This window comes from Agelaius phoeniceus, chromosome 5, assembly GCF_051311805.1.
Source record: "Agelaius phoeniceus isolate bAgePho1 chromosome 5, bAgePho1.hap1, whole genome shotgun sequence".
Taxonomy (NCBI): domain Eukaryota; kingdom Metazoa; phylum Chordata; class Aves; order Passeriformes; family Icteridae; genus Agelaius; species Agelaius phoeniceus.
Window position 1 is genome coordinate 70,046,167 of NC_135269.1, and position 50,675 is coordinate 70,096,841.

The 50,675-nt window shown below is 42.1% G+C and overlaps 2 protein-coding genes across 3 annotated transcripts; one reads left to right on the forward strand and one right to left on the reverse strand.

The window, feature by feature from the left end:
* Window positions 1-3,138: 3,138 nt before the first annotated feature.
* RBM17 (RNA binding motif protein 17) lies at window positions 3,139-15,940 on the reverse strand. Of its 2 annotated transcripts, none has more exons than XM_054631462.2 (12): window positions 15,813-15,940; window positions 13,972-14,112; window positions 12,745-12,861; window positions 11,730-11,896; window positions 9,751-9,845; window positions 9,171-9,227; window positions 7,348-7,489; window positions 6,291-6,442; window positions 5,595-5,668; window positions 5,156-5,254; window positions 4,773-4,845; window positions 3,139-4,627 (listed from the first exon to the last, which is right to left on the reverse strand). In XM_054631462.2, exons 2-12 carry the CDS (start codon window positions 14,092-14,094, stop codon window positions 4,524-4,526), a joined length of 1,203 nt encoding a protein of 400 aa, XP_054487437.1. In that variant the 5' UTR covers window positions 14,095-14,112; window positions 15,813-15,940; the 3' UTR covers window positions 3,139-4,523. The 2 variants fall into 2 exon arrangements, with proteins under 2 accessions (XP_054487437.1, XP_054487436.1); XM_054631461.2 differs by having other exon boundaries at window positions 9,751-9,848.
* An 18,993-nt stretch (window positions 15,941-34,933) lies between these two features.
* On the forward strand, window positions 34,934-49,888 carry LOC129119809 (interleukin-2 receptor subunit alpha-like). The gene is made up of 7 exons (XM_054632006.2): window positions 34,934-35,199; window positions 44,337-44,522; window positions 44,741-44,860; window positions 45,155-45,382; window positions 47,126-47,179; window positions 48,060-48,123; window positions 49,364-49,888. Exons 1-6 carry the CDS (start codon window positions 35,124-35,126, stop codon window positions 48,101-48,103), a joined length of 708 nt encoding a protein of 235 aa, XP_054487981.2. The 5' UTR covers window positions 34,934-35,123; the 3' UTR covers window positions 48,104-48,123; window positions 49,364-49,888.
* The last annotated feature ends 787 nt before the right edge of the window (window positions 49,889-50,675 follow it).

Sequence of the window (50,675 nt, forward strand, 5' to 3'; positions counted from 1 at the left end):
CTACAATTCTGGGAGTAGCTAATCTAACAGTGTGTTTATGTTTATGAAGGACAAGAAAATCAGCAACAGTCAGCTTGGATTCACTGAGGGGAAGTCATGCTTGCCCAGCTTAACCTTCCACAATCAAAGACTGGCCTGGCAGGGGAGAGCTGTGGGTATTGTCTACCTGGACCTCTGCAGGAGTTCCAAACATTGTCACCTGTGAGATCCTCCTAACAAAGAAGCTCTTGAAGCTGCAGGAGCAGACACCAAAAGCTGCCTGAATGATCAGTGGCTCAGGGTCTGGCTGGAGGTCAGGAGCTGTTGGTGAACTCCAGGGGTCAATGCTGGTCCAGCCTTCTTTAACACCTTCATTAAAGCAAATTTGCAGATCACATGGACTGGGAGCAGTGGCAGCTCCCTCAGAAGGCCATGCTGCCACCCAGAGGGACCTGGGCAGGCTGGGAAGAGGCTGGCAGGAACATCATGGAGCTCCATGAGAAGTGCCAAGTCCTGTAGCTAAGGAGAAGAAATCCCAGGCAGGAACATGGGATTAATTCACTGTAACACAAGGTGAAAATTAGTCTTGCTCAAGGCCTCTTGCACCAAGTGCTGTGAGGACTGAAAGTTCTCACTCCCCCATTAGACTTCTGCTTGTGGAGCAAGAAGGATCTGAGAGTTTAGGATCCTCTTTGAAACCTCCCATATTTGTCTTTCTGTCTTTAAGAGAACTGTATGATGTTACAACACATCTTTTCTCTTGCACAGAAGGGTAGAATACCTTGACATACTCAAATCTCCTACAGGAGCCTCTCCTAAGGCAACCACTTACACAGACTGCAGCACATGAATTACATCTCCTTCTGAACTTGCTTCAGAATCCAAAGCTCAAGGGTAAGCGATTCTACCCTTTTCTGTTGCCACAATAAAAAGCAGCTCCACCAGGAACGTGGGTTTTGGTTGCAGAGTTGCAAGTACAGGGGAATAGGGTGTAATCCCAACTCTCCAAACCACCTTCTGCATGTCCTTGGGCAAGATATTTCTTGTTCCTGCCTCTCTCCCTCCATGGCTATTTAGACAGAAAGTTCTTTGGGGCAACAACTCTCACCTTTCGTGTAAGAGTGGCAAAGCAAACTTAAGATTTTGACAATAGTAATGTTAAAAATGTTCCCTGCAAGCTCCATCTCACATCAGATTTTAGTGACTTTACTAACCAGGCAAAGTGATAAACTGACAGTGAAATTCAACATAGGTTAAGTGCAGAACAGTGCAGGTGAGAAAACAAATCATAACCCATGTGCTTAATGATAGGCCCTGAAATAGCTGCTACAGGTCAAAAACACCTTGGGGTTTTAACAATTAGGAAGGTAATCAAGTCACTAAATCCCCACTATTAATATAGTAGCCAGTGTTCTGAATTAAGAAGAGAACAAGGCAGTGATGCCACTGTGCAAATCCCTGTTCTTAAGACCTCAGGGTTGTTAATGCACCAGGTACCTCATTGAGCTCTGGGCTGACACGTCCTCCACGTCCCTCTCAGCCTCCTGCTGGCTTCAGGACACTCAGATCTCTCTAAGCAGGCATCTAATCTGAGTTCCCAGAAGCAATGAACTGTTCATCATACTTAGCCCAAGAGGAGATGCAGTTATCCAATGTATTAGAGAATCACAGCATTTACACAGGTGCTTAAACCAAGGAATTAAAGCTTAAATTTAGGAAATCATACCTGAAAAACACCCAGTGCTTCACATGAAGCACTATAACCAATCCTGCACTGCCAGCAAGGTAAATGTTCCTAACAGCTCATCATCCTCTTCACTTTCTGTGAAATCAGAACTTTATAGGGCACCACACAAAAAGAGAAACAAATATATTATTATTGCTTCAGACCAGTCACCACAAAGGTACAGGACAGAATGAGGTGGCTGCACAATATCCAGGGTGTAAAGACAAACCACCAAATAAAACTTGGTAGCTGCAAGAGTTCCAAATTAAGTGCTGCTGAGCCTTTGGAAAGGGCACTCACTGATGAAACAGAGGAGAAAACTGGATGTGTAAGCAGGAAAAGCTGGAGGTGTTAGATAAAAAGTTACTTGAGAAGCTACTAGAAATAGAAGTCAGTGGCAAGATTCCAGAGGAGGCCAATTCTCCAGCAGAGAAGTAAATTCAGAACCAAGTATTTCAAGGTATGCATGCCTGAGGAAGTCTGAGCCAACACACTGTGTTTAAAAACAGGGAGAAGTTGCATTTGCAAAAAATGCTTCCTGCTAAGGAGACAAAATCTGCCCACAGAGCTCAGTGAGTGTCTGAACCTTTGCAGGTTTCCAGAGCTGTGCAGGTTTGCTTGCATCACCTGCTTACACACCTGGCTCCACTGTCATGTGTTTGTGCAGCCTCCACCACTCAGATGGAATTCAGGGGATGTAAATCTGCTCCAGGTTTGCTTGCTTCAGTGTCCCTATAAAAAACATCTCATTTATAGCATGAATCTCCTACACAAAGTATTAAATGAACAAACCCTCTCCCTTACATCTTCATGGATAAACTTTCCTCCTGTCTTCAACCACAGTAAGGATTCTCAGAATGAAATGGTTCAAAAGTTGCCAATAAAGGCATTCTCAGCAAATGGAAAACCTTCAAGTTATCAGACTGGAAGCTGAGAACATGGTGCTAAAAAGCAGAACAGCTGGTTAAAGGCACACAAACCAGGCTGTGTACCTCAGGAAATCCTTACTGCCTAGTCACCCAAGAGGCATTTGCAGAAATAAGAGCCATAAATATATCACATTGCTTAAAGCCAAGTCATACTTCAAGCTAAGTTCAGATCACACTCAATCTGCTACCAGTGGTTAAACTTTCTACAGCAGCCACCCAAATTATTTGAGTACTACAAGCAAACCTATGCTAATTCATACCAGGCTAATCTGTTTTACTACACAGCAGCAAAGGCCTTAAAGTGTTGCTCAAAGTCAAAGAGAAAACAAAGAGCAGAGGCAGGAACAGAATCTAGATTCTGTTTTTGCCCCAAGTCCCGTGGTTTTGGTGTCATGGCAGTTCCTCACCTCTGCTGCAGGGAGGGTGGATCAGAGAAAATGCCCAACTCTGAGGGACTGCCCTGCACAAGACAAGAGCACAGTAAGGAAGCCAATGCACAGCAGGTAAAATACCAGGTTTTTTAAAAAATTGTGTTTTACAAGCAAATGTTTGTACAGAGGTTGGTGGAACACAAGCAGACAAAATAAGCAAAACACAAGACCCAAGGGTTTGTCATAGAAGTCTGCAGCCAAAACTCAAAAGGGCAAGAACTGGAGATATTCACAGCATTGAGATACAGGTCTGTCCCCCCTCCCCCCAGTCCATGTGTGTAACAGGAAAAAGACATCCAGCATCAGCTTTCAAACAGCTAAAATGCCCTCAGGGCTCACAGCCACTTCAGTATCTCCACAATTCTGGGTGCAATGGGGCACAGGGACAAGTGCCACCATTGCAGAGTCCCCTCTTGGCAACTCTTTGTCACACACTGTTCCCAAACAAAAAGCAAACATAAAACCAGGAGCAGAGAGCTGTGTACTATTTTACATCAAGTTAAAACTAAAAGTAGTAGTGCTTAGTAGTTTGGTTTGTCAACTCTTCAGATTTTCATGAGAACTTCCCTCCATGGCCTCCTATTTTGAAAACTTCCACAAGCACTCCTTCCCAAAAGAAAGCCTAACTCTGATGGTATTTGACCTCAAATACAGAAATATAAACAGAAAGAGCAAATGGTTAAACAAAGTTAGTTGTCTATGTGTGAGTTAGAGAAGTGAGATTCTGACAGCTGGCCAGATACAGGAAGGAGTTTCCCTTCTCCCTGCTAATGACCTGCAATCAGTTATCCCTGGATATTCCCAGCACAGAGCTCCTGCTAAGAGTCCATTAAATTCCCTCTTTTCTCCATTTCCCTGGATTACAGATAGATTTTCTTTTGCTCTATGAAGACAGACTCAGTCCTTGTTATTTCAGTCTCCATTCTGGCACAGAAGCTTTGTCCTGGAGTCAGAACAAACCAGCTGCAACTGTCCAATGACCCAAATCACTGGTGTGCAGAGATGAGGACTCAGGAGAGCAAGGCTCTAACTCTAGGAGAGACCATCAGGGAAGAGCAGATCACAGCACACAGTCCTTGTCCAAAGCTTCACACTTATTGTGGATCCAGCACAGGGACTCCATGATGAAGCACCAGAACAAAGAAAGCAGGAATACAGACAAAGCATCTCCTCAGCAGTGGGTTTTCAACAGAGCAAAGTCATCTGAAAGCTCAAAAAATAACCAGGATCCCCAGAGCAGAAAGCAGAAATGTGCAATTCAAAACTACACAGACGTGAATCTTACTTTCAAAGGGCTTTATATTACAAAAAACCATAAGTCACAACGAATGTGTAAAATCCATTCAATGAGGCCTGTTTCCAGTCTGCTAGGAAAGCTACTTTTCTCTTCTGAATTCCCAGCCTACTGCTGAAAACCTGATTGCCAAAACAATGACACCTCGAGCTAGATTTTTAAAATCAAACTTGCTCCGCCAGATCCAGCACTCTGAACTTGTCCAGGTTGTAGAAACAAGCCTTCACCACTCTGCCTCCAAAATATCTTCCATTTAGATCCACAACAGCTGGAATTGAAACAAAGAGCAGATCAGCAAGCAGCAATTCAATAAAATAAACATCTCTTTAACTAAACAGCCTGACCAGTGAGACTGTTTAATCTCTCTACAGAAGCTAGCTCTGAGCTGCATAGGACACAATTTAGGATCCTACCTTTGATAGCAGATTCAACCCGTTCAAACTCTAGAAATATTCTTACAGCTTCATCATCAGGGGCACCAGGGATCTGAAACAAAACAAAAACCCCAAACCACAAGTAATTAAAACAGCAGTGAGAACATTGTTTTCAATTGCTGTTCTTCACAAAGGCAGTGAAAGAACAAAATAAAAAGGTTCCAAAAACACAATACTCAAGTGTTTTTTACACAGTTGCTATTGTTAGAAGCTTGTATCTTACAGATACAGAAAATCCAGAATTGCAACACAGTAAAGGACCCTGAGGGATCTTCTATGTATGCCCCTCTTAAGCAGTAACACTCCAGTTGTGAGGGATGAGTGCCCAGAGAAGCCAAAAAGAGACACAGATTATCTCTTACCTCAAAGATGACACATTTCCCAACCTTGCCATACTTCTCACATTCCTCCTTAGTTTCAACTTCAAGGTCTTCATCCACCTCCCCAGCACCAACCATGTTCTGAAAGTCAAAGAACAAACCCAACTCACTGGATGGAGTCTGTGCAGGTGATTGTGTAGACAAATCACAGATGCTCTGTGAACTGTGACCACAAATACTTTAAAAGTTTAAGAGCTACAGGAGGACAGGAGGAGACAGTTCCCTGTCCCTAAGGCAAGGGAACTGCACAATTTAAAGCAGTGTTGATTTAAAATCACAGCTTGTACCCCAGGAAGTCACATAATTTCTCCAGAACACCATGGGTGCAGGCCAGAACCATTTGAACTGTGCAGAATTTTGTATCAGGAACAGAAGTTTAAACATTTCAACACCAAGACACATTCCCTTACTCCCAACTCACCCTCAGTAAGACCACTTTAGTTGGGCATTTCAGGATCTCAGTTAAGGGGTTGGAATCTGCCTTCTTGCCCGTTTCTGTTTGAAGACAAAACAGTGAATAATGGTATAATTTAAGATTAAAGCTCAATTAGGGACTTTTATCAGAATCTTATTGATCAAATAGAATAAAAGCTACAAAATGTACTTTCATATTGGTGAGGAACAGTTATTCACAACTTGTAGCTCCCTGGAATGACAGTAAGCAGAAAAATCAGTTCCAGTGGTGTGAATTAAGCAGTAACACTGACAATGTACTACTTCATAGAGGGAAATAATTCCTAAGCTCAGAACTGTATTATAAGAACTACAAGACTAAAAGTATTCTGACTTCTGCCACTTGTGTTCAGAAGCCTGGATGTTGTCTCAAGATCAGACAGGAGCAGGGAAATGAGAGCAGTATCAACAGGATGTGACAGGGAAAAAAACATCAGGGCAGAGCAAGATCAGCCCTGGAAGTGAAGATGCTTCCCCAACACTAAAGGGGAGGATGAGCTAAAATAATGCATACAGGATTACTTTACAAAAAGAGAAAAAAGATAAATTTCCTCAAGAACAAATATGAGTCATTTTTCCAACTCCAATGTTTTCAACAAGGACAGATGGCAAACAGAAACACAGGAGCTTCATCTCCCACACACTTGGTGCAGGACATAATTACCTTTCTCTGTAGATTCACCAACAATGATCTTGCCACCCCTCTTGCTTGTTTTCTCTACTGACAGTGCTGTGCTGAGCCCCTGTTCATGTTTGCCCAGCCCCTGGCCCTCTCTGAATCCATACTTCTGCATGATTTTGTGAGCTACTGTCCCCCTGCAATGAGAAAAAAAAAATCAGTTCATAAAGGTTTCTTCCACAAAACATGAACACTGCATTTCTCCTGAGTGCTCAAATATCCTGCCTCCTAAAACTTCCTTACACAGGGGCAGAAAGTACAGGAGCTTCTACAAGTTACATCATTTTTTTCTAAGTAAAAGGCTAAAAAGTCTGGCTATGTAATGCTGAAAGATTAAAACACTAAGTCACAGAAGAAACAGTCAATTGTGTGGTCAGTAAGGCAGGTTAGGTCAGATTTTTAGCCCTTCCTTCAATGAAGTCAGGGTTCCATAGTACTACTAATTAAAGGTGGTAAAAATGCACAAGCTGGTCCAACAGTACCAAGTTTGGTTATCTTTTCCTGGACAATTAAAAAAAAAAACCCAACAAACCCAAAAATGAGGTCTCTAAGCTGTTTTTAGCTATAAATTCACCTTAATTTGTTGCCACAGTTGTTAACACAAGATCACACACAAGGCAGGAAAGTAAATGGGCAGATTTGCAGCCACAGCTGCTACATTCATGCAAAATACACTCTGAATTTTTCAACAAAGCAGAGCTGAAATGATTTGAAATATCAATTTGCTGGTATGTAGCAAATTCAAGATAAACCTGGAAAAAAAATCTAGAAGAACTAACATGCCACCTGTGTTTTCAAGTACACTTCATTGCCACAAACACTTTATGCTGGAGTGTGGCTACAAAGCACAGCCTTGAATGCAACCACCTCAGGTGTGTTTTTCCCAATCCTGTCAATCCACATTTTTTCCTGTATCCTGCCAGTTTGGACTCTCTGAACTCAGACTGCTCTTCTCTCCTGACAAACTATTTCAAGCTTTTGGTTTCCACCACCTTCCAATGCCTTTTCCCACAAAATGTGCAGGGGTCACTCATTGATTTACCCCATGTTGGCAAGGAAGGAGTTGCTGGGTCCTGTGGGGGAACGAGGTCTCTCTGGCTCATCATACACTGGGGGAGGAATTGCTGCTTTGGAAGAAGGTGCTCGAGGTCTTGACTCTTCCTCATATGGGAATGATGCTACAGCTGGAGAAAACAGACATTTTTGAGATTTTTTCAGTAAAATCCTAACAGACTATGAGAAGGTTTTACACATAAATCCAAATCTCCAAATCAGAAGAATGTTTCCTTTGCACATGCTGTTTTGACATCCTCTCACCTCCCTCTCTCTCTCTCTCAGAAACAACATCTGAGTTATTCTGGGTTTTCCTCATTGGATGTAATTTCCACAGCTCTAGAATGCATTTATTAACCTCTTATTAAATGGAGAAAAAGAACATTAAGAGACCACCTGCACTACAAAGAGATTATCCAGAGGACAAACTCCCATTCATCAGGAACAGAATTATGACAAAAATGGATCAATGCACACAACTCAAGGCCCAAGGACTGTAATAAAAATACACTGCACATTTGCAGAGAAATTAGTTCTATTAAAAAGAATGAATGCAACTCATCTCACTGGAAATTTGTGAACTGCAGCTATTCCTGGTGATGGAGATGGATCTGGATATCTCAATCACACTGGTTAGATTATTAAATCAGCTTCCACTGACAAGTCAAATAGCAAAATGAAAATTAAAAAAGCCTACTAGAACACTAGAAAAAAAATTTTTTGAATGGACTTATGGACTTTTATCAGACTGACCTGATTTTAGAATATTATCTTGTACACTAGCTCTTGTATCTTATCAAATAAAAGGTCAGACACGAATTTTGAGGATATAATATGAGGAAAAGTAATTCCTAGTTAAACAGCAGATGGACTGGACTATGGGACTTTTGCTACACCAATATTTTCTTGTTTTCTTCCAGCCTGGATTTGAGCACCAATAAGAAGCAATACAGAGGTTTCCTTGTCACATTTTAAAAACTCTCCCCTAAGGGTATTTCTACTATTTCCAGCCTATATTTACTTTTCCTTGACACTGATCAATTGCTCTTAATTATTTACTCAAAACAATATCTTTCTGGTTTGAATGTTTATACATATCAAATGCTTTCAGTGTAATTTCCTTAAGTTCTGAGGTACTTTCTACATTTTAATCTTGTCATAAATACAAGGAAGACTCCCAAAGAAAATTTTGTGTGCGTAAGATTTTTTCTTCTTAGTATTTTTTAAAGTAGAAACATACTGGTAATTGCTTTAAATTTTAAAATTTACAACGGTTAGACATGGGAAAAAAAAAAGGGAATGGTTTTGTTCCTATAGCAGGATGATGCCATCTCGTGGACAACTGAGATCCTCACACCAGCACTGCACACAAATCTCTTCAAGCTGAACTGCATCCTGGAAAAATGTATAAAATTCTGTCCCTAGTGCATAACTCTTGTAGAAAAGATATTCACTAAGTACCTCCTCAAGGAAAGAGCAATGGAAAAATTCCCTCTCCAGACTGTGGAGGTTTCTAGTCTACCCAGAGAACCCTGCCTGTGACATTTCTTTCACATCAGAAGTGAGCAGATGCACATGGCTGTAGTTTGCCAAGCCATTTGTCCAGCAATACATGAAGATTTCTTCAGAACAGAGATGTGAAGCAGGGCAGCATCACAGGTCCCCCACAGCCTACCCACATGAACAAAAACTTGTTCATGTCCTGCTGCTACAAAGAATCCAGTAGGAAAAGCAGGAGAACTTAACTAAATAGAAAGTTGAGCAGGAAATGAACACTGCTGGGTTCAGAGAAGAGGATTTTGGAGTACTCACGTTCTTTGTCCTTCTCCACAAGAGAAGTGGGTGGTGCAATGGCAGCTCCTCCCATACCTATGAGCAAAATGGAACACAACACATTTGGAGGATATCACAACAGACTTGAATTATTTACTGTAACTTTGTTGCTGAAAGAGAATAAAGACTGATTTTGTTTATGCTAAGACATATTTCTGACCCACATCATCTGACAAGCCCTAAGGGCACTGATGGAACAAATGCAGGAATGAAAAGTTACAATAGTGAAAACTCAGTGATTCTCAGAGCCTGATTTTATGTCATGCCTCATCCCTTCCCTGGAACCTACACCATGCAGAAACTTACAACAGGTACCCAAACTAAGGTTAAACAGAGGTATTCCCACAAGTAATTTGGCTGCCACCTGCCTCCATGGAAAAATACCAATATTCTACATTATAATATGTTGTAATAAAATGCCAGATTTATTCTAAAGGCTCAGAATGAACAGTGTACTCATGTGAGGACAGAGAAATACAGAATCCATGAAATAGGACTGGGAATTCCCCTCCCTCTTTTTCTCCTCTTTCCACACCAGAACCATAAGCAGTTCCCTTACTTCTTTTCCGTCTCTCCCTTTCATAATCTTCATCTTCATCAGAATCTGGGTCTGGTCGTCTTGAAAACCCACTGGCTTCATGTCTGTCTTTACGCCTTCTAGGAGACACAGCAAGTTAGGATGAGAAACCATGGAAGTTAATTCTTGCTTTGAATTTGTGATCCCACCTCTGCAGGGTGAATTATTCTGCTCCATCCAACTGCCATTTAACACATTTCCCATGAAAGTGCAAGTTAACACCTTCACCATTTGTTTCTTTGTTTTTACCATCATGGGGCTTTTTGGTTAAACAGAAGATGGATCTAAACCAAGATCATTTTTCACTTGCAAGTGAGCCAAGAAGAATGCATGGAAAGGAGGAAGCACCTGAATAAATCCTGAATAAATCCTGTCAAAACAGACCAGAGTGACTGAATGAAATAGGTGTTGCATGGAACAGAGAGCAAGGTAACAGACATTAATTAATCAATCACCCTGCTTTGGACAGAATCCCTTTTACATTTCCCATCACACACTACACAGAGCAGTATCATTTGCTGAATAAAAAAATATCCTCATGCTTAAACATCAGATTGTTGAGACGCTTGCTTGGCAATTAAAATAAGATTCAGGAATAATTTCTAATAAGAAGTAAGGAATGCTTCAAGATTTGTTTGCACTTCAGTTGTTCTCTGATGTGATCAGGAAAATTACTCATTTTAATACAACAAAAAGGAAAAGCACTTTTCCTCAAAAGTCAAGTGCACCACCTAGTGCACAAATCAAATCCCATTCCTAGCACTGCCACAAAAACTGTGCTAAAGGATGACAAAACCAGATCTACTGTGGAAGCATACAGAATTTCTGAATCTCTATCCTATGAAATCAAAACAAATGTCCAGCCTGAACTTCCAAAGAACACATCTGATGAAGGTTTGGCTGAGATTGTTTCCCCAGCTTAAAATTAGATTTTTTAATGCATTTTCCACTTATTTTCTCTAATGTTTATATGTATAAAGACTCTTGGCCCACACACAAGTCAAATACAACTAAAGAGCAGTCAATGCTGAAGCTGTGGGAATGACAACCCAGATTCCTGAGGTCTTGCATGCCAGCAGGACAGAGCCTCAGGCACTCCTTCTCCATCAAAACAACAAAGATATAACCAAGAGAAGACCCAGTGACTAGAGAGATAAATTTCCACAATCTAAACAGGGCAGCAGAACTGTAATTCCAGATGATTCATACTGTGATGAGGACTGTTTATTCACTTCACTTGAAATGAGCAAATGTAATCTTCTGCTTGGCTGGCAGACATTTTACCACTTATAACAATCAGATACTGAATCTGCATTCAACTTCCTTACCATGATTACAGAGATCTCTTATTTCAGGGAATAGGCATTAAAAATAAAGCAGTATTTTCTTTTGTCCGGAGACAATAGATTAATAAACACATCATTAACTTAATTAATAATTAAATTACTGATTGCAGAGTATTAAAAAAGGAAATGCAATTATGCCTCTCAAAGGCTGTACTAGCTACATTTAAAACTGAATGCATCCATGGATCAGTTTGTAGCTTTTAGAAGCAGAAAGGATGGTTCATCACCAAGTGTTGAAAAAGTTTTTCTGCAGTCAGGTGACAATGACATCAAATACTCTAAAACACCTGCAAGGTCAAAGTCTGCTAACGATGCATGATATACCCAAATATTGCTCCTATTATTGAAACAAAGTAAATTTAGAATCATTTTGACAAGGGTCTTTCACCCAAAGAGGCTGCAAAGTTGATAATTCTTATTGTTTTTGCACTTTTTGGTGATTTTTCCCAAGAGCATTAAAACATATTAATTAAAACACTGCTCTTGTTTCCACAAGCATGCAGTATTCACAAACCCCCTAAGAACTTCCAAGAATGTAGAGAGATAAAATTAAACAAATTGACATGGTTATTTAGGTAAGAGTCAATGTGTCAAGCCTCTAAACAAAAGCCTTACTTTTCTCTCTCTTCAATCTCCTTCTGCCTCTCCAGCTCCCGCTGCCGCTGCCGTTCCTCCCTCTGACGTTTCACCACCTTTTCGTAGTCATTTGGGAACATGGGGTCATACTCATCTGCCAGGGGAATCAACACATCTCCTGCAGAAAAACCACTAGGGACAGGATCCTGGAAAAAAGAGAAATTTTTTTAGCTGAGATCTGAAAACAACACCCAGTTGGAGAAGAAAAATTTTTAACACTTCTGATTCCTTCTGTAATGTGAGGTAATATCCTAATCCCACTGGTGCTGGAAGAAATCTTGGCTTTATTTAAACCTAACATTTCATCCAGCCTCTCAGTACATCAAAATTTTCCCATGAAGAAAAACCACCCTCTCCCCTTGCAAAATGCAAATCAGCAGCAAATCAGCATGGACAGGAATTTCTCAAACCCCACTAATGCACTATTAGAAGCTTTAATACATCTTGCTGCTGCAACCATCTGCCAGGGTCCTCCCACACAATCTCATCAGGGTTTTTATCAGCTGCTATTAATATAATACCAACAGAGGCACACAGACTGTTCTTTAATCTGAAAGAACCATTTCAGAACTTTTCCTTTGAAAAAGCTGCAGGGAGAGAAGTTTCTCTTGACTTCTTACCACGAGAAATTATATTAAAAGGTTAAGTGGCTTCAGTTCTTTTATTTTTCAGTTGATTGTTATACAGGTCCAGTTCTAACACTGGTGCCAACACAATTACAGTCATTATTTAGCTGCCCAAATTGCTGTCTTGCCAAGTAATTTGAAGGATTCTAGGATTCTAAGATGTCCAGGATTCTAAGAACACTGTTTTATAACTGCACATTAACCATGGTAATTCCATGCTGTACCACACCTAAGTCTGAATAAAGTTGAAAGGTTAATTAATGAACTCTCAGCAGAGGAAGATATTCCCAGAAAATAATCAGGTTTTTGACCACTAGGAAAGATTCAACTTCCAAAACATTTGGAACTTTCAGCTGCCCTGGGCTTACCTTGAGCCCAGCTGCTACATGAGGGGGTGTGTCCACGATCTGTCTCTCATCAGAGGAGCTGCCTCGTTTCAGGTCAATCACTGGAGCAAGGACTGTGGTTTGTTTTGTTCTCTGACTCTGCAAAAATCACCAAAACACACAATTTCTAAAAAAGATAAAGCAGTGTTCCCAAAATCAGCTTATTTGACATACTTTGCTGTGGTAGGTGAATGGTCCTAGGTTTTGACTGGGAGCAGAAACACTCAATAATTCATCCTATCACTTCAGGTGAGTTTGAACTGAGGTAGTTTCTAAGAAACTCACATTTATTCCAGAGCTACTGTTCTTCCAATTTATCATCAGATAAAATATTTCAAACTCTTTTGAACTCTTGAGTTTTCTAATCCTATCCTATTCTTCTGCTGGGCTATGGATACACTGCACATCAGTCACATGGACAAAGAATATAACAAATACAGCAGTCAGTAAATTTCATCCATGCAGTTTGTTCCAATTATCAATTAAATCATGCCCCCAATTTCAGCAGCATAAATCAGGAGTAATTTCAGTGAAAAAACTGCTGTGGTTATTTGAGTATCTGGCATCAGTGCTACTGCTTCTTCTTTTAATTAAGTAATTTCACAACAGAACCTACACAGCCCAAAGAGCACCTGTGTCCTGCCTGAACCAAAATATCAACACTGCTCAAAGAAAAAGGGTGAAATATAAAGAAGCAGCAATAAAAAGAGAAAATGGCCCTGTCACAGTCTAATAAGAATCAGCTGGCACTCCTCTTTTTCATCTACTCTGGAAATACTTGCTGTAAAGTTTCTAATACATAATGATTTGCAAGTTAGCACCAACAGCCTTTAAATAACAACCATCAAATGATGTAAACATGTAAATAATTAATCACAGTGTGACCCCTACTTACATTAAAAAATAATTTTATAAAGCTGAATCTCATTATCTTTAAAGCTAAACTTGAATATCAGCTTTTGGCTCTGCAGTTAAAAAGTTCAGGGGTTTGCAGCACATACATCAGTGCTTCCCTCAGTTTTAATTTTGCAATGCTCTCTCTAAGAAAAATGAATTTTCCCTTTTTCCCCTTCAGCTTTGCCAGGCTCTTTGCTACAAACTCACAGACAAATACCAGCAAAATTACCTCATTATCATATCAGTATTCTGAGGTGACAAACACAATGCAATGAACATGAAAGAAGTCTGAAAAACAGGAAGGGACTGTACCTTTGCTTGTGTGAGAGCTGCTTTCTTCACCTGCAGCTGAGACTGCAGCAGTTTGAAATTCTTGGACCAGCCTTCTGTTTTGGAATCGCTGGTCTCAACCCCCAAGTCATCGTAAAGTGACATTTTCTCTTCAATTTAAAACTGAAAGACAAAAGGAAAAAAAAACAAACTCTAAATGACACCACAAACCTATTTCCAGGTTATTTGCTAATAGTTTGCATATATGGGTACACCACCTTTTATTTCACTTTTCTTACAGACAGAGGAAATGGATCTTTTCCTGGCTAGTGCTAAATATACAAGACTAGAGCAAAACTGTATAAAAGTAACAGTTTGAAAGTTGACGAGAACTGCTCAAGAATTAATTTAATCCTGCAGTGGAATATGAAAAGTTAGGGCTCAACAGCAAGATGTTTACTGCAAAAAGAAAAGGTTTTGAAGATTATCTGGCCTTGGGATGAACACAGAGGTGGTTATAAAGGCACAGATGAGGACAGGATGTTGTAGGAATTCCCACCTGCCACAGAGCAGTGGGATTTTGGTAGCAGGACTGATCTATCCAGGGGGAGACAGCCTGCACTGGGGAATCACAGAATCAATCAAGGTGGAAAAGATCTCTGACATCATCGAGTCCAAATGGGTCTGGAGACCCAGACCAGAGAACTCAGTGCCACATCCATTTTCAACTTGGACACTTCCAGGGATGAGGACTTCACCACCTCCCTGAGCAGTCTGTTCCAAACCTTAACCACGCTTTCTGATAAGAAATTCTTCCTGACATCCAACCTGAACCTCCCCTGGCACAGCTTGATGCTATTTCCTCTTGCCCTATTGCTTGTTACCTGTGAGCAGAGCCTGATCCCCCCTCGGACTGTCTCCTCCTGTCAGGGACTTGTGGAGAGTGAGAAATTCCCCCCTGAGCCTCCTCTTCTCCAGGCTGAGCCCCTCCAGCCACTCCTCCTCAGAGTGGTGCTCGAGACCCTTCCCTGGACAACGGATGGAGGGAGGGATGGATGGATGGATGGATGGATGGATGGATGGATGGATGGATGGATGGATGGATGGATGAAGGGATGGATGGAGCTGTTTTACAGAGATAATCAAAAACGCTACAACTTTGTGAAAGTTGTAAAGCCAGTATGTTTATTACAGCGCTGGACGCATGTGGAGATTACTCTCCTTAAAAGACATGCGTACCTCTGGGAACTTCAGGTCTCTTTTTATCCCCCTCTCAAATACATATCCATACAATTTCACAGTAGTTTCATACATATTCATTTTTACGAATTTCGCGTGACATTTGGCGCTAGTTCTTCTTTATCAGAAAGAATTCTTAGGTCAGGTTGACTTGCTCTCAGCAGTCTCTCGATCTCTCTTTATCACTTTCTGTCTCCCCTCCCCTTATCTCTGTCTTTCACTGAAGTAGTTTTTCTGAGCTTAGGCTTTGCAGTCAGGCTACATAGCTATGTTTTCTAACTACAGACTCAAAGATGTACATTTCACCTAAATCAAAATAGATTTCCACTTTAAAGAATTTCTACTCTGTTTCACAGGGATGGCACTGTCACCGCGGGCAAGGTTCAAGGCTGCGAGCCACAGGAGCTGTCCCCACGGTAAAAGGAAGGGCGCGCTGCGACCTCCGTCACTCTGAGAACAGAGGGGGCAAAGCAGGCCCTGACGCCCCCCCCACCTTTCGCACAGGCCTGGACCCCTCCGAGGAGCCGCTGGCACACACACCCGCCCTGCCCTGCCCTGCCTTGCCCTGCCCTGACTCCCCACACCCCGCAGCGCCCGGAGCCGCCTCCCCACACGGCCGGGCCGGGCCCGGAGCCGCCGCTCACCCGTCCCGGCGCCGCCGCCGCCATGAGCCGGCGCTGAGCACGCCGGGAAGGGCCGCGCCTGCGCACTGCGCCCCGCGCCAGCGCCCCCCGGCGGCGGGAGGAGGGAGCGGCAGCGCCGCCATTGCCGCCCCTCACGGCCGTCCCAGTACGGAGCAGCGGGGATGGGAGGGCGGCACGGCAAATCCCGGGACTGGGAAGGCGGCACGGCAAATCCCGGGAATGGGAAGGCGGCACGGCAAATCCCGGGAATGGGAAGGCGGCACGGCAAATCCCGGGAATGGGAAGGCGGCACGGCAAATCCCGGGGACTGGGAGGGCGGCTGGGAATGCAGGAGGCGGGAGGAATGCTGTCCCCGCCCCAGCTGCCCACGCGGAGGATAAGCCCGGGTTCCTTCGGGTTCTCACGGTGCGCCTCGGTGTGATCTGCGCTCTCGGAGGTTTTATTTAATCATAGAATCCCTGAAACACGTCCGAAGGAGGCCACGGGGATGGGTTTGGAGAGGAAGCCTTGTTCAGTGCTCCTAAACATTGGCGTTGTTTAGGAGCAGTGAACAACCTCCCTGGAATCTTCAGCGTCCTCCCGAGAGCAGGCGGGCAGGCGCTGGTCTCTGTGGTGACAGTGACCGGAGCCGAGGGCAGGGCTGGATTTATGCCCAGCACTGTTTGCTCTGGATGTTCTGTGTGAAAAATGCATGTATTTTATGATTGGCTTTTCGCAAATATTAAAATGAATATTATATGTGTTGGGTTAGAAAGTAATGCTGTATTAATTCTCTTAAGTAGTGTGGTAAATATAGTTTTGGGTTATTAAAAAAATGTTAAAGTAGAAACTATGCTATGTAGGATACTTTTTTTAAAGAAAGGACTTGCAGCGAAATAGCAGCCACAGGACACCTGAATCTTTCAGAGAAAAAGAATTTATTGCCCTCTTATCAGAAGAAACGAACTTCTTTCTGCCTCCAAGGCGCTGTTAGAATTCGGAGGAAGATGTTGATGACCAGACAGAATCCTGTGTTTGAATGGAATTTATGCATCATGGATGAGGTGTATGAATATGCAACAGGTTATTGTTTTTAAGGGTTAACCCTCTGTTAACCTGGGTCCTTTTTCAGGCTCATGCTGCCCAGAAAAAGGTACCCGGACTGTCCGTAATTCTTTGTTTCTATTGTCTCATATTGTCCTAATTCAAATTGTCCAAATTATTATTACTCTAATTGTATTACTATTTTTATAACCATTTTATTACTATTAAACTTTTAAAATTAAAAAAAAAAGTGATTGGCGTTTTTCACATCAGTAAAACAGTCTCACTACTGTGAGTTCAGCAGCTTTTCATTAGAAGGCACAAAATGGCCAACAATCTCTTGGTACAAGGGCTTTTAAGACTAAACTATCCAATTAAGAACTGACACCTGGATTATTTTCCCTTTTAACCCAATAACTGATCCCAAAGAGCTGCAATGGGGCTTTTCTGCCCAATTACAAAATGCCACCCAAACCCATGAAGAAGAAGGGAGAAGAAGCATGAAGAAGAAACCCAGGATGACACCCTGTGCCCTCCATCTTGCTTCCATCCACAACAGACTAAAAATCCCAAAACCTAAATTTCTCACCAAGTGATACACCTACACTACTCTCTATAATCTATTTCACACTTTTGTGGATTCCAGTCTACCTTGAAGTCTGAGAAACTTTCTCCGTGGATGAGGGTCAAAGTCAGTGCTCCCCTGGGTCAGGGGACACCAAAGCAGACAGAGAAATATTCCCAGTGCCTTGGGTTTCCACATCTGTGGTAGTTTATTCAGTGAGGAACCTGTCTCCATGGCCATTCAATATTTCCAGTTACTTACCAAGGGCACCTGAGATTTTGGTGGGGGGAAACAGAGACAGTGATATGAGACTCTTCTGAGTCTGGCAACACTGAGTTGTTCTCAGTTACACTGAGAAAGTTACAAAACCAGAAAACTTATTCCTCATCAAGTGTATTTCAAATAACTCTGTCTGTTATCCCAGCATGTTTGCTGCCATTTTACTGTGCCATCACTGCCATCACTGAGGTCGCTGGGTAATTGTTACTGCAAAATATTTGGCTATTAGAAGGTCTTGCTGCACTATGTCATTTGGGCCTGAAGTGGACTTGTTTGGTCTGCAGAGACAATTTTTGTTTTCTAAAGCAAACCTTAAAATTCTGCATCTGTCTGAGCCTGGAATTCACCCAACCATACCAATTCTCCAGCCCAATATCTTGCACTAATTATTTAATATCTTCTTTTTGACAGAGGTAAAAATGGATTTTCTTTTTTACTTACACTGTGCTGGTGTATCTCCAGCTCATACCAAGCACATGGAATAGATGAGCTGAGTTTTCTAAGAATTATGGCCCCTTGCACCACATGATGATGCAAATGAACATGCAAGACTGTCTGCAAAGCCAAACACAACCTCCAGCCCTGAAGCAGATAGATCTGGCACCTCAACATTTTACAAGCACTATCTCTGTATTAATCAGAAAGTCTTTATCTCCAGCATTGCCTCTGACTGTGCTACTGTGCAGTTTACTTCCCTGTGGTTAGCTGAAAAAATAAATAAAATAAAGCTACTACTTCCTCTCCTACTTACGCTGCTTTCTATTAACCCAGTCTTTCTAAACACATTTACAGATATGTCTATTTTCATAATGACAGTGAAAGCTCCTTAAATAGAAGAAGAAATTATCTTCACTTTATTTTTAGAGGACCTCCTAAGCATCTTCCTATGGTTTTTTGCCTTAGCAATGCCTGCATTTTTTAAAGGAAGGATTGATGTAATTCCCACATCTGCAACCTCGTGGAAGGAAAAAAATATCAGCAAGACACTACTTTTACAGCATAAGCATCCCACTGAGAAAAGAACTATGTATCCTATGTTAAGGGAAGGAATTAAATAATTAATTGCATCAGAAGGTAGGGAGCGAAATCCCTGTGGGTTGAAATGTCACGGAGAAATATCACAGCATGACAGGCACTCAAAAGAGAAACTCAAAGGAGATTGGAGTCTGCAAAGGTGGAAAACACGAGAGCAATGGGAGATTTCCTCCTCAGAACAAGTCATAACAGGGAGGGTAAAGGTTGAATGATCAGACCTGTAAATAACTACCAATTAAAGCCAGGAAAATCAGATCACTCACAAGGAGAGGAGCAGCTCGTGGTTAAGCCTGGAAAGTGCAATAGGCACGGTCCAAAACTGATCCATTGCTGTAGTAACAGCCACAGTGTATTTGTAGACACCCCCTTAGGAGCAGAGGAGCCAAGAAAATCCTTCTCATTAAATCCAGGGAGGCTGCAGGCAGATAAAGAAACCTCACCCTGCTGCAAAGGTCCCAGACAGACTGGAAATAGAGGGGAAATATGTGAGCTCATCCCCAGCACTGTACATCTTGAAGGTGGGTTAGCTGTGGCTGAAATCTGCTTTTCCTCTGCAAAGCTGGGGAGAACTGGCCAGCTTTTTGCCTCTACAGGCACAGACTTCACAGATGTTGAAGTCTGATCTTCCTGCTATTTTTATTTTTTTCCATTCATATTTCAAACCTTTCCATGGTGGTGCTTTTCCTCTTGAATCCCACTCATGATTTCTGGTGTCACCAGTTCTACCTCTCTAGCTGCCTTTCTAATCTCTGCCTTTATGTTTTCTTGCAGCTCTTTTCTCCCAGCTTCACCATTTTCTCATCATTTTGAGATGAGTTTGATGGAGAGGAGAGGAGAGGAGAGGAGAGGAGAGGAGAGGAGAGGAGAGGAGAGGAGAGGAGAGGAGAGGAGAGGAGAGGAGAGGAGAGGAGAGGAGAGGAGAGGAGAGGAGAGGAGAGGAGAGGAGAGGAGAGGAGAGGAGAGGAGAGGAGGATTATGGAGATGAGATTACTTACAGGGTGGTCCAAAAAGCTGTGAATAAACCAATTTTCCCACTGTGAGAAGAGCCACCAGCCTTGCTTGGAACCCCTCGTTGTAGCAACAGGCCACCTGGAAAAGGTGAACAGCCAAGGTGGTGAAATCTGCTACAAATCCCAATTTTTTCAGAGTAATCAGCCAAAGTTGGAAGCAAGAAGTTGCAGAAGGATGGCGTGGCACTGGCTGGGTGATGAGATGGCAGATGGGACCCAGTGTTAATGAATGCAAAGCAATGCACACAAGACAAAATAGCACTAACAGAACACACACAGCAGCAGCTCTAAATCAGCTGCTTCCATTAAGAAAAGAGATGCTGCATTCACTGGGGATAATTTTCCTGAAATGCCTACTTAGTGAAGGAAGGAAGCAGGAAAGCAAACAGGCTGCTGGGAAGCATTAAAGTCTTAAAAAAGGAGAAAGTATCCTCATAAATCCAACGTGCACATGCACGTTTGAGTGGCCACCTGCACTCCTGGGTATCTCATCCTCTCCAAAAAGCAGCAATGCAATAAAAAACCTAAAGAAATCAGATGTGTTGAGTGAAAAGAGGCAGCTGAAGGGGACCCTGGAAGCATCAAGCACCCAAAATGGTCCAGAAAAGGTAAATTGGGAGTTCTCATTTTTCTCCCTGATGGTGATCTTTAAGAATGTGTGAAATAAAGCAGTGCTGAGGGGGGAAAAAGCAGCCATTAAATGTCTCATTTATGTCTCATTTCCCTAAAGCATTGATAGCAGTTTTTGGTGGATGTTGATGATTTGTTTTATGTTACAGATCTCCTCTGAGGGTGAGGGCTGCTAATATGCTAAAATGGCATTAGAGGGCAGTACATGGCAACCTAACTGGAGTTTTTTGGGGTGAGCTGTGAGAAACCACCCTTTAGAGCCTCTGAGGATCGGGACAACAGAGCAGCTCCCACTCACACAGGTGGGAAATGGTGGGGATCAGCACGTGGCACAAAAGCAGAACATGAGGGCTGATCAGAGCAGTGTCAACCTGCTCAAAAAGCAATTAAAATCTCATTAAATGGTGGTTTCCAGCCAATGGTGGAGATCCCAAGCAGAGAACCAACCCTGCTACACACACCACACTTTTTGTGGTGACCCTGCCAGAACCTCCAAACCTTTCTGGATTTGATTTTCCTTTTTTTTCTTTTTCCCACAAAATGCTTGCTGTTGTCCTCCCAGTGATCTTCAGCTTTGCCCACAGGGTAAAATGAAATATGAAGAGGAAAGTCCCAGGGGAAAACTTGTCCTGGCTTGGGACGATCGGCTTAGGTTTGCTACCTTAGAAAAAACCAAAACCCAAATTTCAGGGAGTAGCAACCTGAAGGAATTGGAAATGGTTATAAAGGCATTTGAAATATTCTTTCTTCTACTAAGGGAACAGCTGAAAATGTGCCTGTGAAAGCAGTGAAGGAAACAGTGCCTTTTGCCATATATAGAATAACCCAAACCCCCAGAAAATTGTGGGGATTTTTCCCTCTATTTTTTACTTGCTTCACAGTTTCACCTAGTTTCATACTTTGGCTGAGTTCCATAACTAAAATGAGTAAGAAATGTCTCAGAACAGAAACATTTCATCACAGATGAAGTTTCCAACACACATACTTCAATATTTTTGATGACAACTGAAAAAAACTCCATTGCTTTTGACACTGCAAAGGGAGTGTTTTTGTTTGGCCAGCCATGGGAAAAAAAACCCATGCTTTAAATGAGGAAATGACCATTTTGTCCTACCACCATGGTCTCAAACTTGTTTGAAGAAGTGAGAAAACGTCAAAAACACAGCAGTGAAAATATTTCACATGACTAGACTCAGTACAGATGGGATATCTGCCATCACTGAGGAAAAAAAGGGTTGTGCTGCTCTGCTAGAGGAAGGATTTGGATAAGAAATTATTCAGAACTCCCCCGTGTTAGCCACAGTGGGTTTCTGTGCCAAAAATGCAGGTTTCTTACATGCTGAAAATCCCACTGCCTGAGAAACTGGAGGGATTTCAGGAGGTTTGTCATTTTGGAATTCTAGAAGATCCTGAGTTGAAATGGACTGACAAAGATCTGGATTAAGAGCCTTTGCTACGAGTTGGACTCAGTCACCCCTGTGTGTCACTTCCAGCTTAAAATGTTCTATGATTCTGTGATTTTATGAAAATGAGGGGGATGGAGGAGTTAAATCTCTGTTGCATTGGTCACCAGTTTTAAAACTAATAAATGAGAAAGACACTAAGCCAAGGCAAACAGTGAAGGAGGGTTTGAAAGAGGAGAAGAAAGTCAGCTTTACAAACATCTGAATGAAAGCTCTATCCAAATTTACAGGTAATCTTTTTGGACTGAAATAAAATTCTGGATGTGAGATTAAATTCTAAGAACTGTGGGTTGTTATCGAGCGGAGTGACAATGCTCTGGAAATGCCTCTGCTCTGATGATTCACAGATAGGTGAGGTTACCCTTCCTCTTGCTCAAGATTCATATCAAATTCTTATGAACCACTGTTTTCAGCCCAATACAGCTGAGTCCAAGAACCTGAAGTTCAAAGAGAATTCTCTGATGTCCTGTCATGGTGGCTGTCATGACATTCTTGGTATAAACAGAATTATTTGGTGTTAGAAGCACATTAATGTGCTCTGAGATGCTCATGGACAGTAACAGATTGCCCAGAGAGGTTGTGCAGGCTCCATCCTTGGAGGTTTGCAAGGCCAAAGTGAATAAATCCAGGTGGGATCTCATTACCAGCCTTGTTTCCAATCTGAACTGTTTGATGAATCTGGGGTTATTTCTATGGCTTTGTTTCTTGCTGTACTTCTCCAGAGAGATGAAGGAGAAGATTTAGCATCCAGACTTGCTCTGGATTTACTCTCCAAGTGCTCTTACCACTGGGAAAATGTCAAAAGGAGTTCTCCTCCATTAGGGATCCCCAGCTTTTAAACAGAAATTCAGCTTCTTTTCCATGCAGAATTTTGTGCTGGGACATGGTCTTGTCTTCTTGTGTGGATTTCTTCCCATGTGGGTCAAGTGCAGCATCCTGGGCCCTGAAGCGTGTCCAGTGGCATTGATATTCCAGGTGAATTTTTGAAGCCAAGACTGATGTTCAGAATCTGTTGAATGAAGAAATGCTGGTTTAGGGTTGTTGTAGAGGACTTACATGCCAACCCTTCCAAATGGATTTTTCCACAGAGGTGTGTGATGCCAACAGAGACAGGAGCACTGGAGCATCCTCATCCCTGACCAGTCTGGTCTAAGGGATAGGACTCTGGTTTAGGATTTGGAACTTCTTCAAACACCAAGCAGCATTTTCCTGCTGTTTAGAAGTTATACTTTCCATCTCACAAGAGGACCATATATATGGATATATATATATAGGGATGTTGTCTTATACAATTAGAATATAATTAATCTCATCAATTTTTATCTTTCTAAAATTGAGATGCCTAATATGTTTTCAGGCTGTGGCCAGGTAGTCAATCATCTCTAGAACACAATCCTTGGATCAGCACTTTCCTAATTTACTGGGACACTTTCCATATTCCACTTTATATCCTAGGGCTTATTTTTGGTCACAGTTTTAATTTTATGAAAATACATAATTGTTTGCCATGCAGTTTTTGATAACTCTAAAATTCACAAGATGCTGCTCAAGTAAGAAACAAAGAGTTGTGTGTTTATTCTGAGTCTGAATCTCATTCAACACAGAAAAACTTTCCTAAGTTATAAAACAACCTAATGACTGGAAGTTAAAACAAGATTAGGAACAAAGGCTGATTATTCTGCATTTTTCTGGGCAGGATTTCTTGCCTCTTCCTTCAGAAATATTATCCTGATTCCTGAAAAAGGCCTGATACTGAACTACCCTGATGGGTAATGCAGCCCAGCCTGTCAACTCTTCTATTTCTTAAAAAACAAAAGCAGTGTAGCCAGAGATAAAGGACTCTAAAGTCCTTGATGATCTGATCCCATCATGGATCTGATCAGTGTATCCTGGAAGGCAAATGATGGAAATTGAACACTGAGCTTTCATCTTTTTCAACCTGAAAATGTTCACCATGTGCCTTGTTTTAGCTCCTACATTCATTCCAATGCCTTAACCATAAATGAGCAATGGCCAGGTGTGAGCATTGTCCTCCCTTCTGTTCCTGAAAAACAAAGAAGACATAAAAAAAAAACCACCCCAAACCTACTCTTCAGGTAAACAGCATTATCTCCACCATCAGACCAGACCACATGCACGTAAAAGGATGTGTTATCAAAAATATCTGTAATGGTGACCTTAAAAAAGTACAAGCAGTGCTAATGAATTTCTTGTTATTTTAGAAAGGGACTTTCTTCTCCGTTGGTGCAGAGAGCTTCCTGAAGCAAAAACAAAAGAAGCTTTTCTCTCTTTCTTTTTAAATGTAAGGTAGAAACATTTTGACTAAAGTTCTGCTCTGTTGTTTTCTAGTTATTCAGAATTATGAGGAGATATTTTCAAAGATCCTTCAGCCTGGAAAAGAGAAGGGTCTGGGGAGAACTTCAGACACCTTCCAGAACCTAAGCAGTCTCCAAGAGAGCTGGAAAGGGACTTTGTATGAGGGCATGGAGTGACAGGAGCAGGGGGGATGGCTTTAGCCTGACAGAGGACAGCATTAGATTGGGTATCAGGAAGAAATTCTTTACTGTGTGTGTAGTGAGCTCTGACACAGATTGCCCAGAGAAGCTGTGGCTGCCCCATCCCTGGAAATGTCCAAGGCCAGGCTGGGCAGGGCTTGGAGCAACCTGGGATAGTGGAAGGTGTCCCTGCCCATGGCAGGGGTGTGGAACAAAGTGATCTTTAAGGTCTCTGCCAACCCAAATTGCTGAGTCCTGTCTTAGCTCAAAGACTGCTCATGGCATCAAGCAGGAGAACATAGAGACATCTCTGCAGTTAACATGAAGGTTTTTATCAAGAATTTATTGTAATCAAGAGTTTGCCTGTGTTGGGCAAGGGGAAAGGCAAGGAAGTGACTTGCCCAATCCACATGTGGAGCTAGTGGAGGAGCCAAAATTAGAACGAGGTGCTCTTAGCTGTCTCCTCAGATGGTAAGAGTTATTGATTAGTGCAAGAGCAATTAACAAAATTACAGAGGAACATACACCCAGTGGTAGCCAATGCCTCTACCCTTTTGACCACACTGGTGGATGAATTAGGGTGGTATACTGTTGTAGACCTGAAGGATGCCTTTTTCAGCATTCCTGTGCACAAAAACAGCCAAGATATAAACCAACATATAAAGTGTTAGCAAATTCTCCTCACAGTTTAGTTAGACAAAACAGTCATTTTCCAGCCTGAGAACCAAGGACACCTTTGCAGCTTCAGGCCCAAAAAGTGTAAACAACAGGGAATTAAGGAGAGCAGTCTGGGAGGATGGGATTTGATAACCTGGAGCTGTAATTAGACAATTAACCCCAATATGGAAATGCACCAAAACTTACTAAATTGTGAAAACTTTTGTCCAGTTGTCCACCTTGGGTGTAGCCACTGCCAGGCTCTTGTACTGCTCAAGATGTATCATTTGAAGGCCTTTTTCATAAATACCTACTTTATTCTTTTAACTCTCTCTAGCCCCTGTTCCAGGCAGCCTCTCAAGGCATCATGGGCTCCTTCTGATGCTTGTTGCCTTTGGCAGCCAGTCCTTCTCATGAAGCTCTCCCTCTCTAAACTCTTCTGGTTTCCCATGTATTGGGAATTCCCATTTGTTGGTTATAATTTCTCATGTCAAAGCTCCACACTGGAGCTGGATGTTGCCAGAATGGAGCATTCCAAGGGCAGAGCCAGGCTGTGCCACCATGGGGAGCCCACAGCAATGCCTGTGACAATCAGTGAGTGCCAGCAGCTCTGCTCAGACAATGTTCACAATGTTCAAAGTGAGCTCTGCTCAATTTTTGGGGAGTGTGAGAAGCTGAGGTTTGGCTGTGCATGGACATTTGAGATGCCACAGCAACCAGGATGCAAACCCAGTTGCATTAAAATGAGTGCAGTTACTGTCTCTGTGCAAATATTTAATTTTTTCATTTTCTTGATCCCACTAAAGAGAAATGATACAGATGTAATCATCCTGGTGAATACTGAACAGCCAAGCAGGTAGGAACTATCATTGTATTATGAATTTTTTTCCATTTTATCTTTCATCTATTCTTTTATAATCTAAGCTGCACATATCTGGCAGAGCATCTGGAGTGCTTTCCACTTCTAACTTTGAATGACCTGACAAAAACACTCCAAATTGAGGAAGCTCAGTGTCTGGCTTTTATTAGTCACATCACATATTCAGGTTTTCCACTCGCTCCCCGTGAAAACGGCTAATGAGATGTTTTTTGAGTGCCACTCTTTGTATCATGCAGGTGACAGATAAAATGAAGATGGTCAAGAGGGCATCTGAGCGAGGGGCAGTCTGGCTGATAGGAAGTAAATCAGCCCTGGAAATTGTCCTCTCTTTGTTTCTTCAACACAAGTGACATCAGCCTCTGTGGGACATGGGGACATGTGAAACTCTACCCAAAATATTCTCACTTTCAAAGGCTTATTTAGTAATTCCCTATATTAAAAGTAAGCTGCAGGTCAAACTCAAGATGAGGGAATGCTGATCTCTGGGAACTAGAAATAAAGAAAATTAGGAGTTGGAACCATCCACCTGAGGACAGAGCCTAAAATTATAAGATTGTTTCATGCTTTCTTCAGAGGACTGCATAGGGTTATGGTTATTACCATGCAGGGATCAAAATAGACAGGACTTCAGAAGGGCTGAACTGTGATAATCAGAGGTATCAATAGAGAAGAGGGTAAGTGTACATCCAGAAGAGGTATAAAAGATCTCACATGTTGGTTTTTTATCTGATCTCCTGCCTGCAGTGTCACTGTACCCTTTCAAAGCACAAGATCATCCCACACATGATGGAATTCTGCTGGATGAAGGTGACCTCCAGCAAAATCTGCACATTTTGTGCAGTTGGTAAATACAATCAGATTCTAAGCCAATTGCACTCACTGTGTGAGCTCAGCATTTTGGGGTGAGGACCCCTTTTCAGCACTGAATGTCCTTAAGTTACAATGAGCTTTGTCCTGATCTCTGGGAGAAAGCTTGAGGCCATTTGGCCCACATGAATGATTCCTCTGCAACTTCCAAAGCCGACCACCAGGCAGTTCCCTCAGCTGGATGGATGCAGGTGATGAAATAAGGTCTGGCTGGAAAACGTGGACAGTTTCATTCCTTAGGGTCAGAGGAGAACTTCCTCAGGGTAAGGGTACTTGTGAACAGCCTGATAAATAGCTGCTGTTTTCTTGGAAGAACAGCTCCAGGGCATGAAATATGAACTGCTTTATGGAAATAACTCCATAAAGTATTTCATTAGCATGCTTTACTGTCTAGCTTACCTTCCTCTTTCCTTTTCCTCCCAACAGTAGAGAGGCATTGACCATCAGAGGCCCTGACCAGAACAGGTGTTTGGACTCATGTGGACATCTTGGACCTTTCCATAGCACAGATTTGCCAGCTGCAGTCCATTGCTTTCACCTTTAATTGCATTACCCTTCAAGAGTGAAACTGTCTAGAATCCAGCCCCAAACCTGCTGTGCTCCAGCATTTATAACCTGTGCACAAGAATTAGAAAGATGGTGAGGGTCTGGATCCAGGACAATTGACAAATTTCTAGCTCATCTGATTGAAGAGATTAAACCTGGTGGTAGGAAAGTTGTTTTTGCACTGGGAGGCTGTTATGGACACCAAGGCAACGCAGGACAATGTTTGGTGCTAATTATAGCAGGCAGAGTTTGTTCGTGCTAGTTGAATGCCAGGTGGGAGGTTTGGTGGGTATCCTCAAACCAAATGTGACATCTGCAGCTTTTGGGTGCTCACAGCTAAGCAGCCACTTCACAGTGGAGCTCATTTCACCCCAATGCAGGCATCAGAAATAGGTCATCTGAGCTGCTGCTTCTCCTCCTCTCCTCTCACTGTGACAGCAGATGGGTGACTAACTCAAAAGTCTGGGTGTACACCTGTCTGGTTGGCTGTCTGTCTCTGCCCAGACACATAGGGTGGTTCTGGGGTGGCCCAGCTTCAAAGGACGAGTCTGGACTCTTCAGTTTTTCGGTCTTCAGATTGTTTATTATTTCTTGTCTACAGAATTTTCTTTCTGCCCAGCAGAGGCCTGACCTGCAAGGCAGCCAAGGGCACTCTGACCACCCACGGGGCGGTCATGTCTTTTTATACTAAAAACTACGTACATGATATTTACCTTTATTTCCCAATACCTTTCACCCATATTAGCAAGTGCACCTTCACCATGGACCAATCCCCAAGTGTCAACACCACCACAGAAAATGGAAGACAAGAAGAAGAAAGAAGAAGGACGAGATACGCCCTGGTCCCTCCATCTTGTCTCCATAACCCCCCCTGTACCAAAACCCTAAAATCTATATCTCACCCTGTAAATACATCATTCCTGCACCATTCATTCCCAAGTGACTCTCATGTCCTCAAACAGGTGGCACATCCCTAGAGGGATCAAAGTCAAGCCACCAGATGCTCCTGGCAACATTCCAGGATTTCGGAGCCCCCCAAGGGTTCTCTCAGTAACTCTGGACATCCAGAGTGATGTGCTGAGTTCCCACATACACCAACATCTCATTAACTGACAAAATGTGAAAACCACCTTGTGGATCCAAAATTCTTTTCTCATCTTGTCTCAGCAGTTGAGCTCCCTCAGGAGAAAGACACAAAGTGCCCTGGGATCCTCCACAGGCCTGTCAAGTTACTCCGAGCTTTGCACCTCAAACATCCATCATCTCCTGGTCAGGGACACCTTAGAGCAGCATTCCAGGATCTAAAGGAGGCTCACAAGAGGGCTGGAGAGGCACTTCTGACAAGGGCATGGAGTGATAGGACAAGGGGAAATGGCCTTAATCCAAAAGACAGTAGGGTTGGATTAGATATTAGGAAAAATTTCTTTACTGTGAGGGTGGTGAGGCACTGGAACAGGTTTCCCAGAGAGACTGTTGACTCTCCATCCCTGGAAGTGTTCAAGGCCCGGCTGGACAGGGCTTGGAACAACCTGGGATAGTGGAAGGTTGCACTACCCACAACAGGGAGGTAGAAACTGGATGATCTTTAAGGCCCTTCCAACCCAAACCATTCTGTGACCCTATAATTGTATGATTTGATAATGTGAAGATCCCATCCCAACCCCACCCTTTTCCACTGCACAAACAGCTCTCAGTCAATGAAAATGGTTTTAGGTTAACTGCACCAAAACAGGCCATGGAGATCTGACTCAGTGGAAAGGGTACCCACCAGTGAGCTATTTATTTAATATCTCACCCATAATTTTCTGTCTTCAAGTGTCTGTCTCTGCTGAACATCAGTGCTCCCTCATTAATTCATAATTGTTCCATTTTAGTTTGCCTCATCTCCCAACTGCTTGAATACTGGTGTCATTGGAGTATTTGAGAACCACTAAATGTGCATCAGAAAAATGCCCTACAAAAAATCCTACAGCAATCACAGGAAATCATGGTTTCAAAATTCTGTCCCAAATCATCAGGTCTGACTTCTGTAACAAATCTCAGCCTGAGTTACTCTGGCAAAAATTGGAAGGATTGCACTTAATTCTGTAAGAAGAGGGTTTGGGATTCATCACAAAGATGTTGGACAAAGTCCTGAGCCTCATTAGAAGCAAGGAAACAAGGCATGTACCTTATTCTGCACTGAATGAAAGGGGCAGATTTAATAATTTCTATTCAAGATGGAAAAACTCCTATTATTTTCTGTTTCTTCAGCCTGGCTGAAGCAAAATGCATTCTGAGCTTTCTACACAGCTTTTCATTTTCTCACTCTGAACTTGTTTCCTGAGTACCACACAAATTTTTACACTTGAACACCAACTTTTCTTGGTTAGTGGTTAAATATGGAATTTTTCCAAGTTACTCAAGCTGAAGAACTTCTCTAAATAGTTCCCACTACTATTTGCATTTAGAACTTCTAATTTTTTGCATTTGTATAAGTAATCCTTAAAATCCATCCAGTTCAGAAGGTTTTTTTCACTCCCAGGGTAAGGCACTACATTAGGGTCTAGGACCTGAAATGAAACTGTTTGCTTTTCATTTCTGTGGCAGAGAATTTAGCCCCAGTTCTTGGAACATCTACATCAGCTTCCTACAAAGTGGTAAATTCAGAGCTGACTCAACAAAATTCATGAAGACAAGATTATCTGTGCTTTTACTGAGCTAAAGGAAGGCACTGAGCTCTGCCTTTCTAAACAGAAGCACCTACCCTGCCCATGAAGGTAAAGAAAATGCAGAAAGGTGCCTCCTGACATGCAGCAGAAAGATTTCTAATGGTGATCTTCAGCCATGGGAAGTTCACTTGGCAATTTAAGGGCCAAAGGTGGGATGGCAATAGTGGGATGTGCCAAACTGAGCATTGAAACTTGCTCACATTTGTCTCTCTTGATTTTAGATGCCTCTAATGGAGGGGATGTGCCCTATTTAAATAGTCCCAGTAGACTCCAGTGCTGGAAGGAGATTTGAGGGCTCATCTAGTCCATGCCTAGATGAGCTCCATCACCACTGCTAAGGCTCTTACATTGTCCCCTTCTCCATCATCATTCCTCAGACAGCTTCAAGTTGTTTGGTTCTTTCTTTTGGAAAATGTCTTCTAGACCTTTTTTTCATTCCCATTGTTGCTCCGTGCTTTTCTCAGTGTGCAGTGCCCACAAGGAGGGGCAGCACCCTGTCCATGGCTTCACTGTCACAGCACAAAACAAGGGATTTCTTTGCATGTGCTGTACAGTCCAGGGTTAGATTTAAGTTTTTCATGTGTGACATTGCCAGCTGGTCTTCATCATCCAGGGAACTGCTGGAAATAGTGAATAACCAAAGACTCACCTGAGCACCACTTCTGAGTGTATCCTTCTCTTCTGGTAGTTAATCAGTGCCTCTCAATATGACCTTCCATTTGACACAGTTTTGAACCATTTTAAGGGCACTTTTCTTTTTGGAGGTTTCCCAATAAATCTCATACTCACCTCATAATTCATCTAGTTATATTTCCATAACTTTATAGATAATATAAAAAATATTACTGAAATAAAGTGAAGAAATGCTATCTTGGGTAAGAAGCTCACTTCAGGGTGCACTTGTGCATTTTACAGGATTAAATAGACTTGATTCACTATAACTTCCTGGTAAGAAAAAGAAGAGAAGGAGAAAATATGGTCATGCAATATTACACTTCATTTACCAGTTCCTCAATTTTTGTTTTTGCTCAGGCCAAGGGAATGATCACTGCAAATAAGAATAGGAAGGAAGTTATCTGTACTATTCAGCTGTATTTGCATGGGGAAGTATTAAGGAACCCAGTCTAGGCATTGGTGTGTTAAGAACATTGTGGCAGTACTCACTACATGGAAACTAAATATATCCAAGAGTTTTTAATGTTCCTCACATATTTATCTCAGCATCAAAGAAAGGAACAGTTAATATGAGCCATGATGACCCATATCCAGGATGTTTGGCAGAAAAGACTGTTCTCAGTCACTAAACAATCAATTTAAATTCCATTTTCAATCCCAGTGTGGATTTTCAGGATGGATTTGTCTCATCCAGCTGGGGCTACCTAAAAGAACTGTTGTGCTGGTTTAGTTGGGTGCAGATGGAAGGGAGAGAGGGAGAGAAGATAAGAGTGACTCATCTGGTGGATGTAGATGTTCAGAAGAGGAGGTGAATCACTCTCTAGATGCCTTTATTGACTCTCCACTGACTAAAGGAGGAACTTTAACAGCTGTGCTGACCATACAGCTCTCTCTTGAGTTGAACCCTCTATGGACATGGTAAAGATGCTCCACTTAAGGTGTGAGATCTGTGTGCCTCTTGTCAGCTCCATTTCACTTCTATGGGAGATAAAAAGCGATTAAAACCTGTTTGACCTTTATAGACAGTTAGGTTGGATGAAAATGTTCTGATGGTGATTTTGAGGGGATGGTATAACTCGGGCTTCCCCAAACCTCTGCCCTGCAGCAGGGCTCGATGCTGCTGTGGAGGTTGGGAAGGGCCCTTGTGGGTGCACAACGTGAGTTCACCACCACCATTACTGTAATTTTAAGGATGCATAAGCAATATGCTGATTAACAGAGTTTAGGTAGCTGCTAGAGCCACCCCCACGCCCTCCCTGGGAAGGTCCATGTGAAACATTATTCCCTTGAATACAGGACTTGTGTAAGAGTGATTAACAACAGAAAAGTTGAGTAAAACACAAAGCTTGCTTATTTCTGTGAGTTACATAGATGTTTGCAGCTACTTTGAACTGGGAAGGGCTGCAGTAAGATCACAGCGTTGCCTTTTCTTCAAGCTGGCTGAGAAACCAGTTTAAGGAAAGGACACTCCTCCAGACCAAATGAGTTTGTGCAGAAGTTTTAAGAGCACTTACAGGATTTCAAAAAGCCCTTGTTAAACCTAGACATAAGAAGGCTGTAGCTGTGTTTGTGGTTTACTCCATGGCAACTCCATTTCTATACTTGTGGTCTTGTGATATTGAATAAAAATAATCTTTATGATCTTGTCTGTGGTGGCCTGAGCTACATGACTGCCTCTTTTCCTCCCAGCTCTCTGCTGAAACAGAGGGACTTACCTGAGCAGCAAAACTCTGCTAATCAAAGGAGGAAAATCAAGGAGCAACAGATATCCTTAATTCTCAAGATGCCTTTTTTCTTTTTCTTTTTCTCCACCACTTCCCAGATACCCACTGAGTTTTCACAGCACCTTCTGTCCTTTATTGTCACTCTTAATTCTGTTGCTAACATCTCATGTTGATCATCTAAATTATAATGCTAGTTATATTTTTTTCCTCATAAATCCCAATTTTTATCTGTGCCTGGGTGCCTTCCCCCCTTGCTGGGTCTCTCTGTTCTCACTCTCCCCTTCTCTACCTCGCTCTACTTTGGGTCTGTTGCTTGCAGAATCTGCTCTGGTTTGTGTTTTTTTGTTTTGTTTTGTTTTTTGTTTGTTTGTTTGTTTTGTTTTTTTGTTTTCTTTTTCTTTTTTTGGTTTTTTTTTTTCATAGAATCATTTAGCAAACTGACCTATTTCCAAAGCTGATCTGGCTAATTCCTCTCACAAACCATAACCGTTTTTTCTGACCTTTAAGAGGTGAAAAATGCTGACTTACAGGCCTTTCTCATGCAATCTGTGTTTGTAGCAATGAGCCACCTGAAGTCACCATTCATTCCAGTACAACTGACTGTGCTTTCCATTTATTCCTGGATAAAACCTCACCTTTTCTGATAAAACCTTAGTGGCTGTTACTCACCTGTGCTGAGGTTTGCTACCTGAAAACAAATGGCTGCATGAAAGGTTGAGCTGGATGGAGAACTGCAGAAAACATCCATCATCTCTGTGTCCATCATTGAAATAGCTGTGGAATTAAATAGTTAGACCAAGCAATAAATTGAAGCAGATGTTGGCAAGTGAATCCCTTCACCTCAAAAGAACAGACCCTGTATTTAGTAAGGAAAGGATAAAAAATTTGGGATATTTTTCCAGGCAATATAATAAATAAGTTTTACCAGCCCAGGGTTCAGGCAGTTACATATCTCCAGGCATCTTGGAAAAAGGTGAAGGATTGGGTTCTAAGACTCTCAGACAGATTTTTCAGGAGTGAAACTCTCTAAGTCCTTCAGAGGGCTTTGGCTTGAGCTTTTCCTGTTGCACTGTTAAATACAGAAGATGATTTGATACTGAAGCAAAGGCAAATAATGAAGCAAATACTGGGGAGCATGAAGCAGCCCCAGGGTGAGCAGAGCGTTGTACCCACAGCAGTTGCTTCAGAAATCTTACTTGTTCTCCATGTCCTGTTGCATTTGGATTTGAGAAGTAATCTCCTGGCAAAGCCTCACAGCTGGCAAACCCTGCAGGAGGATTTGTCACCTGCATCACAAAGCTGCACAAAATCTCTCATGGAAAAAACAAAGGGAGATTTATCAGGAGAAAGGTGGCAGACTGATGGATACTGCCACAGCAGCAGTTAAAAATGTATCATATCTATTTCTTAGCTTGCCTGTTCAGAAGATTTAATTCATTGAGGATTTATAAAGGAGAAATAAATGCCCAGCAGGTAATAATCATGATAGAATACCACAGATAGTTTAAATCTGTTTTTTTTCTATAGTCTATCCCAATTAATTCTCTAGTTACTAAGAGAAAATAATTTCTGTGTAAATGGCTGAAGAAAAACTGCATAAAGCATGATACTTCCTTGGTAATATCCAGTTTTCCACTGGCATTTGCAAAAATTTCCCTGAAGCATGTCACACCCAGACAATTTAGGGAAGGGAAACCTTTTCCAAACTTGGCAGCCTCACCCTTATATTTTTTGGTTCTGTTTTTTTTTTTAATCAAGCTGTCCATCCTTCAGAAACTCAGCTGTGGTTCAGAGAAACTGCACCCATGCTTCCATCAAAACCAAATGCAGAATGGCTTTATCATCACTAACAGAAGACCTCTGAAAAACCAAAAGGGTGAGCCATGGAACCTTTTCTTTGCAGGTAGAGCCTGAGATCCATTGTCACACACCAGACATGTATTCCACAGCCCTGGTCCATCTCTAACACCTGTCCAGCCACAGATTTGGGGCTGAGTGCCTGAACAAACCTATAAAAATCTTCCTGCTCCTACTGACCTCAGCTGTAGTGAAATGTGAAAGAGCTGTGGAGCCAGGAGCTCTGATGTGTCAAACCGTCGCAGACATCTTTCATGAAAAATCCTTTCTTAGGATTTTCCCTTGTGAGAAGCTGCAGTTTCAGCAACCAAAAGTAAACAATGGTTATCTGCTGCTGTGGAATGCAACAGGTAGACCTGGGATTGGTCTCCTGTGGATGTTTGGATTTCCTGACCACTCATGGCAGAGCTGGCTCTTGCTCTCTGTCTGAGACACAGATCTTTGTTATTCATTCTTGTCTATTCTTAGCTTAGCTAGCTTCTGAAGAAACCTTTTCCTTTCTATTTCTTTTTAGTATAGTCTTAATGTAACATATATTATAAAATAATACATCAAACCTTCTGATCATAAAGTCAACATTCTTGCCTCTTCTTCATCCTGAAAACCCTTGTGACCATAGTCACATCAAACCACTTCCTACAGACGATGGCACGCTCTGCCACGCCGAGCACTGACTTTGGTTTCCTGGAGTACAGACTAATACTTGAACAGAAAGCAGCCTTTGTTCTTTCCTGTGGAGCCAGCAAAACGATGATTTGCTGACCAAAGCCCTCTCTGCACACGTGGGTGATGCTCCCAGCCAGCCTCAGCAGGCAGTAATCAGCTCCTTGGCTTGGCTGGCAACAGCTCATCCCTTCTGAGAAACTTCACCATCCTCAGAGGTGTGGAGAAAAGATGGGGACAAGTCCCAAGGAGCACAAGTGGCTTTTGATGTGGCTCTTGTTTGGATTCATGAAGGGGAACAGGACAGGTAAAAGACTTTTTTTGCCTTTCGGGGAGGGAAAAAATGATTTGGGTTTTTTGGTGGCTGTTAGAACCACCAAAACTTAGTCAGAACATCCTGACTCCTTTCAGCAAAGATGTTAAGGAGCTTAAGGAATTTATTATTCTAAAGAAATGAGAGAAATGGGTTCTGTGCCCACAAAATGTCAACTGCAGAAAATCCAGAGCTTTAGAGGATATTTTTTTGTTTGACTAATATATGTATCCTCCAACCCATCACTGGAACAGTGGGCAGATCAAAGCAGCCTGAGGCAGCCCTTTGAATTTCCTTTTTCCATTTTGCTTGTAACTTTAGGAAACAAAAATAGACACTGAAATGCCAGCACCCCTGTAGGTAAAATTTATGTCAATGCTATTAGTTAAAAGATACCATCCAAATTTGCTATGGATACTATAGAAATGAAATATTTTTTCAGCCATGCCTTTCAATCAGCTGTGCCTATAAACTGTGAATGGAGACAGCTAATCCAATTCAGCATAATTTTACACATTTATAAATGGTGACACTGCTTAGATTTGGCTTATTTATTGTGACAAGTGGGTGCATTGAGAAATGGTCTGGTGATGCATTAGTGTATTTAAATTTAAACTGCTTTGTTCAAAGGCAGGGGGAAAAAAAAATCCCTTCCATTCTCAGCGCTCCATAAATGTGATATTTCTTTTTGTGTCTGATGATGATGTCCAGGCTGAGAGGTATGAACAGCCTAAGGCAGGCTCTCAGATATGCTGGTGCTGTAACTGCTGATGGATCATCCTTAGCAGGGCTGGGAATTTTCCTCAGGGCTGGCCATCTCAAGGGAAGAGTGTGTTGCTAATGACTGAACTGATTAATGCAGGAAGGACCTTCAGGAAGGTTTGAAGCCCCAGGTGATTTTATTCTCACTATTTTGCCAGTGAATGCTGCACCTTCTCCTTTCACTGCCAGGTGAGGAACCAGAGGCCAGGAGGGGAAGTGTTTGGTGCTGCGTGCAGGAGCAGCACCACGAGCTGCTCAGCCAGAGATGTGTCAGTGGGATCACTTCTGGGATGAGTCAAGTTCCCCAGATCACACTTTCTGAATTACTCTGCCTGGAACATGTAATGAAATTTCTTTCTGGCAGTTCTCGTTTATCAGAAACCGTTCTGGTTTTCTGGAAAAAAATCAAGGGGTTTCAGAGCAGTTGCATTTTGTGCTATTTCATGTAATTTTATTCACCACTGAATGAATTAATGCACAGGATTGCATTCCCCACTGTATTTCTAAGCTTTTATTTCCTCAGCTTCCTATACTTATTTTCAATGTATTTCCCAATGTTTAAACATAATATTTATATATATATTTGCGATTTCTCCCTGCAAATAATATGCTAAGGTAGAAACACCACCCTTTCACCAATTTAGGGGTTTTTAATCATGGAGACACTAAGGCATTGTGGCTGTAAGACCTGTTGATTTAATTCCTTAAGGGGATCAACAAAGAGACCTGGGAATAGACATAAACAAAGGGAAAGGGGCTGGGTCAAACTGGTCAAAAATCAACCAGGCCAGCACATACAGTACTTTATTATTTTGCCTCACTATTTTCAGCTTGTCCCAGCACTGCAAGTTCAGTTTTGTAAATACATCCAGCCCTAGATGGTGTTTGTAAAAATGCACTATCAGGAATAAATATAATTAGAGGGAAAAGGAAATAAAAAACACTTTGTTTTACAGAACAGTTTCACTGATAGTTCCCAAAGAGTTTTGAGAGGGAAAAGTCCTGGGGGACTGGGGAAGCTCAGGCATGGGATGATCATTCATTTAATAAAAATTAAACTACACCTTAGTGCCAAAAAGAAGAGAAATGCTGGTTTTCCTGTGAAGAGCATCACATTTATCTCCTTTATCCTGCACAGCAGCAGTGCCTGGAAGCTGCAGGCGTGGGTGAAGCCTGAAGTGAGGGTCACACACAGGGTAAAAGCTGGTCTGTGCTCCTACAACCATTCCATCTTGCTGTTCATCATACAGGGATACACTGAACAGATTTGCAACCTAAACTTGGGAAGGATTAAAACTCACAAAAGAAAGAAATTCATTCATGTGAATTTCATTCACACAAGATGGGTACCAGATCTCAGTCATGTAAATGAGAGGAATTTCTTTCCCATTATACTTGCATATTAGTGCTGGCTCCCATGGATTTGAAAAGCAATGCAGAATACATTAAAGTTGTCAGACACAGACAAGTGATTATTGTAAGGTCAACTAGAGAGCAAATACCTTCATAAACCTTTCAGCTACAGTGGCCTTCAGCAACAAAGGGCTCAATATGCAGCTACAAGTAAAAAAAAGTAAAAAAAAAAGTTTTAAAAGTGTGATCCTACTGAGAAAAAGCAGATATTACAGACAGAGATCCTGCAGTACCTGCTTCTTCAGCTGGGGGAATCGTTTTCCCACCTCCTCAGAGGTGAGATCTAATGTCCTTTTTCCTTTTATTGCGGAAGAAAATCCAGATTTTAGATACTTCTAGAGAGCCACTGCTCCTGACTTTGCTCACTGTTGCCTTCAGATTGTTGTCATTTTAATCTCCCTATCTCCTCAACATTCAGCTTTGTCTGCCCTGTTCTCCCTGTTGTATTAATGCTATTTCAAAGCCCAGCTTCTGGATATTTTCTACCCACGGATTCCATTCCCTGACCTTGGTCCTGAATTTTGGAACAACGTGGCTCACTGAGTCTTTGCTCCATCTCCTCCAATGCTTCCCCTAAAACTCACATTTCCAAAGCTCTTCCATGATTTTCCTCACTTGATTCCCTGTTCCTCAGCCCTGCCAGGGGAGCAGCACTCTGTCACCTGCTGCTTTTTCTTGGTGTTCTTATTTTGTAAAGTGTGAGCCTTCACATAAAGAATATATAACCCTCTCTATGTGGAAAAACACTTCATGCATCACGTCAGAAAAATCATGTTCGTGTGCAGAAAACTTCCCTTTCACTTTTGAGATCTCCAGGGCAAAGTTCCATGACCATGCTAAGTCCCTAAGTCAGGTGAGATGAGTCCTTAGCACATATTTGAAATCAAAATTTCCCCACTAGACCTCTTTTTTTTTTCACTTTTCCAAGACTGGGACACACACTTGTTAGATCATTTAATTATTTTCAGAGAGGATATTCTCTACTGCCCTTTCAGCCCTACAAAAAGCAAGACTGAGAAAATTCCAGGCAAAGGAAAGAATCTGTATCTCTGCTGTTGTTTAAAAAGACAATTTTTGTTTCTTTTTAGATGAAAATATCAAAGACATGTGGGTTACTGAGATTAAGCAGAAGTGTCACACACCAAAACAAGGCTTTCATGTATGAGATTCTCAAAACTTGGCTCTGTGTTCTGCTACAAAACCATGTGCCGTGGTTACATTCAGAGTCTGAGCTCTGTGGCTTTACCACAGAACCAAGGATGTTATAAACACCCAGAAACAAAAACAAAAGTTCCCCATTCTTTACTTGGTGCATTTTCTATGCAGCACACTGTGCCCAGGCTAGTTTTCCTTCCTCTTCCTTCTTTGCTAATGTTCCCTCTTCCACATTTTGAGTTCAAGTCCCCAGCCCAGCCTCTCTGCTAGGGCAGGTGTGAGATCTATCAATACATCAGGTAAAGCACTCTGATTATCAATATGAGCATGGAAGAAGGTTCTTCCACCACTGCAGCTGATAAAAAGAAAGAAGCACCTTAAAGCTTTGCTTTGGAGAAGGTAAATTAGGTGTGTCTGGAGAGGTTTGCCCAGCTCCCCTTCTCACAGAAGGAGCTAAGAAGGCACATTCCTGAGGAGAAATTATGCCTAGCATGACAAAGCTGAGTCCACTGTGCAACCTGCTCTAGCCTTGCTGTATATGGGATTTTTTTGCTTTAGATTCCACTGTCCAGGTCAATGCAAACAGCTGGTCAGCAAGATTAAGCCAAGAGGTAAGAGAAGTGCATTTCTCCCAAACCCAGTTTTCTGTGGTCCCAGTTCATATTCTACTTTATTTTACATTGTTTTTTGAACAGAGATATCTGGCACAGCAAACTCAGCAGGAACTGAACTGCCAGATCCTTAGAACAGGAGATTCTTGTTCTCCACTGCTGGGAATATTCAAACCCACTCCATCCCCCTAAGGCTGGTCTCTCCTCCATTGCTCTTTATATTAAAACTTGTGCCTGGTCATTTTATCTGCATGGTATTTCTGTCACATACTGCAGACTCACTATTACACAAATTATTTTTAAGATAATCTCTCTATAATCTAATGAACAGTAAATTATAATCTCACAGGCAAGTTACAATAAAATTGGGGTCTGTACCCCAACCCCACATCTGGGATCTATTCCCATCTTACAAATTCACTTAAGCAATAAATGACATTAATGAGGGAAAGAATCCTGCAGAGATAAGGCTTGCTTGTTAAAGGATCCTTTGGGAATAAGTTTTGAAGTAAGAAAAAGTTCATTACCATTTCAGTCCTGTTGTTGGTATCAATTTCTTCGCTTTGCCTGTATCGGTTTCATCTTCATGAGACTGCACCATTTAGAGAGCCCAGTTTCTCACAGCACATAAATCCCCAGGGCTGATTTAGCTTTTCAGGCACAGCTGGGGAAGTATCTTCATTTTCACCTGGTTTGATTTGTTGTTGTCTCTGGGGAGAGGTGCTCTTCATCTCTGAACTGGGCAGGTGTGTGCAGTGCCTGGTTTCTTCCACTGCTTCTGCCCAAAACTTCAGTTTCCTACCAATCCCATCCTACTGCCTTTGTAGTAAGGGGAAAATTGACCTATTTTTGCACCTTGCTGCTTTAACTTGAGATCAGAATAGTGTCACTGCTGGTGACACACAGCCACGTGACAGAGGAAGTTCTGAGTTTAGGTTAGTGTGGCGTGACTCACTCTCTGTGTTTTACCTAGCACTAAAAATACCTGTTACGAATTTTCCGCACTCACGTCTTGTGGACTAAAGGTGTTGCTTTAGAGCCTCATCTATCACTGCTCTGCCAGCTCAGACATGGAAGAGAAACAGGAGGGAGGGTTTCATGAAGCCTGGTACTGCCAGCTCACCCACCAAGAGTACTTTTGTGGTTGGGTGAGTAACATAGGTGACTGGGAAATGTGAGGGAAGAAATCTGAAAGAGCTGATGCTGATTTAGATACTGGGTTTCTCTCCCTCCAGCATCTCCTGTCTGATATCTGACAGCTCGTGTGGAAATCCCAGATGCCCTGAGGCATCTCAAATGGCATCAGACACCCCAGCTCACACCTGTCTGTTGGCTCAGATGACAAGGCTTGCAGGTCTCAAAAAACTTTTCAAACTTGATTTAGGGAGCGCTTCAGCAGATAACTACCTATTGTCTCAATACACAATTCCAAGGGTTTGTCTCCATCCACTCCATCATAATAATTGAAACCACCTCCAGAACTTCCACAAATGCTGTAGGCACCAAAAAATCCATGAATATGGGGAGACACAGAAATTCCCATCTGCCTTAGGAGAGCTAAGTGTTCTCATAATTCTGCAACTGACAGAAAGGCTAAATCCCAGTGAACACAATTACACCAACCTCTCTGTTTGGCCCATTTATTACCTCCAAGTGCAGAGAAATGGAGTCCCAGGACACTTTTGGGGTGTGGGAAGTGAGAATAATTTGTAGGGGCTGATGAATTTTGTGAATGAATGAATGAGAGAACAGTGGACATCAGACAGCAAGAGAAGGAAAAGGTGGCACACAACACCTTGTCATGGGGATGAAAAATTGGAATATGTGCAGAGGGAAAATGAGGAGGCAAACAAAACATCAAGACATCTCAAGGTAATGTGAGAGCAGCATTTCAAACCAGTAATAGCAGGATTGCAACCCTGGAGAAGCTGAGAAGGGATGCAGAATCCAGAGAAAGCTGAGCTGTGGAAAACACCACAGGCTGTGAGGCAGGTTATGCCCAGGTGTGCTGGCCTTTGAAAAGATTGACATTTTCATATCATGCCAACTCAAACAAGTTGATTGACTAATTACCAGCAAGGTGCAAAACAACAAAAAAAAAAAAAAAACCCAAAACCAAAACTAATCTTTCCTAAAAATGTAAAAAGTCAGAAATCTGGTGAAGAGAAAAAAATCTACCCTGCCATTCCCTTCTCCCTGGATTCTTCCAATACCTTGGCTATTTTACCACTCACACAGCAAGGATGTTGATTTTTTTAGGGGCAAACCATGTATTTTCCTTGGGCACAAAGATGGAATGAAGTTTTAGGCATAATTCATTCCAGAGGTCATTATGGCCCTGACCTCACCAGGTCTGCATCCTCTCTGCAGTCTTCCTAAACTATTCCAGGAGGTGCCATGACATGAAATCAAAGAAAGACATGGAGATGCTGGAACAGGTCCAGAGAAGGGTAGTGGAGCTGGGGAAGGGTCTGGAGCACAGGTCAGATGAGGAGAAGCTGGGGGATCTGGGGGAGCTCAGCCTGGAGAAAAGGAGGCTCAGGGAGGATCTTTTCACTCCCTAAAACTGCCTGGCAGGAGGGTGCATGGATTACATGCCAAGTGCCTACTTTTTCTAGAAAGAGGAGCAAAAACCACATAAAGAGAAGCATTTCTGAAGATATATAAGATATTTGGAGACAATTAAGAGCAATCGTGGCAAAGGATATTTTGCAACATCTGTATTCATTCACAGCTCCTCCCAGTGTGAGAACTGGTGCAACAATAAACCCAAAAGTTGACTACTTTGATCAAGCACATTGGTGAGAAGTATGGGAGGAGAAGCCAGTGTTTTAAAAGGTTATGATGGTTGCAAAGGAGACGGTTCTTGAAAATGGGAGCAAAGTATTTTATGTGACAATGAAGCAGTTAAAAGTCAAAGGGAGGCAGGCACAAGGTCACAACAAGACCTGGGAAATTCCCCTTCCAAAATTCTTTCTGAATCAGAGAAAGGAATATGGTTGTAAAGGTCAAAGAAGATACTGCAGTTATTTAGATGTGAAAAGACAAGAACTTGAGCAATGTGGATGAAATGAAAAGGCTGGATCCAAGAAAGGCTGTGTGTGATCCAGCTGCAATGTGGATGTTCGCCTTCTCTCAAGTGCACCATTTCTGCACAATCCCTGTCTGATGTGTGCAAGTTCAGAAGAACCCAACATCTGATCATCAATTAAAAGAATGTTTGCCCTTTATGATGAGTTGGTTAAATGTTGTGGGTTTTCTTAAGAAGAGACTAATGAGTTGTAGGTTGGAGTGCCTTATGCTGAGATTCAGATCTGCAATCTGCTTCAAAGAGGCTTTTGAAGTCTTGAGGGAAACAAGCTTTTAGCTTTCAGGGAAAGTGAGAGTATATGATCTCAACTTGCTGCTGATCTGATAACTCTTTAATTTTAATCACCCTGACAGTCTGTGGTAAAACATGTGGTTAACTATTTCGGGTGCAGTTGCTTCTCTCAAAGCCACAGTCTGATGTCATTTACAAGGCGAATCCTTTGATAACACAAAGGTACAAGGGGATTAAAACAACCCTTATGCAGATTAGCTGTTAAACTGCTCACATACCTTTCGTTGTTGCCTTCTTCAAACTTTGTGATTTACTAAACAGCAAGACAAAGTAAAGTGAAAAGGGCAGAAAATATCAAAGTGAGGAAATGAAAGAAAAGGGCACTGCAGGGCTGGGACTGGGAGTCACAGGTTGAGTTGCTGTTGGTCTTTCAAGGAGAAAGCACTTTGGGAGTCAAGGGCAGACACCAAATGATGAACAGCTATCGGGGACTCGAGGGCCTTTGACAGTCATTCCTGCCAAAGGCTGCATTAATTATGGCTGCAGAAAATGTGAGAATATGATGACCAAGAAATTTCAGTCCTGATAGCTGTTGCTGTTGTGCATAAGCATAAAGGACCATGGATCATGCACCCAAAGATCCAGAGTGCCAGGCCTGGTGCAACTAGACTATTTGATTCTTTAATTTCTCAGCTTTTAGACCTTAAATAATCATTAAGTAGTGCCTTTATCAACCTCTGGGTCCCCAGCTCAGCTTGAGCAGGCTTTTCAAGTGCACTGAAATGATCTAACTTAATTCGTTCCAACTGATTGAGAAGTATATTTCGATATGATTTGCTGATGACACAACATTTCACATCCTTGTTTTGGGACAAGTTATATTTAGGTTTGCAAACTTATTTCACAGTAATCTGTTCTTTGGTGTCCTCAGACAGAACTGAAAGTCTATGTCCATTCCCAATGTTTGCTTATAGACAATTGCAACTTTTAATTGCTTACTTTTGTCTATTGTGCCTCACTCCATAGACTGAGGGCTGCACACTCTGGTGGTGGTAGCTGCTTTCCAAAACAATTATTAACAGCTTCATTAAGAAAATGTTGACAATAATGATTCTTCATTAAGAAAATGTTTCATGTTGTCCATCTAGGGGACATGTCTGGTATTGAGAATAGGGCAGCTCTTGATTCATAAAGTAAAATGCCAGGCTGTCCTGATTCTCAGGCTTTCTACTTGCAGGTGTATGCCTGTCCTAGGGTGACGTTATGATGCTTGTATCCCCATTCATGTGTTCTGTTAATGTTGGATGGATATTATGTTCTGTAGCTTTCAGACCGGCTCTGAAGAGGGAAAGTTTTGTTTTGGTTTTCTTATCAGCCTGGCGGGACACAGAGACTGCAGCTTTTGCTTTTTCTGCTTTTGCTTTTCACTTTGCTCTCTCTCGCTCTTGCTTGCTTCGCTTCTGCTTGCTTTTGCTCATTAGCTAGTTTAGCTAAACTGTCCAATTTCTTCCTGGACTGTTTCTCCTTTCCTTTTTCTGACCATTTCAAACCTGCTCCGGACTGGGACCTGGGAAACACCAAGAGTTTGCACCTTGTGGCTGCAGCAGCTGCCCCAGTGCCAGAGGGACTGAGAACAGAGCGACCACCCCCAAGAGAGACTTTCTGAATTTGTCATCTTTTTTCAGAGCGGTGTCATCTGGTATTGTTCATTTTGTGTGCTGGGGGTGCTGTGCTTGTTAAATAAACAGGTTCTTTCCACTTCTCTCTGAGGAATCCTTCCCAAACCAGTAGGGGGGAGGGGACGTGGGAGTTTGCTAACTGGAGGGGCCCTAATTTGGAAATTCTCCTCCAAATTTGCCCTAAACCAGGACAATGCCCACGCCTTCCAGAGCCTGAATTTGCTGATGTTACTGCTGACACGTATCCACCAGAGACCAAACTGTACTATATGTGTGACCCTGGCTATGACAGAGAAGCTAGTACATACCCAGGAATTCAGTGCAAGATTGAACAGCAGGGTGCTGTTTGGATATACAAACGATTTAAATGCTTAGGTGAGTGAGTGTTGGTTTTTTTCTATACATAGAGGTGTTTCTCCTCCATGTGTAACTTGGTATAAAACAAATCTGGGCATTAACAAAAGACCTTTTGTGCTTATTTTTCTAAGTTAGAACTTGGAACAGTTTTATCCAACCTCTAGAAGCTTGGGTGCTCTGGCAATTTGTTCTGATATTTGTCCTGCTGTAACTCAACAAATGTAACTTCTCCACAGATAAGAAAAATTTGTCATCAGTGACTCCCATGACTGAGTTGGAACTTACACAGAAGCCAGAATTAGAACCAATGAGCACTGCACCCCAGAAGCAAGACCTTTCAGAGTCCAAACAAAAAGGTAAATAAGAGCTCATTCAATACTTCTCCTGGTGATTTCCATGGAAGTAGTGTAAAAATGGTGAATAATATTTAATTATTTTGCAGACAGAGGGAAAGAAACGATTTCTCTAATATCTTGGATGAGTAACATGATACAGTATAAGCAAATGAGTATTTGACATCCTAACCAAGAATTAGAAAGGCTTGCTATATCCTGCCTGTCTATATTTTCTAAGAACACAAGATTTTCAGGAACAAAAGCAGCATGCAAAATCTGTCTGCTTTAACCATGTGCTGCCTTGTGCTCCCACAGGTTTCTGTAGTCCTCCCAAGACTATTCCACATGCCTCCATAAGGCTGCCCCAACAGCATTACGTGGGACAAGTCTTACATTTCAAATGCCAGACAGGTTATGATAAGAGACCCCCCACCTTTGGCAGCAGGACGTGCAAGGAGGTGAATGGAGAAACCTTCTGGACCCCCCTTGATATGAGATGCACCAATGACAGCACCCAGTGGCCACCACAGACCATTGAGCCAGGTAAGATGGTTGTGATTACACCACAGCAATGTCCTGACCTGCTCATGTGGAGTTCAGACCCCCCAGCTGTCATGGGGAGAGTGGGAGCTTCAAAAAATTTACTAAAGAAGTTCTGCCACTGAGGGGAAGAAAGAACTCCCTTGTGTATTTAAACACCTTCACAGAAAGGGGTTGAAATGAAGGCAAATCCTTCCTTAGCCTCAGATTTCATCAACAGTTTAAATTTAAGGAGTCACTCTGTCCTTCAAGTTCTGTTGATGGCAAATCAAATATATTGATATAAAAAGGAATTGTTTACTAAGACAAATGAACAGGAGGTAACAGACAAAAGGCTTTCATGAGAATTACTTACTACACAGTATAAAATTTAAATAACTACTAGCAGATCATAACAATATAAAACTGTATTAAGATACCTATATTAAAGCCAACAAAAGAAATAGTATTGATACGGAGTAAAATATAACTTACCACTGATATTATGATAATGTACACAGACATTAGAGTGAAGATTCCTTCACTCAATCCCTTGGGAAGTAACCATGAAATAGGTGTCCCTATTCATGGGAGAAACTCCACACATTTCCAGGAAAATGTACAGATTTCTGCTTTGTGAAAGTTTGCCGTGGCTTTTATATCTGTAAATTGCATGTCTGTCAGTGGGAAATTCAACCCATTTTGTCATTCCAGCCCTTGTGACCATACCAGATCACTGCACACACTGTTTCAGCATCAGCCCAGCACTTTCTCCTCTATTTCATAGATCTGTTTCTTTGTGGTGCCTGGTTCAGAGTGCTCCTGGTACAGAAGTCACATTTTGGTGTCTGGTCTTTCCTCTTCCATCACGACACCATTGAAAATTTCACTTGGTGCTATCCAGATAAAAGAATTTCTTGCTTTGATAGATACAACCCTTCAACACACCAGTCCTAGAAAATAATACAGCCTATTGGAATTACATCTATTTAAAAATTGCAAATATTTTAGAATTTTTAAACTGGGATTGTGAAAAACATGGGACTGGACAATAAAAGAAGCCCCCTTGGTCTTTAATTTAATGAAACAGTAATTCCAGTTTCCTGCAAAATGCTCCCAAACCTCAGCAAGGTCAGGTCCTTGCAAACACAGCACCAAATATTTATTCCCCTAAAGTGTTTGTATTTGTTACGATCTGATGTCTGTAATGAAGCTGGAACTTTCTCAGTTCTCCTTCAGCATTCAGCACAAAAAATTTATCAAGAAACCACTATTACAGGACACCTGTTAAAAATCTTGCCCCATATTAGGGCAAGTTTAGACCTTCCTTTTCTGGATAAGAGAGAAATTCAATTAATTTCTTGCACCAGGGACGGTTTAGCTTACATTTCTGGACAAAACCAGGTCCTGGTTGAAACCATGTTTTCAAGTACTAGCTTGACACCTTGAAAGTCATCCTTCCACTCTGATATGAAGTAAAGATCTTAGATGGATCCCATTCCACTTCACTTCATGCCCAACATTAACAGGTATCAGGTCAGCAGATATGTTGGTGTCCAGGCTGGAAAGATCTGTTGATGGCCAAGAAACAAACATGGCAATTTTAAAGTGTTCTGTGCAGAGGGCAAGCTGTCAGACTCCAGCCTTGGAACTGCTCTGGTGCTGGAATGAGCTGGCTCTGCCTGACTGTGCCCTCATCACTGCTCTGGTGCTCTTCATCAGAAGTGCAAATTGATACAAAAATCAAGAATTTATCTCTCTCCATAGGTTTGAATCTTCTGTCCTCTTTCCCTTCCTCATCAGGGACACTGCCAGTGACAGGTATGCCATTTTATTAAAGACTTCACCACCCAGAGCACCTAGTTGGTCTTTCAGTTTGGTGTTCTATTCCAAAGAGATCCCTTTCTGTTAGAAGAGCTACTAAATATGCTGCAAGACAAATGTATACCCATGTATTGTGTGAGAAGTTAGTAAAGACAGAATAAACAGATTTTCTAAGCACTTAGGCTTTTATAAAGAAGTTTTCAAATATTTGTAAGGAATGTAAAAAAAAATAGATCAACCAAAAGTCTGGTTTTTTAAATGGAGCCATTTTCAGATTTTTCTCTGAGACTTTCTGTGAATTCAGTGAATCGCTTTAACTGGAAAAAAAGCAGAAAAAAATGTAAATATTTAAATGCTGAGGTTTTTTCACATTTTCCAAGGAACAAAAAAGGTGGGCAAATAGAACATTTCTTCACAGCTACACCAGTGCATTTAGATCAGTCTGAAGAGATTTTCTTCTCCCCCTTCCCCATTTTCCACTCAGCCATTAGCTGATGGAATAGAAATTAGGTAAGTCTGACTGTGCACATGCTCAAGACTTTACACAAGGGCTCTTGATTCCAGCTGGAGTCTGTTGAAAACTGTAGTGCACATTATGGTGAGAAGGAATAATGGAGTGAGATGAAGGAAGGGAAGGAGGAGTTTTGCAAACTACTCCAGAGACCACAACATCAGCAGTCCCTGGTTATTTGACTCTGGTCAATCTCTAGTTGATTGGGTCCTGGGAGCAATGGGGAAACATGGAAAAATTCCTGCCTCTGGGCAGAGAGGCAAGATGAGACCCTATCCCTAATCTTGCCTGTTTGTCCCAGATGGAGTAAATGTAATAACAAAGATAACTCCAGGTGCTAACCATATTGATTTTCTGGTTTTACAGCTATCTGGCTTGTTCTGCTTATCATTCCCACTGCCTTTGTGTGACTCACCAAGTAGCCAATAAGGTAAGTGGGACAGAATGAGGAAAATGTGAAATCTAACCCAAAAATCCCTAGAGGTGGAAGAGTTATCAACTGGATCAGCCTTTCCCTATTGCACTCCTTAGATTTCTGGACATAGTCTTTGATGTTAAATATGAGCCAGGATTTTGGGATTGTCTGATTCAGCTGTTAAATACTGGCACAAGAAGAGGAGGAATCAGAGCTTTTGAAATAAAAAAATCTTAGAACAAGTTGCCCAGAGAGGTTGTGGACTCATCCTTGGAAGTGTCCAAGGCCAGGTTGGATGGAGTTTGGAGCAACCTGGGATAGTGGAAGGTGTTCCTGCCCATGGCAAGGGGATGGAATGAGATGGACTTCAAGATCCCTTCCAACCCAAATCATTCTGTGATTCTGTAATTCTAAAAAGCAATCTTTGTCCCAGCCATTGTGGAACTGAGGGTGGCAGTTCAAATAATGGGTGGGAGATTATTCTGTGGGAAAATTAAGGTTAACTATGCAAATACATTGTTTCAGATAGATTATGCAATCAGTTTTTTCTCTCTGGCCAAACTGTGGGAAGTGTGGGGGAGCATCTGCCACCACAACCACGTAATTCTGTTAACTTCATCCCCCTAATTTCAGACTTGTGTCATGACAACTTTGTGCTTCAGATTTATTTCAGTCTGGCCTCCTCCCTGTTCCTGTTACTACACTGAGATGCACCAAGGCTGTTCCTGTTCACAGGCTCCCCTGCCTAGTTAAGCCAAGATGTTCATTTGGGAATTCTCTTCTGCTCTCTCTTTGCTAATTCTTTCTCTTCATGTTCCTTACTAATCACTGCTGCTTCTTAGCTGAATGGGGATTTTTCTTGAAAAGTGGGAAGGGAGGACCTTGTGAAACCACACTAGAAGTGGATTTTTGTCAATTCATGGCTGGATAAAGCCATATAAAGTATAGATAATGCTTTGAAGTGTGCTTTAGTGAAGATAGTCAACCATGGTGCAGATTGCCTGGGCCATTTTAGGATTTCTGAAAATATGCTAGGTGACAAAGTATCAAGAATGATCTACATTGTACTGGCTCTGTGGTGGAAAAAAGGTGAAATAGCCAATGCCAGATGAAAGAATAACTGACAAATGAAAGAGTAACACCCTAAATGGTGTCTTCTGCAAAAAATACTCTGTTGTTTTTCCTAGTAAATATAAAAGAAGCCGTAGAAAACCTGCTTCTTCCCACCTGTAATAAAGTGTTTTTCCTGTTGTAGGGAAGACTTCTCAGGGATTTGTGGCATTCAGATGCAAATTTGTGAAAATAATGACTTGCCACAGAAGAAACCAGATTGTACCAGTGACCCCAAGACCAGCAGTGGCAAATGAGGAGGAAGCCTGGACACTCAAATCCAACGTGTGCAGGTGGCAGAAGATGTTACAGCTCAACTCTCATGGGGACAGCATGACTTCCCACCTACAGTGTGGGATTCACATTCTCTGAACCTGAGAGAAGCAGTGAGAGAAGCAGAGGAAAGAATGATCAAAACAATTCTTATCTCATTTGCTGTGGCTGTCTTGTGCCAAAGTAGAATGCAATGTGGAGATTGTTTACCCAGAGTGATGGTGTTTTGTTTCCCTGGCCTGTCGGGGCCGTGTGTGTGTGCCCACTGTGGGTCAGCAGACAGGCATGAGCTGCTGGGCAGTTGAGTTGAGTGCTTTGTGCAGATTCAGTTGAGATGTAGTGTAATGCAATATAGAATGATATAGTATAATAAAGTCATTAATTAGCCTTCTGATAAGATGGAGTTCTCCTCATCATTTCTCCTGGACATTGGGCAAAAATATCGCCGATACTACAGAGGAGGACTGCATCTCATCACTGACTGCTGGGGAAAGAGCTTGAAACTGCTTCCCAAACCCACTTCTCCTCCTCCTACCACGCAGCAGATGTGTTTCTAATATAACTGCAGCCCCTCCCAAGCCACCAGGAGCACATATGGACCATTCTCCCAAGCACACTAAATGGTGCCACTGTCATTTCAGCCCACTCACCATCCTCCCCACAAACAGAGCAGCTTTGCTGGACACCTGGTGTGCCCCTGTCTCTTCCCCACCCAGGTGGGTCAAGCACAGGCACACTTTTCTCCTCAAATTGTTCCCCTTGGAAATTAAACCCCTTCACCCCCTGCACTGAGCTGAAAATCTGACTGGATTCCCTTATGGCTTACTATATACATGCATTCCTCATCACTCCCCTCTTCCCAATTATTTTGGATTTGTGCCTTCCACGACAGTTCCTCCATCATTCCTCCAGCTCAGACAAGGGTGATGCAGATCATGGCAGCCAATTAATTTGACAGCTCCTTTTGTAGCTGCAGAGAGTGAGAGAGCCCAGCATAAAGGCATCTGAGGACAGGCTCAAGCACACATAATACTTGACATGTTCTTGTATTATTGGGAATTTGCAATGTCTGGATAATCTTCTGCCTCTTTTTAGCCACAGTCAGCTGGGTAAGATGGGTTTCACCTGGATGAATGCACGTATTTGTGTCTCAGGCAGGCACTAGGGAGGAACAAGTCCCTTTG

Bases quoted from the DNA above. Each gene is read 5' to 3' on its own strand.
- RBM17 (XM_054631461.2), bottom strand. From the start codon at position 14,094: ATGTCACTTTACGATGACTTGGGGGTTGAGACCAGCGATTCCAAAACA. The intron at 9,228-9,750 runs GTAAGGGAACTG...TTTTGCTCATAG, and splicing joins AAGGGAGAGACGGAAAAGAA to GTATGGGAGGAGCTGCCATT. The intron at 6,443-7,347 runs GTAAATCAATGA...TTCTCATTGCAG, and splicing joins TCCTTCCTTGCCAACATGGG to GGGGACAGTAGCTCACAAAA.
- LOC129119809 (XM_054632006.2), top strand. From the start codon at position 35,124: ATGGGGACAAGTCCCAAGGAGCACAAGTGGCTTTTGATGTGGCTCTTG. The intron at 45,383-47,125 runs GTAAGATGGTTG...CTCTCTCCATAG, and splicing joins ACCACAGACCATTGAGCCAG to GTTTGAATCTTCTGTCCTCT. The intron at 47,180-48,059 runs GTATGCCATTTT...CTGGTTTTACAG, and splicing joins AGGGACACTGCCAGTGACAG to CTATCTGGCTTGTTCTGCTT.